This window comes from Coffea eugenioides, chromosome 3 (genome assembly GCF_003713205.1).
Source record: "Coffea eugenioides isolate CCC68of chromosome 3, Ceug_1.0, whole genome shotgun sequence".
Taxonomy (NCBI): domain Eukaryota; kingdom Viridiplantae; phylum Streptophyta; class Magnoliopsida; order Gentianales; family Rubiaceae; genus Coffea; species Coffea eugenioides.
Genome location: NC_040037.1, coordinates 5,770,512 through 5,840,032, shown reverse-complemented (window position 1 = coordinate 5,840,032; position 69,521 = coordinate 5,770,512). Strand labels below are relative to the sequence as shown.

General features: G+C 35.3%; 9 protein-coding genes across 11 annotated transcripts; 5 read left to right on the top strand and 4 right to left on the bottom strand.

Moving 5' to 3' along the window:
- The first annotated feature begins 3,918 nt into the window (after positions 1-3,918).
- LOC113764784 (eukaryotic translation initiation factor) lies at positions 3,919-6,984 on the top strand. The gene is made up of 5 exons (XM_027308781.1): positions 3,919-4,150; positions 5,110-5,278; positions 5,407-5,532; positions 6,381-6,446; positions 6,528-6,984. The coding sequence occupies exons 1-5, from the start codon at positions 3,939-3,941 to the stop codon at positions 6,573-6,575; spliced, it is 621 nt and encodes a 206-aa protein (XP_027164582.1). The 5' UTR covers positions 3,919-3,938; the 3' UTR covers positions 6,576-6,984.
- A 79-nt stretch (positions 6,985-7,063) lies between these two features.
- LOC113764785 (protein PROTON GRADIENT REGULATION 5, chloroplastic) lies at positions 7,064-8,774 on the bottom strand. Its single transcript, XM_027308782.1, has 2 exons — positions 8,339-8,774; positions 7,064-7,450 (listed from the first exon to the last, which is right to left on the bottom strand). The coding sequence occupies exons 1-2, from the start codon at positions 8,615-8,617 to the stop codon at positions 7,346-7,348; spliced, it is 384 nt and encodes a 127-aa protein (XP_027164583.1). The 5' UTR covers positions 8,618-8,774; the 3' UTR covers positions 7,064-7,345.
- A 3,759-nt stretch (positions 8,775-12,533) lies between these two features.
- LOC113765848 lies at positions 12,534-13,403 on the top strand. The gene has a single exon (XM_027310094.1). The coding sequence runs from the start codon at positions 12,534-12,536 to the stop codon at positions 13,401-13,403; it is 870 nt and encodes a 289-aa protein (XP_027165895.1).
- Positions 13,404-15,954: 2,551 nt separating this feature from the next.
- LOC113764620 (actin-related protein 2/3 complex subunit 2B) lies at positions 15,955-20,499 on the bottom strand. The gene is made up of 10 exons (XM_027308572.1): positions 20,418-20,499; positions 20,096-20,162; positions 19,386-19,593; positions 18,178-18,344; positions 17,903-17,980; positions 17,674-17,806; positions 17,504-17,595; positions 17,370-17,426; positions 17,149-17,203; positions 15,955-16,367 (listed from the first exon to the last, which is right to left on the bottom strand). The coding sequence occupies exons 1-10, from the start codon at positions 20,474-20,476 to the stop codon at positions 16,180-16,182; spliced, it is 1,104 nt and encodes a 367-aa protein (XP_027164373.1). The 5' UTR covers positions 20,477-20,499; the 3' UTR covers positions 15,955-16,179.
- Positions 20,500-23,865: 3,366 nt separating this feature from the next.
- LOC113766803 lies at positions 23,866-27,408 on the top strand. The gene is made up of 2 exons (XM_027310954.1): positions 23,866-24,604; positions 26,837-27,408. Exons 1-2 carry the CDS (start codon positions 24,381-24,383, stop codon positions 26,892-26,894), a joined length of 282 nt encoding a protein of 93 aa, XP_027166755.1. The 5' UTR covers positions 23,866-24,380; the 3' UTR covers positions 26,895-27,408.
- A 197-nt stretch (positions 27,409-27,605) lies between these two features.
- Positions 27,606-29,396, bottom strand: LOC113765553. Its single transcript, XM_027309773.1, has 3 exons — positions 29,113-29,396; positions 28,886-28,974; positions 27,606-28,792 (listed from the first exon to the last, which is right to left on the bottom strand). The coding sequence occupies exons 1-3, from the start codon at positions 29,194-29,196 to the stop codon at positions 27,925-27,927; spliced, it is 1,041 nt and encodes a 346-aa protein (XP_027165574.1). The 5' UTR covers positions 29,197-29,396; the 3' UTR covers positions 27,606-27,924.
- Positions 29,397-33,304: 3,908 nt separating this feature from the next.
- Positions 33,305-37,411, top strand: LOC113764779 (heterogeneous nuclear ribonucleoprotein 1-like). 2 transcript variants are annotated; one of them, XR_003467691.1, is made up of 3 exons: positions 33,305-33,696; positions 34,961-36,178; positions 36,759-37,411. XR_003467691.1 is itself a non-coding variant. In XM_027308767.1 (2 exons), the coding sequence occupies exons 1-2, from the start codon at positions 33,475-33,477 to the stop codon at positions 36,101-36,103; spliced, it is 1,365 nt and encodes a 454-aa protein (XP_027164568.1). In that variant the 5' UTR covers positions 33,305-33,474; the 3' UTR covers positions 36,104-36,492. The 2 variants fall into 2 exon arrangements, 1 of the variants encoding a protein (XP_027164568.1); XM_027308767.1 differs by lacking the exon at positions 36,759-37,411 and having other exon boundaries at positions 34,961-36,492.
- A 439-nt stretch (positions 37,412-37,850) lies between these two features.
- LOC113764778 lies at positions 37,851-51,526 on the bottom strand. Of its 2 annotated transcripts, XM_027308766.1 has the most exons (26): positions 51,418-51,525; positions 51,150-51,299; positions 50,557-50,782; positions 45,961-46,178; positions 45,582-45,687; positions 45,367-45,468; positions 45,213-45,272; positions 45,035-45,113; positions 44,375-44,522; positions 43,895-44,018; positions 43,352-43,532; positions 43,190-43,218; positions 42,826-42,974; positions 42,263-42,365; positions 42,066-42,161; positions 41,939-41,994; positions 41,700-41,823; positions 41,313-41,375; positions 41,141-41,200; positions 40,881-41,042; positions 40,259-40,332; positions 40,071-40,164; positions 39,234-39,370; positions 39,076-39,156; positions 38,430-38,535; positions 37,851-38,342 (listed from the first exon to the last, which is right to left on the bottom strand). In XM_027308766.1, exons 3-26 carry the CDS (start codon positions 50,737-50,739, stop codon positions 38,271-38,273), a joined length of 2,607 nt encoding a protein of 868 aa, XP_027164567.1. In that variant the 5' UTR covers positions 50,740-50,782; positions 51,150-51,299; positions 51,418-51,525; the 3' UTR covers positions 37,851-38,270. The 2 variants fall into 2 exon arrangements, with proteins under 2 accessions (XP_027164567.1, XP_027164566.1); XM_027308765.1 differs by having other exon boundaries at positions 51,150-51,526.
- An 11,395-nt stretch (positions 51,527-62,921) lies between these two features.
- On the top strand, positions 62,922-67,607 carry LOC113765847 (protein unc-13 homolog). The gene is made up of 5 exons (XM_027310093.1): positions 62,922-63,473; positions 64,249-65,130; positions 65,256-65,708; positions 65,854-66,040; positions 66,386-67,607. Exons 1-5 carry the CDS (start codon positions 62,922-62,924, stop codon positions 67,360-67,362), a joined length of 3,051 nt encoding a protein of 1,016 aa, XP_027165894.1. The 3' UTR covers positions 67,363-67,607.
- Positions 67,608-69,521: the final 1,914 nt, after the last annotated feature.

Sequence of the window (69,521 nt, the reverse complement as noted above, 5' to 3'; positions counted from 1 at the left end):
GGGACAGGGAAGGTCGGACGCTGCGCACGAGGGTGTTGAAACTGAGTTAGTAGGGGCAAATGCAGCGAAAGGGAGAAAGGGCAAAGGAAAGCGGAAATCGGGGGACATGTCAAGCGGTAGTCCTATGTCCACCGCCTCCCATTCAGCTTCTGATAGGTACATGAAGGCTCTTGACACCATTGAGTCCCTGGTTAGTCGCCATAAGAGCAGCAGCATAGGCGTGTCAGTCAGTTCTCCGGACAAGCAGTGTTCCGGCCGCGGTGGCCCTCCCAAAACTGCCTATGAAGCTGCCATGGATCAACTTCGGGGAATGGAGAACGTTTCATACGCAGCCAAAATGGCCGTGGCTGAAATATTGAAGGATAAGCAAGAGCTGGCCATTTGGAATTTAGCACAATCGGACGCCGACCGCATCACATTTATGAAAATAAAAGGCTGTTTCCCGCCGGATACGCAGGAGCCCCCTCCCCCACCTCCATTGTAGTCGTTTCGCGGAAATCGGGAGCTTGTATCTGAGACTTGAGTTGTTGACTTGAGTTGTTGATTTCTTTATAGCCAACTCAGATATTGTAGCATTTGCTACCGAGCCATTTGAGTGTTTTTTTTTCAGAGGTGTTGTGATTTGTCTATTTGGATTCCGGCCCCTTACTGGCCATGAGTTTGTTCAGTTTTTATTGCATTGGGTTGGAGTTGTTCAATTTTTATTATTATTGATGATGTGTTTGTGGCATTGACTATCTTGGTTAATCTCTAAATTCAGGGGTGCTTTGTGTCCATGAATGCCCTGGATATTATATGTCGAAACGCAGGATTTGAGTTAATTGTGTTTGGTCCTCTGTTGGTTACTATTTAAAACCATGAGTAGTATATATTTTTGGGGATGACTTTGTGGGATAATTTCTAAGGATAGGATTAGGAATGTGGTCCTAGTTTTCATTAACAACAGGTTACTCGTTTTAAGGCATTTGTTCATAGCTACAAATGTTGTGAACTGAAATGGCAAAGTAACATGCTGTCCTAAGGTATATGATTGGCCAGGTTTTGTTGCTGTCCAAATATTCACTTATTGGCTTGTTAGTAGCTGTCTTGACTTGGAATCTTATTCACTATGGTGAATATATATTCCAAGAGCTATTGCCATATAAACAGAAATCATGTGGCGGATTTTTTTTTTAGATTTGTTGCCCGAAATAGCATATAACCTGCCTTCTTGATTTGCTGATGCTATATAGCTATTTGCCAGTATGCTTTAATTAGGAGATAATGGCGTTGTTGTTGATCATGCCTTTTGAAAATGGCCTTTTTCCTCAGGATCACGAGTGACTTTGGCTGCCGATATCACATTTGGAAATGGAGTATGAGCATTATTTGCAAGGTGGGGATTTCTTCGACGAAGGAGATGAGGAGGAGATACTTTTGACCTTCATCTACTTTGTGCTTGCTGGATTGGCTCTGTTCGACCCATATCTAAACCCTGTGGAGCGCCGACGAATTCGAGATGGTGCACAGTCGGGTGCTCAATGGGTTGTAGAACTCATAAACAGCCATCGAGATAGAATATTCGACAACCTTCGAATTGAAGCTCCGCTTTTCCTCCAGTTATGTGATTTGTTGATTGAGAGGGGCTATTGGGAGCCCCACCCGACAGGACGGGTAGGCATTCACTAGTCTCTCGCCATTTGCCTTCTTTGCTTGAGCCATAACGAGCGACAAAGGGTGCTAGCCGAGAGATTCCAACGCACAATCGAGACCACGGACCGTCATCTACGACGATGCCTTCGATCTCTCGTTCGCTTGGGACGCGACTTTGTCCGGCCGATAGATTATCACACGACGAATCCAAGAATACAGAACAGTGCTACGTTTTGGCCCTAGTTTAAGGTTAGAGATATTTTGTGAAATCTCTTATTAATTATAATCTATAGGAGACTGAACGTCTACTTATTGTGATTAGGATTGTGTTGGAGCTATTGATGGAACGCATGTTTCAGCTTGGTGTAGAGCCGAAGACAGGGAGTGTTATCGGAATAGGCATGGCGGCTTATCGCAAAATATATTAGCAGTGTGTGATCATAATATGCGATTCACTTATGTCAGGGTAGGGTGGGAGGGTAGCGCACATGATTCTAGGATCTTAAAAGATGTCTTACTTGATCCTAATTGTGCTTTTCCACGGCCACCAAAAGGTAATTTGGGTATTAAATCATCCATTTGGAATTTATCGCATGATATTTCTTAAAACATTTATAGTAATATTTATAATGCACTTAACTATAATTACTTTGTGTGCAGGGAAGTATTATGCGGTGGATGCGGCATACACGAACATGCCAGGATTTATGGCTCCCTTTAGGGGTGCACGGGGAACCCAATAGGAGCGGGCAGCAAGAACACTTTTCAACAGACGCCATGCATCTTTACGGGGCATTATAGAACGCACGTTTGGTGTTCTTAAGAAGCGATTTCCAATACTTAAGGGCCCCATGCAGAACTATTTGATGGCGACACAGAATAATATTGTCCTGGCTTGTTGTGCATTGCACAACTTTATGCGTGATAATGTCCCGAATGATGCATATTTTGTTGAAGAAGAGACTATTGCAGCACAGGCAGATAATATAAATCATGTGGTGGATCAAATGGCCGGCGCAGAACCACTGGATATGTCGCCTCCAGGAATTGCTGGTTGGAATGAATTCAGGAGCGCCTTGGCAAACAGCATGTACTATCACCAACATTAGTAGCTCCATTTTGTTGTTATCTATTTTGTGCTTTTGTAACTAGTGGGCGGATTGCGAATGGCAAACCATAAATAATGGTTCCACGGTGGCTATTGTATATGGCATGTACACTTATGCAAAATCTCTATCTATTAAGTTTACTTTTAATTATACCAGTGGTGTACTGATAAAGTATTTTGGTGAATGAAATTTATTGATTTTTTTAATTACCAATTTGAATGATGTTTTTCAAAAATAGCTAATAAAAACCAGCTTGTTTTTCAAAAACAAGCTGTTTCTCAAAAATAGATAAATCCAAACAAGCTTGTTTTTCAAAAACAAGCTATTTCTCAAAAACAGCTAAACCAAACAACATTTGCTGTTTTTCAAAAAATGAATAGTATAGTTTTTAAAAAACAACCCCAAAAACAGCCAATCCAAACGGACCCCAAGTTTTTTCAAATACAATGTTACGGTAATATACAAGATGTTGGTTTTTTGGGGCATAAACTAAGAAACAACACCTTAGTGTTGCAAAAAAGCTTATAAGAGACTTCCATTGAATGTGGAAAATGAGCTTATGTTCTACATTCATCAACTCACTATTTATAGTGATTACATGAAACAAACTAGCAAAATATCCCACTAACAATTATCCTAAAAATCTCAACAAAATATAATCTCCTTCTACTAGCAAATCTTATCTAAAATATCTGTTAACAAACCAACATGATCTTTGGTTAACAAATATCCTTATTTTTCTAATAACTAAATTATTTTGATATCAAACATAATCTAGCAAAATATGTAGAAAAAGTTGCATATCCCAACACAAGAACTCAAAAAAGATCCCATCCATATTAGTATATCAAATATTTCAAAAAAATTTTAATATACACTGCTACAATAAACTGTTACAATAAAATATTTTAAAAACATCCCAAAAATAATTAATCCAAACGAAGTCTTTTGGTTCATCATATTAAAATTTTTCTAAAAACAACCAACGCACAAACAAATAAACAACCCAACAACAAAAAAGTGTATTCATCGAGTCCAGACCAAGTGGCAAGCATCCAAAACCATTGAACCGCTCCACCTTTGGTGCTTATTGGACCTCCAAGATTGGGCAACCAAAATTTGAGGCCCAAGTCAACATCCCATCAAAACGCTAACTTAAGAGAGACAAGGGGAAGAAATCTGGAAACAGAGAGAGAAATGGCGAGCGATGCTGCGGCGGCTGTAGAGGTAACAACATCGGCCGATGCACCGCCGGCCACGGTGGACGCAGCTGCAAAATTGCCGCATAAGGTGGAGAGAAAGTGGTCGTTTTGGTGCGATAACCCATCTAAGCCAAAACAACAAGGAGCAGCTTGGGGAAGCTCTTTGCGCAGGCTCTACACCTTCGACACAGTTGAAGAATTCTGGAGGTATATTATCCTCTCAAACATGGACAAATTTGTTGATAAATTCATGTTGTTAAATTTTTACGTATATATTTTGTATGTATCTCGTGTGATTGATTCAGATTTCTGAATTTTATTGGATTCTAGGGCTTCAGTATTATAAATTTGAGAATTCGGTATGTTCTTTCTCTTATCAGTCAGATTTGTTGATTTCATTGTGTTTATAGATTGACGGTTAAGATTAATTACTAAAGTGTATCTGTTTTAGGTTAAATTTCTTTTTAACTGATCCTGTAATTGGTTGTACGAGGGGGAAAAATATTTAGAATCTGTATTTGTTCTTTTTCATGCAAATGAAAAAGACAGCTTCTTTTTTGCTAATGCGGTTTGGATTGTCAGAATAATAACTGTAGCAGTGACTGCCCTTTAATTAAACAAAATCGAACACTTTTGCTTTTAGCGCATCTGACAAGATAAATCTGTGTTTCCCTCAAATTTGGGATAGAGGAAACTTTTCAGAATTGTACAACGATATGAATCAACTATATTATAGTTCCCTGAAAATGTGAAAAGCTGATGCAAAGTGTACAAGTCCTGGTTTGGCTCGCAACCTGGTCTCCTCATTTCCAATAAAAGCTGATTTCTCCTAACTTTAGCAACTAAAAGTTCTCCACGGGCGAATAGATCCAACTTTTGATTCAATTGTGGGATTTTTTTATTTGTTTTTGTTGGGGGGCGGGGCGGCGCTAACGTGACAAAAACTGGGTGTCCTGAATAGGACAGCTCGATTAGAGAATGCTACATTCTTCAAAATCGTTCAACCTAACTGACAGCACATAATGTCTCTTTTGTCGTGTTAAACATCAATTAACTATAAACATTCAGGTTTTTCATATGTACCTGTAGCATCATGGTAAAACTAACACTGGATGTAAGATTCAATTGTTGTTATGTGTCGGTTAAAAGAACAGCTTTTATTGCAGCTTGTATGATCAGATATTTAGACCCAGCAAGTTAGTGATAAACGCAGACTTTCACTTGTTCAAAGCTGGGATAGAGCCAAAATGGGAAGATCCTGAGTGTGCTGGTGGAGGCAAGTGGACAGTTACTAGCAACAGAAAAGCTAATCTTGATAACATGTGGCTCGAAACTGTAAAGATCTTATTTATTTTTTGGACTTTTTGTTGATGCTTTTATGTCATTGTATTTTGTTAAAACAAGGTCTTGGAGCTGAGTTTTTTGTTATCTTGTTGATTAACCTATGGAATTCTGCTGGACAGTTGATGGCTTTAATTGGGGAGCAATTTGATGAGGCTGATGAGATATGTGGAGTGGTTGCCAGTGTGCGTCAAAGGCAGGACAAGATTTCACTCTGGACTAAAACTGCTACCAACGAAGCTGCTCAGGTTTTGGTCTTACAGTTTTATCTTATGTTTATATTCTCATATTATACTAGCTTCTAATTACGTATATCTGCAGATTTTAATATGGTCTAAATGCATTTAAATTAGCATTATTTTCTGTTGTTAAGCTTCTATTGTTAGTATTGGTTCTAGTTGTGTAGTCTAATTATGACAATATGTGGATAATCCCTGAGGAATCTTTCAAAGTGTGTAGCATTTAGAGCATCAAGGTTCCCTAGCTTCTCTCCTTCTTTTTCCATTTTTTTGTTGAGGGGAAAGGGGGGGGGGGTGCAGTTTACAGTTGTTGAACAAAGATATGGGCATAAACCTGGCAAAGGCTAGCTTTGGATGGTTATACTAGGTATCCTAATGTTCTTATGAGCCCTAACTGTACGTGGATTAGTTTTAGGCACTTAGCATGATAAGATTCCAAGACTAGATAGGTGTAATCTTTATCAAAAAATTTACATCCTCTAAAGCAAATTGAGTTTCTAGTTGGCTGTTGATGTTTGGATTGTCAAATCTAGGAGCAACTTTTTAACTCATGCATTTTTTTTTTGGGGGGTGGGGGTTGGGGGGGCGGTGTGTGTAGGGTTTTAATCTCCTAACTGGATGTTATTGTATCTCTTTTGGAACTTCTTATCCATTGAGTGTTTTCAGTTAGACTGTAGAACTTATTAAAAGATATTCCTAGAATCTGAAAAGTTCCAAAATTGGCCATGCTTGAAATTCTCATCACTGAATACCTTCACAAATTGAATATTTCCCTAAGCGTCTCATTGGAACTTCTTGATTTCTTCTGTCTGCTCATTAAGAAGAATAATAATTTAGGCCTGGTTTTTGTGATCCAGATGAGCATTGGAAGGAAATGGAAGGAAATCCTTGACGTCACAGATAAGATCTCTTACAGTTTTCATGTAAGTTTTATTTGGGTTATTAAGTTTCTCATGTCATGATATATATTTTTTTCTTTCTCAAGCTCGTTTTGTATATGGCAGGATGATTCTAAAAGGGAAAGATCAGCAAAAAATCGATATAGTGTGTGAATATGCACTTGAAATCGACAGTGTTAACAGGCACCTGATTATACTCAAAATTATGTGTGTGTGGCATTTAAGTAGAGATGCGGTTAATGACGACAATCAGGAACACCCCACCACTTGTGTCACTGCAAATTGATGTAGAAGATATTGCTTTGCGCTTTAATTTTGATGTAACATTATCATGCGCCAGTTTTGACCTTTGCAATCTAGGTGTTTTTTTAAAAAAATATATATTGTTTCAATGTAACGTTGTCAGATGCCAGTTTTGATTCTAGTAATACTGAGATTGTTGCCTTTCTTCCCTTTGTGTGAGTTGCTAATTGTCTTCAAGCAAAGGGGTTTTACGCAATTTGACTGAGTTTTGACTGGATATTGGAATTCTCCGTACTTAGAAACAGTTACTAGAATTCCGGATTGCTTTTTGGTACTGTTTGGATTTCTATTTTTGTCAAAAATTTTGTTTCATTTTCTGTGAACATTTATTTCAAACATTTATCGATCATTTTTTCATTTTACATACATTATGTTCTAAAAGTGTTACAGTAATTTCTTTATCAAAAACACTTCAGAAAATGCAATCTAAGCAACCTATATGCCTGCGTACACTTTGTGGTTAACCGTGGAGCCTTTGTGAAGATGTGTACTATAAATGAGATGACAATGTGAATTATGTTCTGGGTATCAGAAGAACATCAGATATTGCAGTGGCAGTTTACACAATCTCTCAAACATTGATAATCCTGTGTCCATGGTGGTGAGGAGAATGTACCATATCAAGCAAGGAATCCAAGTTTTTCTCCATTCTTCTTGGCTAATCGAATCAGCCCTTGCCTTTGTTTTGAATCTGCTCCTATTTGTTTGCAGAATTCATTTATTACCTGAAATTGCGAGTCCTGTTACTCATAAGTTACATAAGCGAAAACTGGCACATAATAGTAGTCTCAGTATGAAATGCTTTGGATAGAAAATTATTGGGATTAATATTATAATATTTTTTTATATGATGTATGTGAGATAAAAAGGTAATTAAGAGTATAAAAAGTTGTTGAAAATGTGTTTATGATATAAGTTAAATAATATTTGAAAAAAATTCATATCCAAACAAAAGAATAGTAGAGGCATTCTTTTACATCTAGTTATTCTAGTTACCTAGATAATATCAAGGATATCGAGATGGGTTCGTATGGATAGTAATTGTTCGCCAAATTTTATTCATTTGCCTCACAAACACATTTTTTTATTTTATTATATACATCACATCAAAAAAGTATTAAGTATTTTTTTCAAAAAATTATCTAAATTACTCAGGATTCATTTTAGAATATTTGATTCAATAATAATTAACAGAAATTTGTTGAACGAACTTGAAATCCAAAAGCAGAGAAAGAGCAAAATTGCTCGGAGAACATAACAACTTCATCGGCAGAAAATATTGAAGATAACACAATTGCATCATCCGTCCAAGGTTGTATGTATAAAAACAAGAAAGGCTAAAATGCTAGTACCAGCCTTTTCTGTGGCCAGGCAATATTTTTCAATTAAACTGTCACTTGAATTCCCTTAAATAAAGCTAAAAACTTTCACAAGAAACCACCCCTACATAATATCTTGCCGGTTTGAAAACCTAAAATAATCATCCAACTATTGTTTCTCATGGAAATATTATGTTCAAACTCCAATAATTGTTTCTCATGGAAGAAATATGTCAATTAGCAAAGAAAATCACAAAAAAAAAATAAAAAATTGGAGGTGGCTCAGTTTGGTACCTGTGAGTGTAAAGAAATGGCCTTTCCCCTGAACTGATTGAATCGCTTTTTGCCAATTATGTTACGTGCAACAATAACAAGAGGAGCAAACAGTCCCTTTCCTTCATTAATATTTCCCATCATCGGCTGTAATCTGACCGGCTTCCCCACTCGAACATGGCTAGGAACAGTCTTGGCTAGCATGGGATAATCTTCCCCACCCACTGATTTTCCCCAACTTCCATGAAAAGAAGATGATAAACCCCCTTTAAACCCAGTTGCACAAACTGCCGCAGCCATTGAAAAATCACAAGTAGAACTAACTTGAACGATTTCCTCTTAATTAAGAAATCTAAGCACAAAGGTTTTCTTGTTTTACTTTTCTTTTAATCTACGTTGCAGTCTTCGGAAGTTTTGATGCTGTCCTGTTGTCGTGAGAAGATGTGATGATGAAGAGGTGTAAGTATGAGAGCCTGTGGTTTTTATTGGATAGAAGAGTTGGAGAAATGTGAGGAGATATTAAGAGCCACGCATGCATGCTGGTGGCAGGTGGCTTGGATTTTTGCCTGTAATTTTCCTCTCCGTGTATTTTTACTTGAATAGAATCCTTTCCCCTCGAGCTCGAGGATCTTTTTCTGCTATTTCTGTGGTTCTTTCCCATTCTTGTGGAGCCCTCCATAATTTTTTTGAAGTCCATGATCATAACTCGGAAGCAAATAATGAAATATGAAAAATGGGAACAAAATTTTTTGGGTGAGTTCTTCATTTTCAAAGTTTTTCATTTCCTTTGTTTCATTTTCTATATTACCAACACAAATTTTATGCGGTTTTATGATGCTGTCAAGAGACAAAGTTTCACCTGGTAGTATTTAATTGGCACTTTTATTCGTCAGGTGAATTTCTCAAAAGCGTCAGAAACTATAGAAAAAATATGTATTCAAAGAAGAAAAGGATCCATTTATCAAGAACTGTAAAAGGGAATTGAAAAAAAAAAAAGAAGAAGAAGGAAATCCCATTTATTAGGACCTGATTAACTATGGAAAATTACAAGAAACAATTTATAAATCAACGTACAGGATTGTTGTCGTGTTCACAAAAAAATGCTATTCTCAAACTTGCGTATTTTCTTTCTTTTTTTTCTTCATGAATGTGAACATTATTTTTGCTCATGGCAGCCTAAGCCGCTAAGTGTGGGTCGGCTAACCACAAATTTAGTGGCTTTGAATCAATTTCTGGCCGTAAATGTTTATGTCGGAAGAAAGTGCTTGGCAACCAGAAGATTCATAACTTTGGTTGTAAACAATGATTTTGAAAGTTCAAAGTGCGGTAGGAAAACAAGATACGAAGTAAACTTTGATTGAAATAGTTTTCATATTTGTATCGTTGAAACGTGTCTTCTTGCTCGTTTGGTACAATAATGAGGACATCAAGATTCATGAATTTAAAGGTCAAACTTGACCAAAACTTTTCAAATACATGGACATTGAGTTGCAGCATGAAAAAAGAGTAGACTGTTGTTTGTGCTTCGTATGGAGACCATTTGTTTTGGTTTACTGGCTGGAAGCCTGGAACTTGGAAGGAAAGGAATAGATGAAGAGGGGAATTCAATATAATGTGATTCAAGTCCTGAAGTTCTTTTTCATATTTTGTTTGGTTGTTTTAGTTGAGGTGTAAACGAATCGAGTTTAATCGAGTAGTTTGTAACCTTATTCAATTAAAATTCGAACTCCAACTCATGTTGATCGAATTTGAGCTCAAGTTCGAGCAGTTTGAATTACTTAACGAGTCGAACTAGAATTTAATATGTGAGGTTCAAAAGCTCATCGAACTTAATTGAATTCAATCGAGTTTCACATATGTATTTTTTTTAATTTAAGTATGAAATATCTATTTTATCCCTTATTTAAAATTATATAAAATATAAATTTTATTTCTTAGACTCGATTGGACTCAATGAGCACAAGTTTGAGCTCAAACTCAAGGTCGAGTAATGCAAAATGAAATTAAGCTCAAGTTTAAACTCGACTTTCAAGAGTTCGATAAATTCGAATTTAAACTTTAACATTCCAAGTGTTTTTTAATTCGAGTCAAGTTCGAACACTGCACTGCTCGAAATCGACTTAACTCAATTGTACTCAAATCTAACATCATGTGACAAGCAAATGCAAGTGGTTATTGCCCTAGTATTTCGATGCACAAGCAAATGATACATGTAATTAATATGTTACTTCAATCCTTTAATTAATGAAGTTATACATGAAAATCATTGTTTGCCATCTGTTTTGGATTACATTTTCTTGGCTACTTCTAAAGGAACAGAAGAAAACAAAAAAAAAGGGGAAGGAAATGACTTTGTTTACAATTGACGATTGAGATGATTAGACTACAATGCTCATATTCATCAAGCGTTCATGTTCTTCTTCTCTTTATCATCCAGGCAAAACAAAAGATTCCTCAATAAATTTTTTCCCTCGTTTCACATTAGATTTCAAGTAATTAAACAAGTTTGTAACAATTACACTCTTTTGTTACTAATTAATCTCGGATCAAGTCTTTATCCACAGAAAAGTTGCTAAGGTAACCATCAAGTCCTAGCTTGGGATAAAGTAAAAACGAACTGCATTCCCTTTTAATTACTTGAAGAAATAAGAGAGCATTTGAATTTGTTTTGGAAAATTCTTTCAACTGGTAAAAGAATGCATTTGTTTTTAAAATGTTGGAACTATTTGGTTACAGTCACTGGATGCCATTCTTGGAATCTCCAATCCATGAAAGCTTGGCTTAGTTACAGTCACTGGGGTGCCATTCTTGTAATCTCCCTTTCATTTCATTCTTTGAATCTGCATCCATGAAAGCTTTGTCATTATTATTGGTTAAAAAGGTGTTCAGTTAGAGACAAAATGTTTTCACAAAGAAGTTTAGGGTAAAATCTCCACTTAAGCATTGATTTGAGTTCAATATGCACACAAATTTTGACTCCAAAAAACAAAAATATTTATCTTTAACTCTGATGAATTAGTCCAAGTTGGAGATATGCTTAAGGCTACATGGTCACACACGTCACAAAAATTGAAAGCAAGTAAAAAAAAAAAATGCAAAACACACAAATGACAACAAAGATGAAATATATACTGTATTAGTTCTAGCGAGTGAATCACCTTGAATAGGGATGGCAACGCCCCCAACCCCCGCCCCGCTACCTACAAACTCCCCCCGCCCCCGCCCCGTCCCCCGCCTCCTACTCCCCTCGCAGGGGCGCCCGCGGGGTTAATAAAATTTTCCCTGCTGGATTAATAAAATTTTATTATAGTTAAATTTTAATAAATAATCAAGTACTAAAATATCAACACATCAACAAGTTATTATTCATTTTAATTTTACAATTGAAACTCATAAAAACAATCAAACAAAAGTTATTTGAATACAATCCAACATGATGAAATAAATACAACTAAAATAGTTAAGTTTTCACTTTTGGTACAAATACAATCACTAATTCATTATTATGTTTGTGCTTTTTTTTTGAGAAAAAAGTATTATTCTATTAAGTGTAATTAGAAATTTAGTATAAATGTATTAGTAAATTTAGTATAACTAATTAATAAATTCTATTAGTAGACATGTCTAATTATTCGTATAATTGATAATATCAATTATATTACATACACTAATATATATTATATAATACATCTAACTAATAATATCATTATCATAAGTTTATAACTAATTAAATTACACATTATATTAATTATATATATAATTTTTTTTTTGCGGGTGGCGGGGTGGGGGTCCCCCGCCCCCCGCCCCATTTCTAAACGGGGGGAAAAAATTCCCCCCGCCCCAATCCCCGCCCCGAGAGCCCCCCGCGGGGCGGGTGCTCGCCATCCCTAACCTTGAAGGCCATATGCAAGAACTCAAAAGTTTCATGGGATAGAGATGAATTGAACAAAAAATGATGGGGTCAAATTAAATATTGAAACTTGAAGGTCTACTCTTGAGTTTTGACTCTGCTGCTCTCCCTCTTCCGTTGCTGACCAAGCTCTCCATCCATTGTCAAGCCACACCTCTCCATCATCAAGGTAGCTTACATAATTCTTCCCTATTTGATTTAATTTCGTTTGCAGATTCTACAAATTCAATCCACAAAATTCTCGAAGAAATCCTTGAAAAAACACAAAAACAAGAAATCAGTCCTATTACTCTGCAAGAATCAAGAATGGTATTGTTTGCAACCCATTTTCTGGCGTTCCTTTTCCTTTTCCCAGTCAGCATTCGCCGTCTTATATTCTCACTGTCACTGTATCTCCAAAACCCATCTCAATTTACATCAAAAGCATGGTATTTTTCAGGACCCAAGTGGAAAAATGGGGACCTGTACGCTCTTCTTTTAGCCCTCCCAATTGCCTCATTTTCCCACATTTATTTATTTTTTGCAATTTCAGGCCACCCCAATTACAGATTCTCATTCTTGGCACAATCTTTGTTGATCTTCATCTTCTGGGCCCTCTTAGTTCTTATAAGTTTGAAAGAAAGTTTGGATCTTTATGTAATTCCTGAGAGTTTTGTGTTTATACTTTGTGGCATTGCTTTTGTGATTGAGTATTACATGAACGGGCAAGGGATTTTGGGACTTGGTGGAGTTGCTTATGAGCTTTTAGGTGGATTAGCACTTGTTTGTGCTGCTTGTTGCTTGTATTTGTCCATCAGCCCATCGGCATTTTTCGCTGATTTTTTGCTGTCGTCTGGGCTTGTTCTGAAGGCTGTTTGGGTTCTGCAAGTGGGAATGTCTTTGTATACTGATGCATTTAGTCTAAAAGGGTGTGAGAAGATGGCAGTGAGTCGGGGAAATAGGGAGATTGATGTTAAGTGTGAGCTTGAAGAGGACAAGTTGAGGGGTGTGGCATTGACAAATTTGCTGTTCGTTGTGCATACCGCACTGGTTTTGTTCATGAGCTTCTCATTGCTTGGATTGTTGCATCGACATAGGAGTAACAGGTCTCGGGAGGTAACTGGACCATTGCTATCTCAGATTGGATCATCAGAGGGTATTGTGATGAATCCACTCCCTATATTTGAGATAGAATGAGGATTTTACTGGTAAACAAGTTTAGGTAGGAACTTTGAGTTGAAAATCTGGCAAAAAATTATTCCTTGTTCTCTACAGACAGGTATACTTTGACATTTTTCTCAGCAAACATTGCTGCTATACAGAATTTTGTACTTGACTTATGCTTCAATGAAATGAGTTGTCAGTGTTCTTTATTGTCATTGGTTTCATGTTTATATACTCATGTATGTGTATACGTTTTTGAATATATCTCATAGTCATCAGTATATAAATTACTTTTGAAAATTTGGCTAAAGATTGATTGGATATTTAACCATGTATTATGCTTACATCTCCGCAATTGTGTATTTTCGCAATGTACTCTATAAAAAAGTTACTAGTAGATAATGAGCACAATTTTGTATAATTAGGACTCTATAACTTCTAACCAGTTGCCACTTTGAACAGGTCAAAGTGCAAAAAATCCTTACTGCTTTTGATACACTACTGCTTTCATGAGAGTACTTTTGCTCTCATCTTTTTCGTTACCTCTGTTTTATGCATGTTTCAGTATGTAAAAAGATGTTAAGATAAAAGAATTAACATAAAGGATAGTCAGTCTTGTTAAAAATCAACTGCCAACTGAGCAACTTACTTCTATTGTATCAATAGAGAACAAAAGGGACGTCTTTAACTTATACCAGCGCAAGGCTTTACGCGAAACTCCTGTAGATGACAGAAATTTGTACTGTACCCAGAAAAAAGAGGTCTAGTAATTTGATATTTGATCCTGCTTACTCTTTACTTTGATTAGAATTCTCTGTTTCATGCCTTCATGGTGGAAAACATGCAGAAATTCTTACGTTTGGTTATTGAATTGAATAGCTCAACTGGAATGGTGGACTACTAGATAAAACCAATTATTCACCTGTATTCGTTGTCAGACTTAGAAAGTTTTCTGGAATCAGTATGTACCTCTCTTGTGATACGTTGGGATGAAACTGTCTGCCTTTCTTATTCCACAGTTCACAGTTGTACAAACATAATCCACAAAGAGCAATATGTTGCAGGCCAAAGCATGAAATGAGAAATAGTTCTTGGATCAATGATCAAAGCTTAGTGGAGTGCCAAAATAAAACTAGACTGATGTTCATGGATTTGAAATTCATTAAGGTTGATTATATCTTAAAGAAACTGAAATTATGATCTTTTATGAGTGGTTAAGGTTGATACCTCAGGAGTTAGAGGTCCTGGTTTCTAATCCCCATGTCCCCCTCCCTGTTTCTTAAATCCCACCCCTCCCTTGCTAGAAAAAATTTAAAAGAAAAACTGAAATTATGATCTTTTATCAGTGGTGATATTAGAATAACACTGTAAAGATGATAAAGAATCTATTTGTCTAAAAGTAATTTTGAGATCTAGTTGCTTAATATTCATTCCTCAAAGTAACTCTAACTTAGTGGGACATAGATAACACGATAGTCCCTAGGATACTGCAATGGTTCTTTGAACTGAAACTTAACTGACCAACATTTTGTTTCTTGTTCTTAACTCTTGCAATGAATTTCAAGTGTTCCATGCCTGCCTCTTTTAGATTGTTTACATAACCTTCCAAAAGCTTGTATTGCACAGCTCCAATAAATTGGATAAATTGGGATACAGCAATGGTTGCAACTTTTCTACAAAATGGTCTGCAGAAGTAACTATGTGATTACTGGGAGAGAGAGAGGAGGGGGGGGGGGGGGGGAGGAGAAAGAGACTCTTGAACTCGATATCTCTTTCAGTCTGAGAATCAGAAAATTGGATTTTGTTTGCCTACTTGGTGAGTGACTTGAGGATTCTGAAGAATTAGGTATCAGACTATCTGCAATACTAGTTTCCATTACATACTTAAATCAGGACATTTACAATGTCAATTTCTGGGGGTCATCCATGAGTAGCTCAATAATGGCTCTCCGGCATCAGATAATTTTTGAGGTAATTTATCTCTTAAATTCTTAAACCAGATCATTTCAGTTGTTAGTGGCAGTAGGCACCTCTTTTCTATTCTTTCAAGATTAAGTAATCATTTTGTGGCTTTTTTTTTTTCTGGGTATTGGTTGATAGGGAGCTGAAGGAAGAATGGCCAAGTCAAAGTCACACATTAAACTGGTCCATCCACCAAGCTTCTTGTTTTTGTACTTTTATGTCTGCATTCAGCTTATATCTCCTTCAGGAATTGAAACATGCAACTGCTGAAACTTCATGGCTCCAGAATCTTTCTCAACTTTACCGCTGCATTTCAGTTTATCTGTCAAAAACATGGCCTCTGACTGGTATATTCCTACAAAGACTTATGCAAGTTTTTTATTTTGCCAAGTACCAAATAAAGATCTTGAACATGATAAATGTAAAATACATTCTCTTCCTTTTTTTTTTTTGCACATCTTTTGACACATATAGGAATGCTGGATGCTTAGTTCACAAATCATCAGACCTTTTGTCAATAGTGAAATTACAATTCACTAATCCACAAGAAAATTGGTATTCAAGTTCTTTCTCCATGTGGGCTCTAATTACAGTGAAAATGACTAACTAGCTGTGACAATGGTGAAGTCTAAACTGTTTTATGCCTTCTGCATTACTAGCATTTCATGAGTCGACAAATGAAATAATCTGCTCACCAATGCTGTTTTGATGAGTACAAAGTTTGTAAAAGAAAAGGAAAAAGATACACAGACCAGGCACCTTTTGTCCAAGTACATTTACCCTCAACAATATGTTGTAGGAGAAGTTATTTAAGTACAATTATTGCTATTGTGAAGTTGCACTTATACTAGTTTAGTTTTTCATATCTTGTTAGAGAAGAAAATCTGGAAAAATTCAACCATCGCTTGCGGAAACGACTGAACCAATGAATTTTAATTCTAGATCGAATTCTTTTGATCTTATTGATGAAATTGTATCTTTTCTTGAGTAGCTTGGATTTGGAGAAGTTTAGCAATTTCCTAACTCCTTTAGGTCCTGCATTAAAAAATAATATTCATCAACAAGGTTAATTTGAAAAGTGAATATAATAGATAGAAGACATTGATGGGCCAAAACTAAGCAAGACTGCCAGAAAAACCATATAGGACAACGAGTAAATGGTTCATTCAGCCACCAAAAATAGGGCCAAATTTCACATGAAATTAGGCTAGGTGAGGTTTGGGCTTGAGTATTAAATGCAATTTAAAATGGGTAATGTTGTGGCCATTGAATGATGCGCTTGACCCAATAAAGACCTGATATCTCCTAGCTATGAAATGTAAATTTATGATTATTTTACCCACCTTAAATCTTTATAAAAAAGATGGTTTCTATTAGTTAAAATTCTTGTGATATTAGTTAGAATTATTCTTGTTTTCAATACTTAAAATTATGATTTATAATTCACTACTAATACCATTTGTTAGTAAAACATTTCTTTTAAAGAACAAGAAGAACGAAAACCATGAGTCTGGACCAGGGGATGTTGAGCCTACAAGCCTAATATACTTATAGGGTCATTCTTGTGCCTTGATATTTTTAGCCCAAATGGGCAGTTGCCCAGACTAGAAGCTGTGACTTTTTATATGGGCCCATCATTAGCCTAAAAGGCCCAGATGACAGGGCTAAACCCATGTGCTGTTGGTTGTTATACAAGTAGTGCAGTGTAACATTGCAGAACTCTTCATGACTCTTGATTTCATGGCTTATATTATGGCAAACTACAGCTTTCTATTTAAATGATGATTTTCTCTAGTTCTATACTAGCCAACCATACCTCGATTCTTCTTCTTAATATGATGTTCATCTTTTATTCCAGCATTGTACAATACCTGCGAGTTGTCAGGAATAGAGGGCTCATTAGATGTCCTTGTTTTTCTTACGAATTTAAGGTTTCAATGAGCTTCAGAAACCAGATTGTATATGGTGAGATAAGAAAATGATGTTAGACATCATTCTGGACTTTGTAAAGAGGCTTGTAGGTGCAATTCAAGTTACCTCAACTAAGCTCTCTAATCGTGTTCTCATCCTTCTTTGAATGAAGCCTCGAGTGCTCTGTTCAAACTTTGTTTTAGCCTCAGCAGGTGAGAGAAGTTCAGTAATCTAGCTAAAGAACATAATCTTGTTCTTACCTTTACATGATATTTCACAAATGCATAAAAGTTAAGTAGGTTCCAAACAGTTTTGTCAAGCCTCTTGCCTTCAACATGACGCCCAGTGATATCTGTGATGTAATCAAGTAAGATCATGTACTAGTATTCTTGTCGCAGAATAAAAGAAGTACAAGGTGTGTAGCTAATACCAAAAGAGACAAATCCTCCATTGGTGCTCAGATCTTCAATGGGCTCTCCTCTCAACTCAGCTGGTGGGATTGGAGACCAGATGCAATGAGGTGCTTTGACAAATGCTTTTGAGCTTCCAATATCCATGAGTTCCTGTGGTTAATGTTTCAAGCTTCTTCAAATATTGTTTACAAAACATGGTTTCAAGAAGAATATTATTCCATCATTGATACAAGTTTTTGGTTTTACCTGAAAGAAAGCTGTTGCTATGATTACATCTGTATCTTCTTTAAAGCGCATAGGGAATACTGCAGTGATTTTTTCTGGCTGTTAAAAGAAACAATGGTGAGGATGTATACATGAGCTATAGAAGTATTCATTTTTAAAATTGAATATGGAATATGGTCTTTAATTTTCCAATTCTCCGTCATGTTCAATTGCATTTGATAGTCTATTTTTTGCTTCTGCTTTAGATGTCTTTGGTGTTAAATTCATACAATAATCAGTAGTACTTATGAATTTACCTGTTTGATGACAAAGAAAGGTTCCCTTGGGTGATAAATGAGTTTGACTGGTCTGTACATCCCTTGAGAGACTTCTAGTGAATTGACATTCATTAACATATCTTTGAGCTGAGAGCTTAGGATGACACCTTGTACAGAGGAAATGCTTGCAATCATTTTCACCCCACCTGAAAAGCATATGTCATGCAAATTTGATGAGCGCATTTACTTTTATTCATAGAATGAATGTCAATAACTTTATCACATGCGTAGCACTGGCTAGAAGTGAAAAGAGGGTTAAATCATGTACCTACATCATAAGAGGTAGATGTTTTAATAGCCCGTGAGGTGCATTTTTTCCCCCTTTCTTTTGAGTAAGGTGCATGTTTTCCTAATGAACTGATTGCAGCGGTCACCTATTGGATGGTTGGTTGTATCCTCAGGTGAGTCTTTAGGCTACTGAGCACCTCACCACTAACTGAGAGTAGAAGCTGTAAGATGTATTCTTGATTGTGACTAGCCAAATCTCCTCTAGACTTAAAAATGTCTGAATCCGATAGAAGTAAATGAATGGTTTCGGCTAGGTGGAAAACCTAACCAAGAGAGGGGTAACCTTCTCCTTTTCCCCCTCATTTCCAGTACAATATCATTCTATGTGGTCAACTTGTCTTACAGTTTCATTCCTTATCCAAATGTTTGTTCACTAAGTGTTCACAAATCAACATCTTGAAGGTAGCTACATACTTCCTCATGCTCTATCTTTGTTTTAGTTGAAACAGAACAATAAGTTGGATATATGGTAATCCTATTAATTAGCAGAAATCCTAGAAATTCTGCACGACTAATCTAATAGCACGTACATCAAAATTACTTATTCCAACATTTTATATATTTCCACCTCCTATATTTTTGAGTTTTCACTTAGCGTTTGCACATATCACTTGTCTTAGTAGCAGCTCTGCACAGATTGTTTGCTGTTGTCGAAGTATTCCTGGCATGAAATTAGGGGCAGTAGAAAGTCTTGTTCAATCATGTAACTATTGTTTGTATCCTCTTTTAGGCAACCGCTTAGGGAACTTTTTTATGTCTTCATGATGAATAAACAGGTTAGAAACAAATGGCACCAATGACATGGTTGAACTGTATAAGCATTGGCAACGGTTTCAGCACAAGAGGATAGGCCTTCTGTGCAAAGTGCAAACTGCTGGTTTTGGAGACAAATTACTGACCTTTATTGCGTGGAATCCTTGAGTACTTGAGTCTCAATGTCAACTTATATCCTTCTTTTGGAGGTTCAATTATCTCAATGACATCAGGGCTGATTCCCTTCACCATCTCTAATGTATAACGTGGTAGCCCAGATGAGAGAATGAAGTCTTGATACAGGAGTGGCGTTGCTATAGACAAATAGGTGTTATCTGGAATTGATGCAGAAGCCTAAATAACATCAAACAACTGTAAGAATTTTTATTCTGAGATGCAATAATGTGTACATGATCATGCAAAAGTTACACGTTAGCCTGCCTATGAAAGGTTTAATATTTCATTTTAGCATATCATAATATAGGTTTGAGACTAAACCCTAAGTGCTTTAAAGGTCCGAAGATGATATTAAAAAGAACTGTAGGAAGGGGATAGGCTGAAAAGGAATGGAAATGTTTACGAGAAGAGGGAAAGCAAGGTAATCTAGAGCAGCATTAGGTAAAGAATTTTACAACAATGCCAAATATCTGGAACTGAACTTGTGGACATTATTGGTAGAAGATAAGGACAATATACAACACTACCAGGATGGCTCTTATAAATTTTTTACTCATGATGTATCTTTAGTAATCAAAATCTTCACATGCTTTAGATGAAACTAATAAAATGCATCGAATTTTCACAGGTCAAAAGACACTGAAACTGAAGAAACCTGAAGACTGTTCATTAATTGTACCTGAACATGATATTCCACTGATCCAAATTCATACAAGTGGTGATCAAGCTCCATGGGCTTTTCAGCTCTGCCTCAAACCAAATATGACCGCTTATCATGAATAAGAACTTCAAAACTTTTGCAACAGAAGATTAAGAAAAGCTCAACTCATTTAATGAGTTAAATTGCATATTGAACTAAGTGAACTGTTGACCTCTGCATTGCTTTCAGTTTCCGACAATAATAATATCTAAAAAATGTAGTAGAAGCATGCTAAGTAATTTCAGCAATTCTTGGCAGAACAGCATAGTCAGAGGCAGAGAAGCATTGAAGTTTCCCTGACCTGTATAATCTGAGCAGAATCTCCTTCAATGCTGGTGATTCCCTTTGAAAGCATGCCATATTATGTTTTTGTCTGTGTCTAGACATTGTTTTAGGTTTGAAGTTCAACAGAAGTCTACAACATATTTACTTCTACACCTGAACGGTGCATGAGCACTTTTTGAGTAAAACTCAAGTCTTCTGTTGCAATCATGCTTAGCAACCTGTGAAGCAATATACTTTAGCCTATCTTTCACTTCCCTCCCAGACACGTACAACAAATCAAATGCTTCCTGTCAAAGAAACATCAAACCAATCAGTGTCTGAATTGTACTCTTCATCCAATGAATGATCCTCCTAAATTTGCACTATTTAAGCTGCATTTTGTGCACCCCATGTGAGAATCTTCACATATTAGTCGTTGGATCCAAATGAATTATGGTTAGATCATATAATGTAAGCTGCAACGCTTCTGCAAACAAGTGTATAATTTACCTTATCTTTTCATTTCTTTCTACTACAACAAAAATTAAAGAATGGACTGTGGGCTTAACAGGAGGCAATGGTGCCAAAAGTTATTGTATAACTTCTTGTAACTTATCTTGAATTCTTTAACCAAGGTCTCAATGCACATATGATAGCTGAGAATTTTTACTCCTCAGGCACCAATAATTACTATTTACTAGCAATCTTGTCTCTTTATGCTGATTGGACAAGTGAAAATTTGGGCATAGCTACCCAAGTAGCATAAATTTTTTTTGTTTTTTTCTAGCTTCTACCGACACTGATTAACCATAATGTGTTGGAAGACTAAGCTAAGAAGGCAACTTGATTTAGTTAAACTTTGAAGGAACATATTACCTACTTAGGCATGTGAATATCTGGTTACAACTGAACAATTACCTAACTCAGAAGGCAAAAGAAAGCTCTTTTGTGGTTAGCTTATGTCGATTATTGGTAGAAAGTCTAGATTTCTTTCTCCTTTTTTTTTATATTAACTTAGCATATCTTGTAGGTAATAAAATTCATACAAATTTCAGAATGTAGCTCACTTTTGTTTTCATTTGAGTTTGATCTATTGGAAACCAATTGGTTTTGGTTCTTTTTAGTTTTCAACTTGAAAAACAAAAATCCAAGAAGTCTGACATAACTTTTGAGTCTAATTGATGAAATCTATGATTATAATCATCGGCCAACTACACAAGGATATAATGCAAGTAAACAGAGAAATTTCCCGAAAACATTAAGTAGAAGTTGACAACTAAGGGCCACCAACATATTATACTTTTATGGTATTAAGGACATAGTCCTCTAACCTGCATTATCTAGAAGCACTTTGATTTTATTGAAAGCATCGTGTTTTTTTTGACTTTTGAGCCAATTTTTGGACATGGATGCTTTTTATTTGCTGATTCCAAGTGGGCAAGTACATAATTAACAAATACTACACACTTAATCCTAAGATTTCTTGATACCTCCATATCCTTCCCTCCCGCAATTGTTAGACGCATGATTCGATGACTCGTAAATGTGACAGCGAAATAACCCTTCCAAACCAATTAGAGTACCATTCCAAATTGAGAGCTCGTTCTACTTTGGTCAACAATTCGGCATTTGCATGAATTCTTTTCATTCATCTTTTGCATTCATGAATCGTGGTTGATATGACACTACTACTATGATTTGACTTCCTCAAAATGAATTGCCATTGGGCCATTTGATTGAAAGAACAAAAGACTCCACTAAGTGGAATTTGAAACGATACTCTAATTTTGATATGTACCCGTGTTCTTTTATTTTTCTTGTTCCTTTTTTTAAGATAAAGATGACACTTGCACTCTAATTAGTAAGAGATTTCGGAATCGAACTCTCTCGCTTACAATAAAAAAAAAAACTATGATAGTATAGCCTTCCACTCTTAAGAACAAAGGTATAAACATGTGTTTTACATAAAACAGATGGGTTCATCCTTGCATAGTTAATTACATTGAATTAACTAAAATAGACTACAAAAACAGACAAATGGAGAATATTTGGTGTGGGTAATCATTTCCTTTTGTTTTGTACACTCTTTCTTTCATAAGAGCTTTGCCAATTGCCATTCATGATTGACCTCTGCCATTCCACAGATGAAGGGTTTTTGCTCTCCATATAGAAAGCTATTCAAACTCACCAAAAAAGTGATTGCATGAATTCTATTGCTAGCAAATTTGTTGCTTACATTGCAAATGACAAGGCAAAAACGATATATCTCAATAAATGGTGGTCAATTATCCCTTATCTAATCCTTGATATCAAGTAATAGTGAACTTTTGTATATGGAAACCTGACGAAATACATCTCCTTCAGGCTGATTTTTTTTTTCTTTTCACAGATAATACTCCTTGTTAGAGTGCATAAATGAAAGGTGGACAAAAAAAAGAAAAAACAAGTCCACTCTCAACTTGTGCCGGGCAACCTTTCCAACTAGGCATATCTTGTGGTTCTGGTTTTGTGGAGACAATGATGAGAAACAGCAATAATCTTATGTTTTTCGGTTGACCTTACTTCTCCTGGCCCATCGTTTATTTTGAATTTGTTTAAGAAAATCTATTTTTTTTGGTTGCATAATAAATATATTTTTTATTTTTTAATCATATTTTCATCTCATATACATCATATAACAAGAAAAAAAATACTATAATATTACTTTTTTAAAAAAAATTTCAAATAACCTTCTGTCCAAACAAACTCATATTACCATTCTTTTGGATTTTGCTCCTGTTGCCTATTGTAGCAAATAAATTTATCCTAGGATAAGTTCAGGCTGATGTCGTTTTGGGCTACCAAGAATCTTGAAATTTTCATGCCATGCAGATATTGACCAAGTAGTTTTCTATTTTTCTTCTCATTTTTTCCCTCCTTCCTTCGGGGTGCACCTGCTTCAGTTGCTTCTGTGCTCAAGTAAACACATGCACCAGATTGTCTTAGACCAAATAATAATAACCATCAGGAACGTATTACTCTGATAAGATAATATATTTATTGTAAGTTTTGTACGAAATTATTCTTGAATGTCCCAAAATTGATTGAGATAAGGTTAACAAGATACTCGTGAATGAATATGAGATGGAAACGGTCACAATCTCAATATAGTCAGAAGTGAATACTTGACCAATTGGCTAACCTATGAGACAGTTCCAAATTAAATTAACTAACCAATCATAAAACAGGCGTGACTAAAAGTTCATTTTGCTTCATCTTTCCCTCTTTTTATAGATGTTCTCATTTAATTCAAGGCATTGCTCAAAAGATCTCAATTTAGATTACATTAATGTTGTTGGCCCCATTGCCCCAACAAAATGGACCCTTTTTGTGTGTCCTATTCCTTTCACACAGTTGCATCAATGTATGTAGCACCGTTTTAAAATCTTCCAAGTTTCAACACTAACAAAAGTCGACGCACAAAATCCCCATTGAGAAAAAAAATCCCCATTGAGAAAACAAACACTTTCTTTCAATTTTGGTCCTTCAGATTCAGGGTTCGGGAAATCTATTGAACAATCCTTATCAATATCTATATATTTTTGAAAGAAAAAAAAAACCCAGAAATTCTTCTTAATCATTGTAGTAAATCCGGGCAATCTTTTGAGCTGGAAAAAGAATGTCTTCCAATTTTATATGATCTCTTTTTTGGGGTTTGCAAGAACCTTCCTTCATGTTTCTGAATCTGATTGCTTGAATCTTTCATGAGCTGAAAATTCATTCCTTTATTAGTTAGAAATGTGCATTGACTTCATAGGGTCATGCCGATTGTATTGAATTTTCGTAGTTTAGTTGTCAAGATTGCATCTTTATGGTTTAGGATGATAATTTATTGATATTGATGATTGGGTTGAGATGGGTTTTCTTGATTAAAGATTAAAAATCAAGTGTTCTTCTTGTTTGTTGTGGTTTTGGATTGGTGGGTTGAGTTGTAAATACAAGGATAGTGAAGTTCATAGCAATGGATAAGAATGGTAAGAGTGATAAAAAGGAGTGTTTAAATGGTGTAGATTCTCAGAATCTTGCACTGAATGGAGGAAAAGATGAGCAAGAGGAATCACAGCTGTTGTTGCCTCCAAATAATGAAGGTGGATTGTCTAAGAAGTCGGGGAAGCCCAGGAGGAAAGTTCAGTGGAATGATAAAAATGGAAATAAGCTTGCAGAAGTCCTGGAATTTCAACCAAGGTAATATTACTTGTTTTCGATTTTTTTGTGTTATAGATGCTCAAATTGTGGTCAAAGTCTGGAATTTGTAGTTTCAGTTGCATTAAAGGATTCAGGTGAAGTGGATAATTGATTTTCTAACTGTGAGCTTTGGTTTGATTATCTATCTTATTAGTCGGTTCTGCTTGATACATTGATACTGAATTTTATCATAATTTAGTTAGTCGCGTTTAGAGGATCCGTGTCATTGAGATTTTGATGGGTGATCTATTAAGTGATTGCTTTAGGAAGATCTATGAGGTAACATATTTAGGATCATAACTGGATATTGGATTGTTAAATTGCAAATAACAGTGGGATGAACTGAGATGTGTGTTGCAGAATGGTGTCAGTTATATATGCCGAGGAGATCCTGATAGATTGGTTTAATATGTGCCATATGAATCGTGTTACATTTCCAATTCTCGTGATGGTTGATTCCTGGTTATGAGCTCTGTGTTGATGCTTGAATTCTGTTTGGAGATAAGTGACTAAATAGGGCGAATCTTGTTAACTTTTTTGGACCGGTCCCAATACCAAGCTTGATTTTTTTCTTTTGCAGTGAAATCCCAAGATCTGGTTTACTCTACAATGTGTTTCCTGTGCTTTTTTCGTTGACATAGGCCCTGACAATTCCTTCCCTAACAAAACAACCAACTCTCTGCTTCATGGAAAACAAAAACAACTAGGATCAGGAAATTATTCATTGGAGCTATATTCTTAAATATCAAATTTGTCCTTGTAATGGTTTATTCGTATTGGGAACATAAAGCTGGTAGCCTTCGTCAGATATGATGGGCATTAGGAGGTTGATGTCATTCTGACTGGATGTTTTCTGCAGAAGTAGTGATATATTTGGAGCACCATTGTCTGGTGGAGACAAAAGCGGACACCAATGCTCTCTAAATCTGGTAGAGACAAAAATTGTTAGATGCTAAAATATGACATACGTAGTGAGTGAATGTCCATGACTCTCAATGTCAATTTAGTTGATTGAATTACATTCAAGTGATTGCAGCCATCTTCTTGCCTGCTATATCGTGCTTTCAAATGCCAATACTTGCCTTATTTTGGTGATCTAGTTGCATTCTATAGGATCTAAATTGTAAGAGTTGACTTGCCATTAGATGAGTTGATGCATCTGCATATTGTCATTCAGATTGTCAGTGTATTGTGGAGACACACTGGTTGTTTAGCATTGGCATTTGAAAATCAAGTATGATCTTGTCATCGTTCCAACAGTACTATCTTCTGAATAGGCATCCCGTAATTGTCTCATTTTGTTTTGCATTCTTTATCAATATATTGTCCCTTCCTCTGAGAATCTTAGATTGACATTATGCTTGCAAGATCAAGGAATATGTCCTCCATTGTATCGTATCTATAATACTTCTACAGGAGATTGCTGTTATATCTTAATTCCTTGGTCCTTGGGATCCTTATCTTCTACTTTTAACTGGCTTTCAGATTTTACTTTTCCAAGTTGGATTATGAGAGAATGAAAGGAAAGGGGAATCTGGAAAATTTTTGGACAAGCAGGGGATTTTGAGAGGGATGCTTAGCCTTGAAGATTTAAGTTTCACAAGTAAATGTGCTGTAGAATTGTTTTATTTAGCCAATCTAGTTCGGGGACCTTGCCTGGAATTAACTTTTTCCTGGGACATGAATGACGGCTGCTGCTAAGAAATTTCTTTTGGCATGACTGTGGGTGCCCATCAGCACTAACTTTTAGTGTAGGAGAATAGCTTTCCAGGCACCAAGTTGCTTTATAGGAATCTTCAGTGTTATGGGTTCTGACATCCATGGTTCTGGCACAAGTTACATCACATATTTTGCACTTAAATTTGTTGGGGTTGCCATGTTTTCAATGCCTTACAGCAGGATATGCACTTAATCATGAGTCCATTGAACATCTAGGCAACCTTTATGTCTTGACATAAACAAGTGTAACGAATCATTGCTTTATTTAGTGCATAATAAACTTTGGCACTCTACCCTTACTGAAAATAGCAACCGGAATACACGTGTGTAACCTTGATTTCACCCAAAAAAAGTTTGTACCTCTTTCCATATTGAGATAGATTTACCGTACTGAGGAATGCATGTTGGCATTTGACAATTCCCTGTGAATTGGTTTCCAGACTTGTTCAACAGACGGTGGCTATATTACTTAATAAACTGAAGTTGTTCTGATGTAATTTGTTTTTCTTACAGTGATGTGAGTGAGTCTGATGATGATGAGTCAGATACCTGCTTCTGTAGGATAATGTAGTATCTTCGTGAGATTTTGCTGGACAATCATGGATTGCGCCCGACTGAGATTGTGAAATTTGGGTAGAGTGCTGACAATTCAATTCACATGGAGCCGAGTGTGAAATGATTTCAACATCATTGAAGCTTCAGACTATTGGATTTCATGAAAATGATGGTCTTTACCATGTAGCAAATTGGTTTCACCTGCTGGAGGTGTGCAGCAACTAGCAATATTCGTCTGTTAGATAGAGAGTAGATTAAGAAGTTCATGATTTGGCTTCCGTATGACCTATAATAGCCTTATCACCCCATCCCTGTGTCCTGGTCATCTGCCGGTGATTACAAGCTTCCAGTGTAATTGACTTGATAGATTGCAGACGAAAACAGAAAAAAGAAAAAAATAGGAGAGACCAGAATTTGTTCTCTGGTGGATTCTCATACTAGTGATATTTGTTTGATAATGCAGCAATAATTGCTCTACTTTTTTGTCAATTTCTTTCTTCTATTTCCTAAATAAAGATTTCCTTGTGCAACTGCTGATTATTGTCTGTAACTTCCGAACCCAGTTGATTAGATCTTCATCGAGTACAATTCGAGATTGGGGACTGGTTAACATTAAAGATAAACGATGCTTCCCAGATTTTCTTGGCAAAGATAAACTAAATGGAGTTTCTGTCTAATGCTACACAAGCAAGATAAATTTGATCCATGTACATCAGAGTTCCTTCTTTAGGTATTGTTTACTTCATTTGCATTGAAAAAAGAATACAATGAATTACAGATTCACAGCAATTTCCCATTATCACTAAAGATATAAAAGCAATCAAGCTGAAAAGTACAAGATAAAGACAAATGTAACAAGACGCCCTTGCCTTGTCTTATTCAGAAAACAATTCAACACCTGGGCAGGGTGGAGCTTTCCAAGAAAATGCAATGTCTGTTCTTTTATGAGAGAAAATGCAATGTCTGTTCTATTCTGCACAAATCCAGAAACAGTTTTGAGAACGTATGGTATTTTGGTGGTGAAGCCGACAGCTTTTCCTTGGTGCTTAGAGTAGTTCTATCTCATCTGCGGAGCGAGTCTGATGCATCCATCTTGATCTTTTTTGATGGGCGTTTGCTATTGCAGCATTGCTGTCCTTACCATTGAAAGAAACCAACCAGTTTGAAAGGCTAGCATCAACTGCAATTTCATGACTCTGAGGCTTGAATTGATTCAAATCCACTGATGAGTTCAAAGCTAAAGGTTCGGAGCTCTTCTTCGTACATAAGGGCATATGCTGCTCTTGCTCTAACACTATGTTTTCCTTCTGATGCTTCAATTGCTGTCTAGTTTTAGCTTTAACCTCTTTCCATTGAGTGAGATTTTCAACTGGAGCAAGCACAGAAAAGACATTGTGACTCCTGTTTCGAGCATTTTGGTTTGATTCAGTTTTGTTATGTTCTTGATGCTGCAGAACTTGAGGCTGCATAAGATTGCTTCCTTTTTCTGCCAATTGATCGGTTGTAACTTTTCCCTCTTCTTCCACTGATGCTTGGCATAGTTTTTGACTTCTGAAATCATAGCTTTCACCAATATCATCTTCATCAAAGTCAAGTTCATCCTCATCATCTAGATCGCTATCCTCTAGTTCCATCTCATCCTCTTCATCATAGCTATCTCTGCAATTTTGATATCTATAATTCGAAGGGAATGATCCAATCTTTGATGCCATCAAATTGTCTTCATAATTGAAATATTTCATGCTTGCTCCAGCTGTTTCTTCTTGATTATATTCCCACATTGTCTTCTCCTCACCCTCAGAAAGATTGCAATTACTAAGCTCATCATTAGGAAGTGGCTCATAAGTCTTGACATTCAAATTGAAGCTCACTTTTTTCTTTATTTTTGCGGTCGACGATTCTTTAGGCTTATCTCTGCAACCAAAAGCAGAACACAAGCATGAAAAGCAATCCTTCATTCCCACGATTAGATGTACACCTAAAACCGAATACAACTCTTTAACTCACCTAAGCTCAGTTGCTGAGGCCTTCTGCATCTCATCACATTCAAGTTTGACCGTAACATCACAGTCCAGAGGTACATACCTTCCATAACTCTTTAACAAAAACAAGGCAATTTCCCACAGTAAATTCAAGATATTGAATTGATGCAAGTTTTGAGTATCCTCAAAAGCAAAGAATTCTCTTACCAAAATAAAAGAAACAGAAAAGATAAAAGTCGAGATTTGTCTTACTTGGTCTCCAGATGCATTTTTGCTCCTACCCTTTGTCCTTCTCCTTTTCTTGGTGAACCCAAAACAAGCAAGAAAGCACCCCATTGAAGAAGTATGCTAGATTTCCACGCTTCCCTGCAAATCAGGCAGGAAGAAGAAGAAGAAGAAGAATGTGGGTTGTCTGTCTTGAGGGATTTTATAAGCACACACAGGGTATTATTAATAAATTATCAGACCGATAAGGGCAACATTTCAAAGAGTTGCCTCCAATGGCATTTTGAAAATAGGAACGTTGAGAAAAGGAGCAAGTAATAATGAGTACAGAGGTGGGTACACGAGCTCAGTAAAAGGCCAAATATATAGAGTTAGACTAAGACAAAAACCAGCTTTGTCTTTGTAACTCAACAACACCTGTACCATGGTGGCTCCACTCCACTCTGGCATTGCAGCATTTCTTTCGGGTTTTGTACACTTTTTATTAATATCCATTCTGGGATCTAGAGCTCAACGGTTGCAAGCTCGCTAGCATTCAATAATCAACCATTTATGGGGCATGAAAAGAAGGAAATATGGCCAACCTTTCTGTCAAATTTAAGGGGAAAATGCACCTTTTTCATCCCCATTGTTTGGGGATTGGACCAATTGTGGTCTCTTTTTTTTTTTTTTTAAAAAAAAGGACATATTTCATCCCTTAAGTTTTGGTTCTTGACCAATTAATGAGAATTGATGTTTCATCACTCAATTTGGTAGAAATTGATGATTGACAATTAAAACTTGGACTGAGTAAAATGTGTGAAGCTAGGGTGCATAAAAATAGTAAAAAGACTTCGGAGGTACAAAATTTTATCGAACTTGATCCATTTCAAGTTTCCTGTGATTCTTTTCCAATCATTTAGCACTTTTACCCATATTATTTTCAAATTTTGAAGAATTTTATCTGATTAATTTTGAGGGTTTCATAAATTTTGTTTCCCTGAGTCCTTTTTGTTTTTTTTTATTAATGATGCATATATCTCACGCATTTCATTCCGTCCAAATTAAGTTATTTAAACTTCAATTTTAGTCCGAATTGGACGATTAAACGTCAATTGTCCTAAATTCATTAAAAAAAAAATTAAGGCCTGAGAGATAAAATGTGTTTTCACTGAAATAACATAACAGGGACCAAATTGGTCCAACTGCCAAACAATAGGGGATGAAAAGTGTATTTTTTTAAAAGAAAATTTAATCAAATTGATCATTAATCCTTCTTGTCACATGAACTCATGCATGACTAGTTCCTATGACCATCAAGTCTGAGTTTCTGGTTTGTGGACCATGACATATTAGCTATTATTCCACACAAATCACACTCATTCAAACCTAAAAGTAAGACTGCTCAAGAAAAAACGAAATCATAGTACCCACAAGATAAGATGAAGAGGACTTTATTGTCCTTAGATTAAAGTACATTATGCAGTCTTCGTTTTCCAAGATTCATCTTGCACAACTATTTGTACCACAAGAAAGTGGCAACAATAATACAAACATATAGGAGATTTAAACTACTGATGAAAAGTGGTCATTAGTCAACAAACTCATCTACTCTAATAGGAGTGTATGTTTGTAGTTTGTTTTAGGACTAATCATTCACTTCTTGATATAAAACAAAACATTAGCTAGTAGTCTCCTGTCATTCGTTCATGTAGCCTGTACTACACAAGAGTCAATTCTTTCTTCCACCACCTTGTTTGAAAGGTATGTTTTTTTGAGAGTTTGTCTAAAACTTTACTGTATTTTACTAGAGGTGGCAAAATGGGCGGGATGGGCGGGATTTGCTTGGGTTTATGATGGAACCGAGTCATATGGGTTTGGGCCCAATCTTACCCATATGTGTTTTGGGACTAACTTGGGCGGGATCACTTTGGGATGGGTTTAGATTGATCCCGCCCAATGCCCAAATCTATTTTCTACATATTTTTTTTCCTTTAATTCATTTTTACTTTTTTATATAATTTTAATATTTTTGATTTATTAAATTTTTTTTAGTTTTATTAAATAAACATGCAAGTGCTTTATACTCAGGATTCCCATTAAAAATTGGATTAACAAATAAAGGAAAAAATAGATATACAGTCATATTCCAACATATATCAAGATGGCCAAGATACTTAAGGTGTTGAATATTTATCATCATCATTGTTCAAAGATGACAGGTCTAAATTGACTGAAATGTTGAAAATTCTTATGGATAATGACTAAGAAAACTACTAGATTATATTCTCTAGTATGGCTATAAAAATTGTTAAAGATAATTTTTGAATCTAAGACTCCGTTTGGATTGGCTATTTTTTCAAAAAATAAGTTTTTCAAATACAATGTTACAGTAATATGCAATAACTCAAAAAACATCCCATCCATATTAGTATATCAAATATTTCAAAAAAAAATTATAGTAAAAATTTTTCATATACACTGCTATAATAAAATATTTCAAAAATACCCCCCAAAAATAGCTAAACCAAACAGAGCCCTTGTTATTTGAGCCCAATGGGTACCCAAGTATTTCCCAAGTATTCCCATCAATTAATGGGTACAATTGGGATTTGTCCCATTTTAAACCCAATATCAAAATCCAATACCCATCCCGCCCAAAGTCCCCATGGGCATGGGTAACCCATTGGGACTTGGGACAAATTGCCACCTCTATATTTTACTGTAGAAGCTTTTTAAAAAATTTTTGAAATGTGTAGATTTTTGAATATTTTAAAATGTATTGTTTAAAAACTTTGAGAAACTTTTTGAGATTACTGTAGCTAAAGTTTTAAAAAAACTTATAGCAGACAAACTTGGCAAAAACTTGGGTTCCAAACAAGATACAATCAACTAATGCAAAACTGCTTGAGGTGAAAATGAAGAAGCCAAATTCGTAAGTTGAAGGATTGGGGATTGTGATTTTTTGCAGGAAAATTTTTACGTTTTTTGCAAACATATTTTTTAATTATCTTTTTACCATATATACATCAAATCACTACAGTACTTTTTTTTTATAAAAATTTTTAAAAATAACAATCCAACAATAGATTGCTCAAATAATAGTAAAAAAAAGTCCCCAAGTTGTGGAGTAAATTTTATATCATGTGACCATGCTTTTCCAAGAGGGATTTTGGTTTCGCTGGATAAGGAAGAGATGGCTTCTTCCCTAATCAAAAGAGTAATCCAATTACCATAACTAGTAATCTATTACACAAAGGAAACTAGTTTTGGTAATTAGCAGTTATAAATTATAATATACTAATTGTGCCTCCATATTACTTTTGAAATTTTGGGGTGTTGAAACCATGCTAAAAGCTTAAGATATTGGTAACAAAAGTGGCAAAAATATCTGTAAGATATGTTGACTGCAAATAGTTACAATTAGACTTATAAAGTTATAACAAATTGTAGTATTAGATTCTGGTTTAATAAGTTGCTACATTTATGCTGGGCATAGCATTCAACATTGTATTGCTATATTAGTACATCTCTACGTGTTTGGATAGGGTATTATTTGAAATATTATTTGGAATAATTACTGTAGCACTTTTTGTGATGTGATGTATATGAGATAAAAAGGTGGTTGGGAATATAAAAAGGTGGGTTGAAAAATATGTTTATGATGCAAGCGAAATATTATTTGGGATAAATTTTGTATCCAAACACACTAATTTTACATTAATATAATTATTTTTTTATTTCACAGATATCGCATTACAAAATTATTATTATATCATTTTAACTATTTTTTTTCCAAATTAAGTAACATGCAAACACGTCCAACTAAAGATGTACTATATTCATCCTCTACATTGTAGTGTGGAAAGATTCTTTAAATTCTTTAAATTATTTAAACTGCATGATTCTAGCCAAATAATTTGTAAAGTGCTGCATCTAACAATTTCTTCCTTTTACAAAAAGTAAATTTAATTTATATAAATTCTTGTTCTACAATATATAATTCCTCTCATAAATTATTGTCTTTTTTTTAGTTTTTTTTGATGGTAGTAATAAAGAAATAAAATAACCATCATGTTTAGGACAAAGAATCGTATGTCGTTCCAAAAATATCTCTTGTAAACCTACAAAACCTTGACCCTCCTCCCCCTATCTCCAGAACTCAAATCTCCACCGTTCATCCCAACAAATCTCCACCCTCCATTTCTTATACCCACTCTTGCCCTCTCCTCACTTCTCTTTCTTTCTCCCCTTCTCTGAAATCCAGCAGCCGTCTTTCCTCCTTTCCCCCCTCTAACCCCTTCTTCCCAGCTCGATTAAGATTACTTCTTTTTTTCTTTTAAATTTCAAAGCCCACCAAAATTTCAGTCTTTATTTTTACTGGGTTAAGAAAAAGCAACAATTTTGGTGATGGATTCAGATCAGGGGAAGCTATTTATAGGAGGGATTTCATGGGAAACATCAGAGGAGAAATTGAAGGACTATTTTGGCAAATACGGTGACGTATTGCAGACTGTAGTGATGCGGGATAAAGTTTCTGGCAAGCCCAGAGGATTTGGGTTTGTGGTTTTTGCAGATCCCAATGTTCTTGATGGGGTTCTTCAAGATAGGCATGTCATTGATGGCCGCACTGTAAGACAATATTAGCCCCTTGTTTTCTCTTTTTTTTCCATTTAAAATTTTTCGGTTTTGCTTTTAACTATTACTGTCTTTGTATGTGTGTGTGTGTGTTTTTTTTCCCCATTTTTTTTCCTGAGATTAGTTTTAGTTTGATTTTTGAGTGTTTTCTTTGTTTTGGGATGTAGGTTTTTCGTATCTTAATTCAATCTTTGATGGGTCGTGATGCGTTTTAGTAAGTTTGGCATAGTTGTTTTGTTTTGTGCATATGCCTGCAGTTTTATTCCTCTTCTGGGCATTGGTTTTAGCTAGGTGAAGTTGTTGTATTATACGTTGGATGATTTAAGCTCCTTTTATTTGTTTTTTGAATTCAGAAAAGGCTAAAATTTCAGCTGTATTTGTGCTGAATTTTTTTCATTATGATCCCTGGAAATTTTCCTGTAGATTGCTAGTATTTTAGGAGTTGATTGCTTAGTATACACTGGTGGCGTTAAGTTGATTCTTTATTTGTTTTTAGCTAGAAAAAAAAGCTTTTTGCCTTTGCTAGTGTAAATTGGGGTTTTGCATTTGTTGTACTTGTAGGTTTCTATTTAGGGTTGAGCGGACATGGTTTATTTTAAATATTGTACATATGGTGGTTGTGGATGTGGGTTTGAATGAATACTGGTTAGATTTCAAGTTTAGGATATGGTTTTGGCTTTTTGAAATCTGCCTTTATGTTTTTTATTGCGTGCATTTTTTGTTATTCTGATGATTTAATTTTTCAGTGTTGTGCTCTTTCATATGACGTGTGAAGTCAAGCCCAATCTAGCCCATGTGTCATGATTTTGCTTTTTTTTTTGGGCTTGATGGGCTGTTATTTTGGTTGGTTGGCACTAGTACAAAGCTTATATTTGGTCCATTAACTTGGGCTTTTTACCAATGAAGGTGCACCATTTTTAAAGTTATTGTGGTTTTTGATAGGTCATTGCATGTGTATGTACTTGTGTGGCTTATCTGTGATGATATCTGCAATGACCATTAGGCTACTAGCTTGGGAGTTCAAACCTGGATTTTGCCATTGAGCTATGAAAAGAGAATTTGTTCTCAGACCGTTCCTCGAGAGCATTGAACTTAGCAGCAGAGATTAATGTTTTATGTTCTTGGGTATAATTAGCATGTGTGTGTGTGAATATGTATTTGCCTGTGTGCTGCTATAGCAATATCAGTGTCTCTAATAGCTTTATGTGCTAGTTATGTCTATTACTCTCTTGCATAACCCTGAGTTCGAAATATCCAGGTTGAGGCTAAGAGAGCTTTATCAAGAGAGGAACAACAGATCTCTAAAGTTGGAAACGCTAATACTGGGAGGAGCTTTGGTGGTGGTGGTGGTGGAAATACTAGGACAAAGAAGATATTTGTTGGAGGATTACCTCCGACTTTAACTGATGAGGCTTTTCGTCAGTATTTTGAATCTTATGGTGATGTTACTGATGTGGTAATCATGTTTGACCAGCAAACGAACCGACCCCGTGGATTTGGATTTATTTCTTTTGACTCTGAGGAAGCTGTTGATAGGGTCTTGCACAAGACATTTCATGATTTAAATGGTAAGCAAGTGGAAGTGAAGCGCGCTCTTCCAAAGGATGCTAATCCTGGTGGGAGTGGCCGTGCCATGGGTGGCGGTGGTGGAGGTTACCAGGGATATGGTGCATCCGGTGGTAATTCAAATTCTTATGAGAGCCGAATGGATTCCAACAGGTACATGCAATCTCAAAACACAGGAGGGGGATATCCACCTTACGGATCTTCTGGATATAATACTACTGGTTATGGATATGGTCCTACCAATAATGGTATGGGTTATGGAGGCTATGGAAATTTTGGAGGTGCTAATCCTGGATATGGTGGCCCCGCTGCTGCTGCTGCTTATGGAAACCCAAATGTGCCTAATGCTGGTTATGGAAGTGGTCCACCAGGTGCACCAAGGAACACGTGGAACTCTCAGGGATCCTCTGGATATGGAAATGTAGGCTATGGAAATGCTCCCTGGGGTGCTTCTAACACTAGTGGTGGTGGCCTAGGTGGTGCTGGAGCTGCTGCTGGACATTCTCCCAGTGGAGCTGCGGGATATGGAAATCAAGGTTACGGTTATGGAGGATATGGTACAAATGATGGGGCTTATGGTAACCCGGCTACTTATGGTGGTGGCGGGCGTGCAGGGGGTACTCCAAATAGTAATTCCTCAGCTGGAAATGGTGCTGGAGATCTACAAGCTGGTGCTGGGGGTTATATGGGAGGTGGCTATGGTGATACATCTGGGAATGCTGGGTATGCAGGATGGAGGTCGGACCCCTCACAAGCTTCTGGCAATTATGGAGGCCAAGCTGGGTATGGTGGAGGCTATGGTGGTGCACCAACTCGGCAAGCTCAGCAGCAGTAACTGTAACCCTTGATGGAGACTTAAACTGCGTCATATATTGGAATCTATACACACAATGCTTTCAGATTGGTGCAGGTTGGCTGGCTGTTGCAAGATTTTACCAATCAACCTAGGACTGGTTGGATTGCTTGTATCTGAGTAGCTTGCTGTTACCTATTTTGCTAGTTTATAATAAGTAGTATTTGCGAGGAGTAGAGTTACATCTTCTTTAATTATCTGCTCTCAAATGTAGTTTTAATTTTGGTGTGCTTATAGCTATGGTCACTAGCTGATCTGGAGTTTTTGTCTATTTGTAGTGTTTAACATATAGTAGCTTTGTTTAAGTTTGTGTTAATTGCGGTGAGTATTATGGTAATGGTTATTTAGTTAAATTTTAAGTTTGTCCTTTATCTGGATATAGATGAGCCAGAAATTTATGTCATTGCCATCCGTGATGGTAGTAGTTTCTCATTACTTAGCTCTTCTACGTTGTTTGGTGACCAGAGTTCTTTGGTATGATGCAATAGGAACAATGAGATTAGTTAAGCTTCTTTAGACTGCAGCTGTAGCCGGTTTGGGTAGATCAATTCCTAATGGATAGCGATAATCTTAGCGGTAGCTTGATTTTGAGAATGGCATAATCATTTCCTCCTGTATTTGCCCTTGTGTTGTACAGGAGGAGAGGCTCAAGTCATAAACTGGGTGAATTGAAGTTCCTTCACAGGGGCTAATCACAACTTTTTGCTGAGTGTTTGGTGTGGGATGTTACGGGAAAATGAAGTTTGGCTGGGTTGATTTGGTGCTTTACCCTGAAATTGTCATGTTGAAGCAGGCCATGCTGCTGTTAAAGAATTTGGATGTCTCGATCTTCATACAATTTGAGATGGGTGGAAGATTCATTACCTGACAACATGTGGTATGTTGTCTAATGCAGATGGAGAAATCATCACCACTTAATATACTGGTGACATAGTAGTTGTAGGCTCTATGGCATTATCATGGCTAGCAGAAGTTGAATGATTAGTTACAATAGCAACAATTTTGGTCTGCTGTCTAAGAAAAGTTTTTTATGGTAATAAATGATTGAATATTTTGGATTTATATAGGTGATTTGACTCGTTAATCTTGATAAAAGCCTGGAGCTTGGCAACTTGACTGTTTGATTTTGATCTTGCTAGATATTAATCACCAGTGTTTTGTTTCAAACATCAAAACATGATGCATGGACGTTGCATCGAGACATCGTATTAGTTGTAGAGGCTACTTCGGTTGTAAGCTCTGATGTATTTTGGCTGTATGCTGCTAGTGAACTGTCTTCCTCTTTTATCATTTGATCACATGGTCTAAAAATCTGTTGCTCTTTTGACTTGGAGGGATATGGTTAGAATGTTTTTGGGTGAAGTATTGGACCATATTGGAGAGCAGAAATGTAGTGGTATGTTGTCGGCTATGCTACAGGATTGATGCAGGAGGCCACTATGTGTTCAATATTGGCCTTCTATCTGGCATGTGATAAAGGAAACATACTGTGACTTTGTTGCATTGCAGGATGCCTGCTAGGATAGGGTTTAACCCTCGAGTCACAGTCAAGCAATAGTTGCCGGTGCATCATGGTGGGAAGGGATTTTAGTGGTATTGGACTCGCAGAAGCCTGAGAAGTTAAACTGGATTGTGTTGGTATTCAATGGCATTACTTTTGAGTTCTATTAAAATTGGTTTCTAACTATATTTATCGGGGTTAAGGTTTCCAATCTACGATAAGAGTTCAAATACAACCATATTTTATGGTGTAATCCCAGTCACAATTAGATTTTGACTGCAAATCACGACTACAGTTGAATGCAAATTCAAGGTTTTAACCAATCTTCGTTCCACAAGCAATTCTTGGTGGTCTGTTTCTATGCCTTCGACAAAGAAACTTGCAACATTACGAAGCTAGTTGTGAATCAACTTTGCACGTTTGTTTCTCTACCCTTGGTTCTTTTGCCTTTATTTCTTGTTTTGTTTTTCATGCTTCTTTGGGAAGCAGTGAAGGACTAACCCAAATGAAATCTTGAGCAGAAATCAATATTGGAGCTTAAAAGACTAAAATGGTAAGGCGTTTATGCTATTGGTCATCTATCTAGGATTGAATTCTTCTGTTGTTTCTCTTGAGATGGAGATCATTTCCTCTTCATAGGATGAACAATCAATAGGCTGAAGGTACACCTTTCTGTAGATTGCCAAAGGATACAACATTGCCAGGCCGGGAAAATACAACCTACGATGACATCATTCAGACAATCGTGTTGGATTAAACTCAGAAACATGAAAAATGATGAGCAGAATAGTTTTTCATGGTTTGTACCTGGTAGTTTCCAAGTGTGCATGTTTTGAATCCAGCAGCACAATAATCAAAATAGTATTCCCACGTCCGGATGAACTTTTCATCGAAACCCAATTCCAGGATTTCACTGAGGACAAAGGCATTAACGCGCCAATCAGTTTCCAAGTCACAAAAGCTAGAACTATATATGGTTTACTATGAATGAAAGAACTATAAGTGGCACCAGAAGAAAGGTAGCACAATTCTCTTGGGCTACGTTTGGATCGAGGGATTTAACTAACGAAAGGTGTAAAGTTCCTAAAACCCTTCTAGGTTGGATTTGGGTTTGTAACTGGTGTGGATTACAAACTCAAATGCATCCCAAGCAATTCAAACCTCTAGGGAATTGAGAGAATTTTAAATCTTTTGTCAAATTCCTCGATCCAAGCACAGCCTTGCTTTATTCTGTATAGAATGCCAAGACATTTATGCTGGTGCTTATTCCTTGCAGAACATCAGTTCTTATAAGCTTGGAACGATGCTTTCAGGTCAAAGGACTTCAAACTAAAACCAAAATTTGGAATTTTGTTCACTAAAACTCCGAAAGAAGAACCATATATTCTTTATTATCGCCTCAGGTGGCTGAAACTAATGGGAATGAACATAGTGCTGATTATATTACAGATACCTTTGTTTTGACAGGAAGTTTGTCCTCCAACGCCTAAGGGTATGATAGTAATGGATTCCAAAGTTTTCCAGGTGCTCCACGCTGCATTTGAGGTACTTTTATGAGTTTCCTATATGGAGAAAGCTTCAAACACATTTCACACAGCAGTGTAACTTTACCACAGTCCGGATGCTGCAGCCATCGCTGATGTTACTCGGCTAAGTGAAGGTAGGCAACCACCTGGAAAGATGTACTCTCTTATGAAGTCTGAGCTTTGTCTGTATTCTTCATACCTCTCATCTGGTATTGATATAAACTGAGGAGCAAAGATCATGCATCCATGGAGATCAGCAAGTCTTAAGGTCACATGAAACTTTCAACTAACTGGCTATAGTGAGTGATGCAGACATCAAAGATTGTGCTAAATGGATTAAGGAGCCCTTTCAAACTTCCATTTATTTAATTCGAATGCAAGGAGGTTCAGGCAAGAAGTTTGGAAGACGTTGGCTTAAGTCGAGAAAGAAGATTAAGTTACTGTGGAAGTTTGAAAAGGCTCCTTAATCTGTTTAGCAGAAACTTTGATGTCCGCATCAGTCAGTGATCATCATCTTTCATTCACAAGTCACATTTATCAATTAGTTCTGGGCTTTTGGCCATTGAAAAATAGAGTTAAGATCATTGTTTTCAACCATGAGCAGATTAGACTGATTTTTTCTTTTTCTGTGTATATTGACAGCCAAAACAAAATACTAAAATGATGATCAGGCTGGATAAGGAACTCTACAAGTACTAGACCATTATTTTAAAGAGAGTTTCAAGAAGCAAACAAGATGTAATTGTAAAAATAAGTCTCATTGGAAGAAAAAGACACCAAAAGCAAACACGGAAAACAAGCATTATGCCAGATCGAGCATTTCATTGAAGTATTCTCACAAGCTAAAACACGTAGCCTGATCAAGGAACCCAGAAGAGTTGAAAAAGATCGATTGACTTCATTTAATTTCTAGTTCAATTACCTGTAGGACCAGAATCCCATCTTCTGCCAATACTGAGTTGCAAGAACTGAAATACTTCTCCATATATTCATGACCAACAGCTTCCAACATCTCACTGCAATTTATCATCAATTCTGTTATATACTCATTGGCCTAGTGATGCATGATGTCAAAAAATAAAATGAAAAAATAATAATGAAAGAACTTACCAAGATATGATTCTGTCATATTTATAGGTTTCTGGCAATTGACGATAGTCACAAAGAAGAAATTTTATGTGATCCTAGGAAATGAAACGTAGCTAAATAAGTGAGGAAGTTTATGGAAACAGTTCAATTTAGATAGCACTAAATCAGTCTAAAATGATAACAAATAGATCATCTGAAATTGGCTAGAAGGATCACAAGCATAGATACAGAGAACAGTTTTAATGCAATATGGACATAAACTTTATATTGGCTACTTATCAAATGGTAAACAGTCTTGTGCAAAATCATTTACCCAACCATGCATCCAAAGTGGTGCGTAGTATTTGTGTGGTGCACCAATAATAGGTCTTGTACAGACACCCTACCTACCATCCCCAAACATTCAATTTTTGAAGAGTAGCAGACAAACACGAAATGATCCATTATGAAATCAATGTTCATAGTTACTGTTGGTAACTGCATAATAAGATAGATGGCAACCAGATTGTGGATTGTGATTATTCGGATTAAACATGATCTTCACATTCAGACATTACAAGATCTACACTTTTTAAGTTCATATAAATTGAGTTTTGATGTCTAATTCGGTTTTGTAAAGTTCCAGAGCCATTGATTTTGATACCTGCATACCAACTTCCCTCACTTTCTGTTCTGCATATGTAAGTTGCTTCTCAGAAAGGGTGATTCCAGTGTATTGACATCCAGTTCTTTTGACTACTTCAATAGCTAGACTTCCCCAACCGCAGCCAATCTCCAGGACATGGTGGTCCTTACTGATTCTGGCCTAAAAGTCGATTTGCAGTAGGTAAGTATGAACAGACATGGCTTTGATTACAAACCAGCTTAGGAATTTGAGGGACTTACAAAAAGTAGAATGCTTACCCTTTCAATCAATAGGGAAATTTTTCTCAATTGTGCAATTTTCAAGTCCTCATCTTCAGACTATGACAAGTACACAAAAAGGGATAGCTTTCAGATGTCAAGACAAAAATAAGTTTCGCTGTAATTCAGCTTTGAAAAGACTACTATACTACAGGAAGGCTTAAATTCTTACCTTAAATATTGCACATGAATACGTCATTGTTTCATCCAAAAACAGAGAAAATAGTTCATTGCTCTGGAGACATTACAAGGAAAGAAGTCTTGATTAACTTTCTGCTCAATAGTTAGGCCAATAACTTTCATCAGAAAGAAATTACAATTTGCCAAAGTAAAGCCAAATACAACAAGTACTGTATTCTTATTCCAAAAAAGGAAATTGTTTCATAATTAAAGAAAGAAAAGAAAAGGATTGGAGATTGTGAGAATCTCTTAGGAAACAGTTCTAATCTGAAAAATGGAAGACAGTATCAATTTCCTCGCTAAGTCAACAGGAAGAATATCCTAGCAATGTCATATTTAAGTTGGTTCTTGCTGAACTGTTCATTGATAAATGACTCACCAGATCATAATGCCGAGAGATGTTTCGGCGAGCCTGTGTTAGAGTATTTTGTCTTGAAACATGCTGAAAGAAGTACTTTGCAGATGCTAGTCCAGCCGTCAGAAGCAGTGGTGTCCACCAGCCTCTGCCAAAAAAGTTAAATGCATGCGTACCAAAACTAAGGAAATGGCGGGACTCTGGATCTCTGGATAAACTACTCAGACTAACATCTAAACACATCTAACTGAAAATCCTTTTACCTTTGGTAGCTAGAACTTGTGACAGAAGCTTTAAGATCTCTGTTGGCAACATAAACCTGAAATGAAGAATTCAGAAAAGGGATGTTGATGAAAAAGCTTGAAAGTTGTTTGGTGTTCATTTACTTACCATGAAAAGATTTAGCAAACCTTCATTTTTATCCACGAAAGAAATGTCCCCGTTTATATAGGCATCTGCAAGGCCTAAGTCGGCTTGAGTAGCAACCTGGCAATACAACATTGACATGGAATGAAGGCAAACTCAAAGCGTATGCAACTGGAGACTATGTTCAAATGCTTTAAACATCAACCAAAGAAATACTGTGCCTTCCAATAAAACTGTGGGCTGTGAACTTTAATAGAAACTTTCAGGAAGCTTTTCTTTGTTGTTCCTTCAAAGGTAAACATTGTGCCACCTTCTTCCAGTAACCTGTTAAAACAGAAAACACAGATAATGCATGTAACTTTGGAGCTTTAGGCCTATAGATTGGACTCTTAAAAACAACTTTTAAACATCAAAAAACTAAGAAAAAACATGCTTATTTAATCACATCGGGAGCTAATATTCAATAACAAGCAAATTTGGCATAAGTGTGCAGGTCTACTGAAGAACCAATGATAAATCCGGTTAAAGTTTAGGAATTAATTAATGACAAAACAGTCAAACAGAATTTGGATTTGAGAGAAAAAGAATGTAAATGGTAACATAGACAAACCACTGCAGTATTAGAATGTAAACGATAGACAGATATAAGTTCGATAAACAGGGATACAAATTCGATAGACAGATAAGTTCAATAAATAGGTATAGTATGCCTTTGTTCTAAGTCTTCTTTGTGAAAATATATAACATGCAAATGAGAATTAGTTTACTCTCAGAATTGACTCACATTAATGAGCCAGTAGCAATAAAACCATTGAGGAATTTAGTAACGAGAAGGCGTGCCCCAGTCTCTGTCCAGGAAGGTACCATGTGTTTGGGGTTACACAGGATAGTACAACTTTTTCTGAGCAGGCTCTGAGCAGCAACTGTACCAGCCTGAAAAGAAGATAAGATGCTTAATTGCAACCAATAACTTACCTATATAGTTAATAAGCACTTCTGGAACCAAGCCAAACATTAGAAAATATACTTCACTAGAAACATTTCTTTCCAGCTTCTTAATCTTGGGTTTCATTCTTTCGATCAATCTACAAGATTTTCTACACTCAATTACTCTAATTATGTCAATATGATGTCAAAATGGAGAGTACCTTAAGTCCATCTTCATGGAAACCATAACCTGAAAAAAGTATAGTGTCAGATGCAAAAGTGAACTCTCACATAAAAATTCAACATTGGGTGCACTGGTTTTATAATGAATGTTTTTGTGCATTAGAAGGTGACATGTAAGATCTTCAAAGTGAAGTGGTCACCTTGATATGCTCCACAGAACCATATTCCTCTCTTCCCCTGGATGTCATTAAGTCGAGTAGAAGCTTTTGAGGCAGCAACTGATGGAACTGGATGCCCAGTTGACCACCTGAGTAATGTATTCTCAGGTGTATGAGGCGGATTGAGACTTACCAGGTAAGGCAGTCCAGTTTCTCCTAGATTCTGTACACTAAATATTGTTATTCATGCTGAAGATATTAATGACAGAAGAAGCACATTGCATAAATTCCATTAATGCAGCAACATGAAAATGAAGTTGCTGGAAGCTGGAAATAAGAAATTGAGCTTATTTGATATCTTGAGCGTGCACATTGATTTCTGAGGTTACTGATACATCTTTTGGAAGTTCCCAGTATTTCTTTGAGGGCTAGTACTTATTATTTAAGTTAAAAGCTCATACATAGCAATGTGATCAAGCCAATTGCACAGAATTCTCAAATGCTTTTTGTGAAATTGTTCGTTATGATGGATTCTGAGAGCAATACAACTAATGATCAAATATATTGGGAACACATCTCACCAACCTGGAGGATGTTGAGCCAATATGTTACACCTACTTTATTATCCACAGTTCCAAGAAAATTCCATGCGCTCCATGCTGCTGGATTTTGAGGCATGAAGTTTTTGTCACGATGAAGGAAAATATCACTGCCATAAAGCGGTAAACAATGAATGTGCATTTTGAACTGGTTCCATGACCCAGCATATTTATTAAAATTGAAACCAGACCTTCTACAATAAGAAACAGAAGCGAAGTATTGGCGAAAAGAAAATCTCCAAACCAAATACAACCTCCCAAAACATGTTGACGTAAGAAAAGGAGAAGAGAAAAATTCACCGCAAACTTTGCATTTCTGATAAAATTTAGAACTGAGACGACTAGAGGAGACAATTTGCAATTTCTGATAAAATTTAGAATGGAGACGACTAGAGGAGACAAGCAACAATTTGTATCAAGGTTAAGAAATCAGCAAACTAAGAGCCAACATTAAAAAGTAAGATACCTGTAGGCATACTGGAAAGCACCAAGTATTCTTGATTCATCATATGTTGCCTGCTCTCCCAACATCTTAAGAGCATCTGGAGCATGCGCAGCCACTATGCACGACTTATATACTTCAAGAGAACCATCTTCACATGTAACAACACAACCTGTACAAGTTTCTTCTTCATTATGAATGGGAGTATCAACATAATCAATAGCACACAACCTAACAATTGAGCAAATTATATCTCTACAGTCAAGACTGCTATATTTTGGTTTCTGAGTTTGGAAATTGTGTTATGTACTGTCTTTTGGCATGAAACTAAGCATGACATCCAAAATTCTCAACTAAGGAAAAAGATATAGACAATAACACACTCGTAGAAAGTACTCAAAACAGAGAGATTTTAGAAGACACTAGGAAGGATCCTGCTTGGTTTACAACCAGCTAGTATATAAAGATTGCGTCTTCACTATTTTCTCATGTAGAAGGCAACCATTTGTTTCTCTGAAGCAATTGTTGTGTTGTACTTTAAACTTTCCTAGGATGACATATCAATATTCTGGTTCAATATTCTGGTTCCAGTTCCAGCTTTAATTGGTCTGGTTTTTACTTGAACAAAAGAACACCATCCAATTTGAAATCTACAATGTTTGAGCATAATGTACGAGTTGATACCCTCATCCTTAGTTGAAACAGCGCGTACTTCACAACCATTTCTTATTTGACAGCCTCTTCTTTCCAGATCATCTTTAACCTGGTTTGTGCAAAACAATAACAGAATATACAGTCCTCTTATGCATTCAATCAGGGGAATTTTCAGTGGTATACAACAAAAGGAATTTAAATTAATTACCTTGGAGATGTAAGTCTGGGAACGCCATCTTACTGTGAGCCACTGAGGGCGACCAAAGAGCTAAATGGCAAAGGGAAACAGCAGCCACATCACATATTATTTCAAAAAGTGCAGTTCATCTCAAATTCTCAATGGTGCCTGCAAGGCACATTACCTGAAGAAGGTGGTGGTTACGACAAAAGGAAAGAATAGAATACGCAGAAAAGTTCAATACTCCTTCTGAAGAGCATGACCAGATAGAAGCACATATTGGAACCTGTCAAGAAGCAGAGATATATGCTTATGGTATTATTGTGAAAGCAAGCTCATTTAATACATTGGTCAAAAGAAAATCAATTCCATAAACTAAAGCATCTGTAGGAGCCTCACAAGATAGGCCTTCTGAAATAACTCTGAGTATCCACGTGATCTGATGAAATGCCCAAGTGTTTCATTCCGATCTAAGTCCGGATTTTTCTCTAGCTCTTCTACATAACTGCATTAAGTATAGAACTTTTTGTTAGTTCATCCTTCATTAGATGCATATTTAACTGGAGAAGTCGATCGTATATGCAAATCCTCTAGTTGCTCCCAGGGAATTCAGGTAAGATTGAATGATTAGCACCAAAAACTAGTTTTTCCTAATCTTGACACCATGTAGAATTCTGCAGTCGCTTCATTTCATTTGGCTTCTGAGATGTAATGGAAAAACATTTCTTTAAGGAATTCTTACTTCAATCAAAACACTAAAAAGGACGAGGAAACCTACCTTATGACATCAGCCTTAAACTTGACAATTTCTCGAATCATTTGCCAAAATTTTGGATTAAGTACATTCTTCTTCTGTGCAAACAAACTTGACAATCCATTTCTGCTCCCCCATTCACAGCCTTTGCCCTTGTCTAGGCTCACTGAGAATGACATATCAGAAAGCTCCATATCTACTCCAAGATTCTCAAAGAGTTCCATCATATTTGGATAAGTCACCTGGCCAATTACCCAACACACCATTAGTTAAACAGTCCCAAATTTCCTCAAGTAAAAATTAGCATAGCATGCAGTCATTTCTTTCCACTTTTGTTGCTGCTCTGGTTAAAAACTAAAGATTTTTCTGAATATTCAGCAGTCTTGCTATAAGTATCATCTTTTACTTAATTCCACCTTTGCTTTTCTACTTAGATCGTAACCGAAAAAACAAATCAATTTGCGCTTAAAACAGTTTCATCAACTATTTCCCACATAATGTTTGTGTCATGCATTGCTAATGTCTCGTACTAACTACATTTTGATCCATGCAAACAGTCCTGAAAATTTACGACAAAGAACAAAGCATTTGAATTAGCAGACCTGCATCCTTGTGGCTTGAGCAGCTGCTTGCTCAATATGATTAAGGGTTCCCTATTTTTTCTGGAATTTCTTCATGCCCTTTTTTAACTACCAAAATTTATAACCAGATTCAGGTTTAGAATGCATTCAAATTTTGTATGCTTCATATTCCAATAACCAATAAATAATGGCAATTTCGCAAGGTAGTAATGCTCCATATATTCTTTTTTTTCTTTTTCTGTGTGTAATGCATAAAAGTGTTCTTAGAATTCTACTTGGCAGATTTTATCATTTTAGTACCATTTCTTTTCTGTAAAAGCCTTCATGAAGAAGAGATATTTGCTAATGGTCCCTGCCCCCCAACCCTCCCACACCACAACCCTCCAAAAAATCCCATGTCCCAAAATCTTATCAACAGCAAGGTGTACTACAAAATACCATCACTGACACTTTAGGCGTTAGGATTTTGGAAGATAACAACAGAGATGGTCCCTTATCAAAAACCATTTATCAACAAATATCTAAGGTTAAACTTCAAAAATACGGGTTAATTCAATTTTACATCTTTAAAACTCTACTACAGTTCATATTTTGGTCGCTGAACTAAAGTTTGGTATATGTTACTGTCCAAAATCTAAACTTGTCCCACCTTAATCCAATTGTTAATGGAATATACAAAACTAACAGAATATTTTAGTTTTAGCAATGAAGTAATCAAGATTAGCAAAGGTATTCAGTTGGTTTTTGTGCATTTTGTTAACCATTGTCGAGTTTAAAATTTATGGAGCAAAAGTGTTCTAAACTTAAAATTTACCGACCAAAGTGAGAATCGAATAGTTCAAGAGTGCAAAGTAGAATTAGGGTGAGAAATATCTAACAACGTTTAGCCATATCCAAACACAGCGATAGGCCTTAGTTCATTGAAGCATAGAGACAAAACGTGCATTGATGTAATATTAGGACCAATCTTGGCTTAATTGAGATGAAAGTAGCTTCTGTAATTGACTTCTATGGTCACATTTTCACTTCTAAAATTCCTTGTAAAGGAAAAAAAAAAAAAAATCCTTTCTTGATTACGACGGCAGTCAGTCGCTAAAGAGAAGATTAAGAAAATATTCAGCTGCTAGACTATAATTTTGGCAAATACTTTTAGAATAATATAAGTAACTAAATTTAAAACCATAAAACAGAGCCATGACAATCTAAAAATACGTAAAGATGCATGCATCATTTTTACGCTTTTTCAAGAACAAAATTTTGCCACATTTTTGTTTCTTCTAGCATTTGTTTTTTTTTTCCTCTAATAAATAGAACTTTCATTGGTTTGAACTTCTTAATGTTAGTTTGCTTAATAAGTGAAATTTTATTGGGAAAGAGTCAAAATGTAAGTGTGAGCATTTAATTAATCAATTAAATTTACATTATGTGTATTGACAATAGGCACATTTTTTTTTAAAAAAAAACAGAACCCTAGCAATTGTTAGATAGCTACTCGCATAAAAGGAGAATAAAAAGAACTGTCCGTCTCCCTTTTTTTTTTTTTTTTTGAAGTTCTTGAGCCATCACATTTTCTCTAACATATTATACTTTTGTTTAAAGATGTTTGTTTCTATCTTCATATGTGATCAACAAAATGCTAGGATAGATGCTAAGACAAGAACATAAGTTGATACCCCCAAAATTTAATTATCATATCTCGAAAAAATTAAAATTTCATGAAAAAGACCACCAACTGATCATATGCATCTATATGCGTTGGAAAAGAATCATGCCATGCTGATAAGTATATGATGTGAGTTAAGTACCATTTTCGGCTTCTATAAATGAATATTATGGTATTAATATCTATACTGTATATAATAGAAGAGCGTTAAGTTTTATTTATAATTACTCCCATCTCACCATCCAACCTAGAGGTGTCAAAATGGGTGACTTGGACGGGTTTGGGTTGGATAAAATGGGTAATGGGTATAGGTGAGTCAACTCATTTATACCCATTTAATTAGATGGGTATAAATGGGTAAGTCAAAAAATGAATTGGGTAACCCAATTACCCATTTATAACCCATTTATTTTAACTTTTTGTAAACTCATTTAAATTCATTTTTGCAAACTAAGTTATCAATTTATACCACTCTTTGTACCCATCATTAGTTTTAAATATTTATTTATAATGTTCAATAAACTTAATTACCAATTTTTTTTCATTTATACTCTATGTCACAAAATTACCTATTATTTAATAATTGAATAATAAGAATATAAAAATTTGAACTAAGTACTATAAAAATTAATATAAAAACTTAATCCAAAAATTTTGAACCCCTAACATTTTTTTCATATATAAATTTAAAATTTCATTTTAGAAAGATAAGAAAATAGGCTAAAATTTATCATAAATGAGTAATGCTGAAAAATGAGCAAGTTAACAAACTAAGATAAAATAAAATAATAAGATAAAACCAACAAATAATAATAATAATAATAATAATGAAAAAAAAGTAGTTAACATCATGACAAAATGAAAAATTTGAAAAAAAAAATGGGTGGGGAAAAAGAAGAGACTTGGGAGGAAGAGAATTCTAAATGGGTTAATTGGGTTTGATGGGTTACCCAATAATACCCATTTATTAAATGGGTATTATTGGGTAACCCATTTATACCCATATACAAAAATTTAAGATATCCATACCCATCTATTCATAGGCGGGTATGGGTAAATTTAATTAAGTGGGTTGATTTGCCACCTCTAATCCAACCCAACCCTTCTCGGAGATATTGAGTCTGGTGTAAACTTTTTTTATTATCATTTTTTAGATTTTCAATTTTACTCTCACAATCACTTGATTATACCTCTGTTATCTGATTACATGTTACCTATATTGCCAACCAATATAACCACCCACAATTTGTAACCACCAAGTTCATTAAAATTTTATTAAATTTTTTTTGAAAGATCAAAGTTCTTTTTTTTTAATTTAATCATAACCACCCACAAACATTATAACCACCAAGTTCATTAAAATTTTATTCAAAAAAACTTTTGAAAGATCAAAGTTTTTTTTTATTTATAAAAATTTTATATTGACTTCTTTCATGCAAAAAGTGATTTTTCTTAAATTGCATGCGCACACACATCGAGTCTGCCCTTATTACTAGTCCTGATAATGCTTTATTCATTAGAACAGAGTTGACTCATATGTTATGATGTTAGAGAAGGAGGAGGAGGGGCAGGAACGGTTGCAGATGCAACGGTTGCAACAGTTTCTAAAGGTTCATGGTCAAGATTTGGCAAAAAAAAATATAAAGTTCAAATTGTATCTGGTACATCGTTTTTCATATCATGTGTGAGACTCACAAAATTTTATTTTATAATTACACGTTATTGAAAGTAAATTATATTATGTACATACAAAATTACATTTTATACATTTTGCACAAAAGATGCCCGAACGATTTTCCTGACAACCGTTCACCCCTGTCCCGTTAGTTAGTGAATGTGGTCAAGCTCTGCTGAGGTCGTGGCACAATCAGAATCAGGAATTATTGCCTATAACTACATCCATCCCTTTCTATCCATATTCATGTCGAGAAAAAATTTTCACTTAGGTTCTTGTAATTTTACAACACCTAACTCAAGCAGTTTTTCCTTATTTTACTTTGACAAGTCCTCGTATTTTAACTGAGAAAAGGATCTCTAACCGGGATGCATCATCCGAAATTGGAAGTTGAGTTCTAAAATGAGGAGTATTCGCTCTGCACTAGTCGAATAACAAGAAATATTGCTAGGCTAAATAATTATGGTTTGTTATGAAGCTGAAAGAGTAATTATTTTTCTCAAGTACTATTGGAATTGTAAACAATGCTTTTGGTATTTTTTTCTTCTTGTGAAATTCTTGAAAAGTTGAAAACTTAGATGTGAAGAGAATGGAGCATTAAGAATGATTCCTAGACTATTTATGGGGAAAAGATGCACCCAAAGTTCATAAGAATCAACAAAATGCACTGACAAAAGGAACATAAAATTGCTTTGTCTTACACGATTAAAGACCATGAAGCCAAGGTCAAGATCAATGCCATCCATAGTAACAGTCTTAGCATGGCCGCCTAAGTAATCCTCTTTCTCGTATATTACCACATCGACACCTTCCTTGGCCAAAACATGAGCTGCAACCAGCCCACTAATCCCAGCACCCACCACTGCCACTCTCATCTTAGACATGCTTATAAATATTTGATACCACCAAATTCACTCCCAAAATCAACTGCATTGACAAAAAATTCACCACTTGAGAAAGCCTCATGATATAATCCAACCTTTGCTTATATGCACTTTTGTAAAAGATGCCTATGAAATTTTGCTTCTAGCCACGACTTCGACTAGTTAATCTGCTAATTATATGATCTGCAAGTGGTAAATTGGAATCTACACAAACAAATAAATGTGTAGGATAATAAAAGAGAAATAAAAAGTTAGGAATCCTTGAAGGGTTGGAAGACTTTGTTCTCTTGATAGCATTGGACAAGAACAGCATTCAACATTTTCTTGAACAATTTTAACTTTAAGAATTTGCATGCACGTCTTTTGCTATGGAAATGGGAGAGAAGAGGGAGTTTTCGTGTTGAAGTTACCTTGTATTCCAGATAGAGTGGAGTGAGGAGAGAGCAGAGAGGAGAAAGCGAAGAGAAGAGAGGCCTTCTGGTGTTGCCGTTGAAGGCACCAAGGCTCAACGGTGCTCAAAAGAAGCGGCTACTCTTATTTGTTTCTATTCTTTAGTCTGACTGGTGGAAAGATACAATGAATATTTTGTCAGAATCCAGAGGATAAAAATTGGTATTGGAAGAACAAACGGAAGTATTTATTGATGGAAAGGGAAGGGAAGGACAGATTGTAGATAACCCATTTGAATTTCAGGTTGTTATAGAGATTGTAGATAAGCCCATGTGGATTTTTGGCAGCTGTATACCGTTCCAGTTCCCAGAATCAGCTGATGCTGCTGACTTCGGTGCATAATTACGTATTATTACATCATTATATGGTTGTACTTATTACATTATTTGATGTATAATTATAGGTTTTTTCTAACAGTATTTATAGTGCATTTATTAACACATCTTTCTAACGGTATCTATAGTGTCCTCATTGATAAATCTAATATTCATCTAACCTAATATGTATGTACATATTAAACAATCATTACCGTCTCTTGTATTTATATATATTTTTATTTAATAATACACACCTTTTCTTGTATTTATTTTCTTTCTCCAATTAATTTTATATTTTAAAAAATATTGCATCTAAAATATATCTTAGCGAGTGTCCATACGGTAGACAGATCCATAATTATATACTATGATTAAACTCATGACACAAATAGTGTACATAAATAAAATACTTCATATTCGCTTCATATAATAATATAATATAATTGTACATGGAAGAATTTAAACATGTGCGCAATCGAATCGAATTGCCAAAAACAAAAGAGCATCAATGCCAAGTCCTTGTACTGGAATGCACTAACGGATTCCTCTTACCATGCTTTGAATTGTTATTATCCTTGTTGCTAGAAATTTTGGAGAATATCGAAATCCAATGAGGCTAAAGATACTTTTCGTGTTAAAATGGTAATCAAATATTGCCTCCCCATATTTAGCACTCGCAGAACAAGAAAAAATAATTATAACCAAACCTTCAGACGCTTAGTGATGAATAATTATGGTATATATTTACGTTGAGGGTAAATGATAATAGTACACTAATTATGGTATATATTTACGTTGAGGGTAAATGATAATAGTATGACTTGAAAGTGTAACGTCTATGGCTTATTTGCTCAAAATTTTATGCTTACTTAGGTTCTATTTGATAGCATAAAAAAGTGTTGAAACTGAACTTTTTCAGGCATTCAAATGTTTTGAATGTTTGATAAATAAAAATCTATCCGCTGAACTTGTTAAATAATGCTGAATTTATGTCTATCATTTTCAGCACAAAAATAGTAATTGCATGCTTAATTCTGATAAGAATCAATAGAATTACTTCAACTACCTTATCTTATCTATCAAATCTACCTTTGTTTGTTAATTATGTTCAAAATTTTTATCTAATTAAACAACTTGATATTCTCTATTCAACATCCTAATCTAATTAAACAACCTGATATTCTTTGTCTAACAGTTTTCTACTTCTATTTTCTCTATATTTAATGACTTTCACATTTTCTCCATACTCCTCATATAATATATTTCATCTTTTATATTAACTTGATTTAAAAATAAATATTATCATTTTCATACCTAATAATTTTAAACTAATTAAATCATAAGTTCTATTTCTTTTTTGGATGAAAAGATAGAAGGGCAAAATTGTACAATCTAACTTATTAAGCATTCAGTTATAAATGTTTATCAAACAGTATAAATAGGTTCAGCATTAAAATTCAGACATTCATATATTCAGCAAATTAATTATTTCATATTCAGATTTCAGAACTCATATTCAGTTTTATCAAACGGAACCTAAGTGTCTGTTTGATAACATAAAAAAGTGCTGAAACTGAATTCATTCAGACATTCAGATGTTTTGGGTGTTTGATAAATAAAAATTTTTTTGCTGAACTTATTAAGTGGTGCTGAATTTGTATGTATTTTTTTCAGCACAAGAATCGTAACTGAATGCTTAATTTGATAAGAATCAAGAAATTTACTTCAACTACTTTTATCTTATCTACCAAATCTATCATTGTTTGTTAATTACATTCAAAATTCTTATCTAATTAAACAACCTAATATTCTCTATCCAAAATCCTTATCTAATTAAACAATCTAACATTCTCTACCTAATGGCTTTCTACTTCTATTTTCTTCCTATTTAATGACTTTTTTACAATTTTTCCATGCTACTCACATCTGTCTACTCCTTATCTTTTTCCATCTTTCTACTCTTTCATAATTTTGTCATTTTTTTCCTCCTAATTTTTTTTATTGCTACCGTACTCACCGATCTCAAATTCATTATTTCCAAGGTAGCGTCAACATTTTTCCATTGAAGTAATTAAATTTCTATATAATTTGGTGTGAATTTAAAACTTGTTTATTGCAGCTTCCTTTTGCTTATATTTGGACTTTTCTTATCAAACTCTGATTTAAAAATATATTTGTACCTATATTTGGACTTTTTCATAATATATTTCTTCTTTTATATTACTTTGATTTAAAAATAAATATTGTCATTTTCATACCTAATAATTTTAAGCTAATTAAATCATATGTTCTATTTCCTTTTTGGATTAAAAGATAGAAGGGAAAAATTGTACAATTTAGCTTATTAAGCATTAAGTTATAAATGTTTATCAAACAGTATAAATATGTTCAGCATTAAGATTCAGATATTCATATATCTCTTTTTAGTGCTTAATATTCAGCAAATTAATTGTTTCAGTATTCAGAATTCAGATTCAGTTTTATCAAACGGAGCCTTAGTGTACTAATTACATGGAATACAAGAAATTTAGGCAATTAATTGGCTTTATAGTTCGTAGAGCGCACCTAGCATTTTCACTTCTAGCAAGATTTAACAGCACATGTGAAAATGGGATTTAGATTATCCTGGGAAATTTCGGCTTTGCACCTTGTCCTTAGAGATAAAGTAGATCCTCAAATTTGAGTAAGAAAATCAACTTGTAAGCAGTTCATACCAGTTTTTCTTTATGTATATATATGATATGACATTTTCACATTAAAACTTAAAATAGGGGAGATAAATGCAAGTCAAAATCCTCAAGAGAAATGCCAAAAACCTCCAGGGAACTTCTGAAATACCCCAAAAACAGGACAGAACATGCTAAAAGAGTAGGTTTGAGGACAAATCATTTTGGATTTTGCCGTTGAAAATATAATATGTAGGACAATGTTTTTCTCGGGGCATGTATAACATATTGTCAACCTTGAATGGTGTGGTTGAGCTCACAACCGCACATTTTGTTGCAGCCACCATAGTGCAACGTGTTGGATTATTTACCCATTAGTATTCTTGGTGATCAATCACCGTTCTGGAATCATGTCTGCTGTATATACACTTCTGTAGATTGCTGTACAACATAGCCAGGCCACCAAAATAGTTATAGAACCAGCGGAGTGATCAATCAAAGAAGCTTGCATATAAGGAAGAGATCCAGTGTTTTATTTTGATCCAGTATTGCTTCCTGCTACGGTGCTACCCTGACTTGAATTGCTATTCCCTTTATGGGTAGAATTTTTTGGTCAATAGAGAGAGACACACACAACGGTAGTAGTAATACAATATTTAAAGGCTGCATCAACCCCAAAAATCAAGTTTTCAATTTGGGAAAAACCAAAAATGATAATAGTATAACTAAAGCCTCAACTTATTTTATTTTATTTTACTTTTTTGAAGTGTAAATGAGAGGATATGAATCCGGACCTGCTTACGTTTTATCCTTCTGTACCACTGAACTCATTCCTCTTCTGCCCTTCAAACTAAAGCCTCAACTTAGTTAGAAATAAGTACATATTGCATATTTACTTTGATAGTATCTATATCATATATAAAAATATTTTGAACGATTTACCGATAGGTGTTTCTTACTCTTTTGATTTGACTAATATGCCCGAAATTATATAAATATTAGCTTAAATGTAAAATCAAGTATTATGTACAATTAAAACAATTTGCCTACATGCTAATGTTTACAATTTGAACTTTATTAGCCTCTCATCTTCTATTCAAATACTAATACTGACACTAATACAAACACTAATCATCAAATAAATGATGAACTTATTAAACTCCTAATTGCTAATCAAATCCATTATTATTTCATTGATATCCGTGAAATTTTACCAAAGAAAAAGAAATCATCATTAAGCTATATCAAATATTGGGAACACAGGTATTTGGAAAGTTATTACGAGCATCTCGGATTATGGATTAATTTTATTATTAGTCTTTTAATTGCAAATAGTCTCTTAATTTGTATTTTTATATATATTTTTTAAGAAATTAATGAGAATGGACAATTGCTAGCACTAATGCACATCACATACCTTGATTATTGCGACTATTGGAATTAATGATGCATGCCCGCAAATTTGCAAACCTTTGTGAACAGTAATTGCATGAAATCTTTAGGTGAAAATAGAAATCAAGCCACTGATAGTTGGAATTATAAAGACTCTTTATACATAATACGTTTTCTTTTTATCTTTTTTTTTTTTGGAAAAATATTATAATTGGGAAATCAAAGTCCGGTTGCTGACGTCTCATCTTAACGATTTTTAGATTTCAATCACCTTCACGTAAGCCCCTTATCCATATCTACGTTTTGTTATCTTAATTTTTATTGATTAGTTGTTTTTTAGATTTTTTTTTTTCATATTTTGTTTTGGGTTTTTTTTCTTTCATTTTTTTTGGTTTTGGTTAATTGTGTTGTTTACTTGATGATGATGATTCAGTAAAGATGAGATTTTTCTATCTGAATTGGATATATATATAAATATATATTTTATTTCCAGGTCATGATTATATTGTCAATCTATGATGCTATTCATTTAGATATGGCAAATTTTAATAGATGAATTCAAGAAGGGAGGGATGAGTTGAGTTGGATGGTACGGGGAGAGGGAGTATAAGTGAGAGATCTTGGATTCGAAACCTTTAACTTACACTTAAAAAAAAAGATGAATTAAAAAAATTATTTCTTTTCTGTTGTGATAATTTTAGGTCCCATTTTACCATACAAAAGAATTATTTCTTTTTTTTTTTTGACAAATTTAGGTCCCATTTTACCATATAAGAGAGGAAAATTTTAATGAAAATAAATTTGGGATGTTGAATTTAGACAAAAAGATGATAAGAGTGAAGTCTGATGATTCTCTTAGTGGGGGATAACTATACGAGAGAGGCATTTTGGTGGTATTAGTCTATATAAATGTCTACTTATTAGGATGACATCAATGGAGTCTATTTTGTTGCATATCTTACTAATGTAAAACAATTTGTGCAACAGCAATAGACATTGTAAACAATACCATAGATCCGGTCTCTAGTTTAAAGTGCTAGTTATAATGCTCATGCAATTAGTTAGTCGATTTGTACTGCCAATGATCAGTTCTGCATGGTTTATGCCAAAAAAGTATGCACTCTGCGCAAATTTTCCATGAATTCCTAGTCTTAACATTTTTTAGCTTCTTAATTAATCTCATTTTTCAAATTGAGTAAATATTAATTGTCCAAGACTTTCTTCCTCCTTCTACTTCAAAATTCTAAATTTAATTTATTTTCCCTATCATTTTTTCTGAAACGACAACAAGACATAATGTATGTACCTTTGCCTATCAAACTTGGGTGTGTGAGAAGTATCTTTCCAAATCTTATTTTGAGTTTGAATTATTCACCATTTTTTGGTAAGTGATGATTAATTAGGTTTCATCAAATTGCACTGAAACTTTTCGTTTTTTATATAGTTCCCAAGAAGGAAATGAAAAAAAAAAACAAAGCATCATAAAAAAGTTGTAAAATAGAGACACATTTTGAACTGTGAATATAGATGTTTGTCAAAAAAAATGTGAGTATACATGGACCAATAAATTTTAAAGTTTTACTTTTTTCTTCTTAACACAAAATTGATACTTCGGTTTGAATGAATTTCTCTATTATCTCATTGCATTTATGCATTTGTTGTTGTTAAACTGAATTTTATGTCAGTGCTTGCTCAAAAATTCTAAACATAAATTCGGCTGGAAACCCACTAAGGTGCAAAGAAGCTAATCATAGTTAAGTTCTCAACATCTCTTTTTGCTAGTATTATGATATGTGAAGTCAAGAATTCAAGTTTTACCTCCGATAATTGTTACGCAACGTGGCTTTCTCTTAGATTCAACGGTAGCAGTTAGTTCTGTTGGGATTGCTGATGATACAGTTGAATCTATTCTTTCCCTATGAATTAACAATAGGTGTAGATAGGTTCTAACCCTAAGGGTGCCTTTGGGAGTTGAGGATTTGAACGGAAGAGAAAGGGAAAGAAGAGAAAGCCTGATTTTCTTTTGTTTTGTAGTTTTAAGTAGGAAAGAAAAGAAAGGAGATGGGAGGATGAATAGTGATCAAAATGTTTCGTCCCAAATTGGAAGGAAATGGAGAGAAAGTTTGGAGAAAGCTTGTTAATTTTTTCTAAAACGCCTATTTTGTCCTTAAAAATGCCTTGAACAAATATTTAATGACTTCCATATCCAAAATCATTCTACTAATTCTCAAAACTCCCAAACAACATAACAATCTCTTCTCTTCTCTTCTCTCATAACTTAAGCTGGATTAAGTTCTGTACACTGGAAATTGACGTGACAATGATACCACATGGTAGGACTGGTAACAAATCGTGTCGTTTGGACCAAACTCATTTGCTTGTATTGTTGTGCATACTTATTTTGGACGCAGAAAATTCTACAAGGCAAAACTACACACACCTGGTTGGTCTGAAAAAAGTATAGTTTGATTAGTGTACCAATTAGCATTGGCAGCGAATGCTAGAAAGATTAGAAAGTTAATCGAGTTCATAACCTCTCTAAACTCATGGGCATTTGTTCTGTGAACCTGATATTTTCACTTTATGAGATTAAATCACAGGAATTGAGACTACTCTAGAAATGCAATTTTTATATACTAGAGAGATCGATTAATTGCTAATTGCTATGTTCCAATAACAGAAAAAGGCACTAGCTGTTAATACCCTAAAATATCTGAGTAAACTTGAAAATGGCTACTCATTAAAAGGGACCACACAGGTTGGGCATTTAAGTGAAACTACTCAAGAAAGAAAAGTTCAATTTGTTTTATTTCTAGTTTCCTAAGTGAATTGATTACTTCCTTCATTTAATGTGTTATTTTCTTAAATTTGGACTCTAGCAAATTGATTTGTCTGCCCAATTCAAGCCATCAAATTGTCCATGATGCTGAAAGCAATTAATTTTTCATGCCTCCCAATTTTAAAGAAATTAATTTCTTGGGTCTGCCCAAAATTTAAAGAATAATTTGGACTCTTTAAGATGTAATTTATGTGTTAATATTTTAAAAATGTAAAATTAATTACGAAAAACTTATAAATGCAAAGTATGATAATAATTATTAGTGTACGTATTCACATGATAGGTTAGGTGTGATTTAGATATTATAACAAGTATTCATTAGACACCTGTAGAAAAATTTTACTTTCTTTGGGATTCTGAACTATTTAATAAGGTAAAAATAGATAATTATAGGTATTATTTGTACAAAATTATTTATTTGTATCACAAACATATTTTTTCAATACACCGTTTTATCTTCTCAACTACCTTTTTATCTCACATAAATCACATTGCAAAAGATGATGCATAATTATTCAAAATAATATTTTCAAATAAACTGCTATCCAAACACACTCATAATTCATCTATTTTTCCTAAATTTTAAGGCATGGTTTATGCCAAAAAGTATGCACTCTGCGAAAGGAAGTAAATGCACAAATTTTCCATGAATTCCTAGTCTTAACACTTTTTAGCTTCTTAATTAATCTCATTTTTCAAATTGAGTAAATATTAATTGTCCAAGACTTTCTTCCTCCTTCTACTTCAAAATTCTAAATTTAATTTATTTTCCCTATCATTTTTTCTGAAACGACAACAAGACATAATGTATGTACCTTTGCCTATCAAACTTGGGTGTGTGAGGAGTATCTTTCCAAATCTTATTTTGAGTTTGAATTATTCACCATTTTTTGGTAAGTGATGATTAATTAGGTTTCATCAAATTGCACTGAAACTTTTCGTTTTTTATATAGTTCCCAAGAAGGAAATGAAAAAAAAAGCATCATAAAAAGTTGTAAAATAGAGACACATTTTGAACTGTGAATATAGATGTTTGTCAAAAAAAATGTGAATATACATGGACCAATAAATTTTAAAATTTTCCTTTTTTTCTTCTCAACACAAAATTGATACTTTGGTTTGATGCGGCTGTGCTTCTGCTCACAAAACCAAGTACAAGTGCCTGGATTTTCAGCAAAACATTGGTTCCTTACGGCCTGTCATCCTTCTGGCCCTTAAAAGGCCCACTAAAAGTTTTGGGAGCCTATTGAGCCAGCAGGGCCAGCAGCTAAGTTAATGGATTTCATTAAGCACTGGATCCACTGGCCGAACCTCATTTTCTTTTCTTTTTTTTTTTTTTTTTGGTCAGACCACCCGGTATCCGGAGCCAGTGTTCCAACTAATCCGGATTCGGCCCGGCCGCAGAGTCTGACTCTTGCTCGGGGGTAAGGCCTGACCCTGGGCTATTTGAACTTGGCGCTCACAACGGGAGTCGCACCGGGAACCTCGTGTAGCATTCACGAGCTGCTACAATAGCCAAACCTCATTTTCATTCTTTTGTATAACAAACAAACAATGCTGTCCAATTTTTTTTTTTTTTTGGGGTTCCTAAATAGTCCAAACTTTAAACCTTTTGAAATGATATTGTCCCACAAAAATAAAAATAAAAATAAAAAATCATAGATAAAGAAGAGAATGATTAGGTGGTGGTAGGGCATAAGGCGTCAAATTCTGAATTGCTTAGAAGAATATCAGAAAACCATTAAAAAACAATTGTGTCAAGGTTGGAAGAATAATGAAGAAGAGAGAAACAGATAATGGCTTGTGAACTACTAATTAAATTACAATTGTCGGCAGCTAGAGACCAACACTCCAACTGAAAATTGCCGGATTCTGATGCCAAATACTTCGAACAAAAGAATAGACTGTCTTTTTTTGCTTGTTCAGATTGATTTGATTAGTGTATGAAACTTTCTCTTGAAAAAAAAATTTGCTGTCTCATTCAAGTAGGCCAAAACGGGTAATCTGTAAATTGTACAACTTGTGATATTAACAAACAAGACCAGCAGAAAAAAAGAAGAAGTAATACTACTATGAGTACGAGTCATACAATTAGAACTACCTACTATAAAATTTTGGTTCATCAAAACTCCTGCGAGATTTCTCCATAAACTGGCTCAGACAATTTGAGATTATGTCTTAGTAGTTTGGTTTTGCTCCTTTGTGAGAGCGTTTTTGCTATGTTCACTGAGCCTTTCTTGCTAAAAATGAAAAACAGAAAAATCTTGTCTTAGTTATAACCCGCTTATCGAACTCATTTAGACTAACTTCATTTCGCACCCTTAAACTTGTTTCACTTTGTATGCTAAATTTCAATGTTGAACATTTTACACCCTAAAATCTCAAATTTGAATACTTTACACTCAACTTTTAAGTTTGTCCCATTTAATTATAATCAATGATAATTTTGGCAAAATTAATGGCGTAGAGGATCCAAGGAATCAATGACAATGTACCGAAAGTAGTCAAAAGGTACTACAGTGTTGTAATAAAAATAAAATAATACATTGTCATTAATGTGTATCATCTTTAATCTTGTTAGGTTTACTAACAATATTAGTGATTAAAGCTACATAAAACAACGGCGGCAATGTGATGAAAGTGATCAAAAAAGTTGATGGATCATAGTTAGAATTAAAATAACATTGTGATTAGTTAATTTTGCGAACATAATTATTTATTAGATTTAAATAGGATAAATTTAAGAGTTTAGGGTGCATAGTATCCAAAATTAAGAGTTTATAGTGCAAAATGTCGAAAATTGAAATTTACAGTGCTAAGTGAAAAAGTGCTACCAGTTTAAGGATGCAAAGTGGAGTTAGACCAACAGAAGTTGGACAAATCATTTGTGCAAGAGTTCAATCCCTCGGAGTTCAACTAAGACTTGTCTAATTACAGATTCCAATTATTATCAACCATGTGAGAGTCCAATTTTACACATAGTTAAATAATTAAAAGAATAAGATTTCAACCTAATATTTTGTTTGAAACAACTCTTTTACATATGTAGACCAATGATTAACATATTGACATGCTCATTATTTACGGCAGAATTGCCCACCTTAAACGCCCGGCAAGCACCAAGTTCTATCAAATGATAAAGTCCAATTTTCTTTTAGTCTTTTTACCGGATGGATCGGAATTTGTCGAAGTTGATCTCTTCATAGAGACATCTATAGGGTTTTTTTTTTTTGTGTTGGGGGGGGGGGGGGGGGGAGATGCAAGATGTTTCAATGCATGAATAGAATAATTCAGTCTTATCACTAATTTACTAGATAACCTTGAACTCTTCTTCTTGTGAATGCACCATCTAGTGTCAAAACCACACAATTGGCATCTTTGATGATAGATGACTTCACAAGCTCGCATCAAATGCTCAAAATCAACTCAACTCAGTCCATTTCCTACATAATGATGGAAGAAACAAAAAATTTGTGTGTTCTGAATTGAATCACCACTAAGTTTAACCTTGATTCTATCTCAGAATATTCAGAGAAAGACCTGTCTGTCTGTGGTAAAAGAACAATTTAGCTGCGAAAAGCATTTATATTATGTATAGCATTTAATCAAATCATATACATGCACCTGATCAGTAAAGAAAGGGCATCTTTGAAACTATCCCAGATCACTATCAAGTGAATAAATTCGACAAAAAAACATAACTAGCTCGACAACTTCTCGACTATATATTACTTCCCTTTCAACAAGTAAAAAGAATCCAAAGACATTGGTCGCATAAATAATAATTTGTCACAAAATTAGACAAGCAAACAACTGCGCCACATCTGTCCAGTGTATATATAATACTTCTACCCAACCGTAATATTTATTGGCATTTCTAGAACTATATTAATAGCTAAAGTAATACTACTCTGTACCCCAAAAAACAAAAGAAAAAAGAATAAGAATTAAAGTAATCCAATACATCTCCTGAATATTCAGAGGTTACATGGTCTGCTATTCTTTATCTCCATATGGAGCCATGCATGCATGCATGCATGATGAAGGCGTTCTGAATCTACGTGTTCCTGTCCTTGGAAATAATAATTTTTAAATTGAAATTTGCAGAATAAAAAAAAATAAAAAGAAGGGGAAAAAAAGAGATATAAACAAGCCTGAAAAAAAAAAGGATATATAAACAAAATTTGCCATTTATTCAAATGAGGCAACATTCGTATATATCAGCAAAACCCGGAATGCTCATGCAACCACCTTTGTCTTCTCTCGTTTTCTTCGCAAATCTATACCGCCCCAAAACCATCCATCTCTCTCCTCTTCTCTCTCTTGCTGCTTTAATTTCTAACCATTATTATCCCATTTCTCTCTTTCTTCTTCTTCTGTCCTCACGAAAACAGAAAAAAACAGTTCTATAATGTTCATCACCTTCTCTGTCCCGCTTCCGCCGGAAACTTGGCAATAAAGAAAACGGCCGGAATCTGCTGCATCACCACCACCCATCATTAGGCCAAAACCACCTAAATGGGCCAACTTACCCGTTCATCCACTCAGCCTTCTCCCCGAGCCGATCCGGATCCCGCAGAGGCCATCTCCGACCTTGTATGGCCTTTCGGAAAGCTCGAAGGCCTCGACCGGGATGATTTTCGTGAAGCCGCTTATGAGATATTCTTCACGGCTTGCCGGTCATCGCCGGGGTTTGGAGGTAGGAGTGCAATAACATATTATAATCCTTCGGACGAGAAAGATGGAAGCGGGTCTGGGTCAAGTTTTGGACAACCTGGATCTCCAGTGAAGCCACCGGGGGTGGGGATGGCAGTAACGAGTAGGGTGAAAAGGACTTTAGGATTGAAAATGATGAGAAAGTCACCATCAAGGAGGGCTAGCTCTGTTGGGGCAGCACCGTCTTCGCCGAATGGTGGGGCTGGGACGAGTCCTCGGAGCGCGTTCTCGTCGTTGCCGTCTAGGCCTCGCCGGCCGATGACATCAGCTGAGATCATGCGGCAGCAAATGAGGGTGACGGAGCAGAGTGATAACAGGCTACGTAAAACTCTCATGAGGACCCTTGTTGGCCAAGTATGTAGATAATATGTCTATAGAATTATTTCGTCGATAGAAATGGGAAATTGGGAAAAAAAAATATAAAATACAATTAGTTAACTAAAATTTCATAAAAAATGTATGTTAATTTGGTGAGTGAACAATAATTCTTCGATCGTGTGAAATGAAATAATTTATGAAGCGATAAAATGAGAAAACAAAATAGGTAAATGTGCAAGTTTTTAGTTCCAATTTTTTTCTCTTTTTCATTTTTAATGTGCCTCTAATCTGTATCATCTCGGAATTAACTAAGAGAGCAATATAATTTTTTTTTAGGCTTATTATACGCAAATTGGAATTTAGTGAGGATTATAGAAAGGACGTAGAATGAATTTATAGCTAACTAGAAGCTGATATACCGTAGGATAAAAAAACTAAATAATTTTATTTCAAGAATGTTTATGCAAATATTTTATTCAAATGGGGCATTAGCATATTCATTTGTTGCCAACACATGAATGTTTATCATGCTTGACCATAAAAACCGAAGATAGAATCTGAAAATGTTAATTACACTCCCTGATGTTTTCAACATTTTTTTCGTTATCTTGGTAGTTGGAATAGATTGGCGGAATGGTCCCTTTGACACACTAGAGTTTGTCGAGGAAAATACATAATTTACTTGAGCTGTTTATATCTATTGACATGATAGCTTTGCATTGCTTGTATTGACAATGCTTATTCTTCGAGTTGATAAATTTTTTTGACCTGACTGATTGAACATGTAAAGTTGATACAATTCTTCGAGCAGATGGGCAGGCGTGCAGAGACGATTATTCTTCCGTTGGAGCTTTTACGCCACCTAAAACCATCCGAATTTAATGACCCTCAGGAGTATCATTTTTGGCAAAAACGTCAGCTCAAAATTTTCGAGGTTGGACTTCTTCTTCACCCTTCGATTCCATTAGAGAAGTCGAATGAATTTGCTATTCGCCTTCGCGAAATCATCCAAGCTTCAGAACACAAAGCAATAGACACCGGAAAGAATTCAGAAACCATGAAATCACTAGTCAATTGTGTTGTGTCTTTGTCTTGGAGAAGTGCTGATGGTTCCCCTACTGATATTTGCCATTGGGCTGATGGATATCCCATTAACGTACACATTTATATTGCTCTTCTGTACTCAATTTTTGATATCAAGGAGGAAACGTTAGTTCTTGATGAAGTTGACGAGCTTCTTGAGTTGATGAAGAAGACATGGTCTACATTGGGAATTAATAGATCGATCCATAACTTGTGTTTTACTTGGGTGTTGTTTGAGCATTATATTGTGACCGGACAAGTTGAGGGAGATCTTCTTGGTGCATCACTGACTATGTTAGCTGAAGTCGCAAATGATGCTAAGAAAGTTGATAGAGAACCTTTGTATGTGAAGATGTTGGCATCAGCCTTGACTTCAATGAAGAGATGGGCAGAGAGGAGATTGCTTGATTACCATCAAAATTTTCATAAGGGCACAATTGGACTAATGGAGAGTATTGTTCCATTAGTCTTTTCGGCTGCAAAGATCTTGGAAGAAGATGTTCCAGGATATCTTGCAGTAGAATTGGAGACCGAAGAAATGACAAAGATTTCATCTGGCAATCGGGTGGATTATTATGTGAGGTCATCATTGAGGAATGCATTTGCAAAGGTACAGGGTAGTATGTATATTAGTTTGATCCTGAATCGACGTCTCTTTTACTTTTCTGTTGGATATTTTCAACTTCTGAAAATACTTGAACTATATCTCTCTATTTTTTTTAAAAACCTTTGTAGATTCTGAAAGATAGGAACATAGATGGAGCTGTTGTTGAAATGGAAGAAGCAAGTGAAGTGCTCATTAAATTGGCTAATGAAACTGAACGTTTGGCTGCAATGGAGAAGGAGATTTTTAGTCCTGTACTCAAGAAATGGCACCCTGTCGCAGCTGGGGTTGCAGCGGTAACCCTACATACTTGCTACGGGACTTTGTTGAAGCAGTATTTGGTAGCAACTTCTGCACTCACAGAGGAGACAACTACGTTGCTGCACAGAGCTGGGAAGTTGGAAAAGGTTTTGGTTCAGATGGTGGTTGAAGACTCTGTTGAATGTGAAGATGGAGGCAAAGCAATTGTCAGGGAGATGGTGCCCTATGAAGTTGATTCCATCATACTGAACCGCATGAAACAATGGATTCAAGAAATCCTAAAGAAGGGGAAAGAATTACTCCTTAGAGCGAAAGAAACTGAAGTAAGTTTGATAAAACATGTATTTATATCTTTTGACAGTGGCAGAATTCTTACATCTATTAACATGAATTGATATGTAACACACATACCCGAGACTCCTTATATGTGTGCAGCAACAACTTGACATACAGAATTTTGCATTGTAGACATGGAATCCCAAGTCCAAGACCGAGCCATATGCACATTCTGCTGTAGAGCTAATGAAGCATATCAAGGATTCTTTGGACAGCTTCCTCCATACCCCAGTGAACTTATCTGAGGATCTGGTCCACACTCTCACTGATGGATTGGAGCATCTCTTCAGAGATTACATTACCTTTGTTGCATCATGTGGTAAGAACTGGCACTGAATCTTTCCACCAAGTAGTTGTCAATGAAAGATATCATCCTGAACACAGATAATTGCATATATAGGGATGTTCATATCATACTCTGAAATCCTGTTCTCCTCTAAATACCAACCTGGTTGTCCCTTTTTGAATGTCTAGCTTCACTAATCATGCAAGTTGCAGCCGCTGGACAGTATTACTCTAAGTTTCCTCTTTTGCCTCATGGTCTTCTTCTTTGTGCTGATAAATGATAACGTAGACAACTAAAAGTTGGATCAAAATATGCATTGGAATCAGCAAAATTATGTGATCACTGTGTAACTCACTGGGTTTTTGCTCCACTCTTCAGGATCAAAGCAAAGTTATCTCCCTATACTTCCCCCTTTAACACGATGTAGCCAAGAAACAAAGTTTTCTAAACTCTGGAAAAGAGCTGCCTGCAGTGTTGGCATAGAAGACCCAGGCCAAAATATGCTAAATGAAGGCAACCATCCGCGGCCTTCAACAAGTCGCGGAACACAACGCTTGTACATCCGTCTTAACACCTTACATTTCCTCAATTCACAGCTCAACTCTCTTGATAAAACATTGTCCCTGTCGTCAAAAATTGTTCCTTCACCACATAGCCGCATTAACAACAGGAATAGACAACTTGGGGATTCCTCCTCCTACTTTGATCACGCTCGCTCGGCAATTCATGTTGCTACTCAGCATGTATGTGAAGTTGCTGCTTACCGTCTAATCTTCATGGATTCGAACTCTGTATTCTACGGAAGTCTATATGTAGGTGATGTAGCAAATGCACGTATTAGGCCAGCTCTGAGAACACTTAAGCAGAACCTTACTCTATTATGTGCAATTGTAACTGAAAGAGCTCAACCACTGGCTCTAAAAGAGGTAATGAGAGCTTCCTTTGAGGCCTTCCTTATGGTTTTGCTTGCTGGGGGAAGCTCCAGAATCTTTTTTTGGTCAGACCATCAGATGATTGAGGAGGATTTTGAGAACCTGAAGCGGATGTTTTGTACATGTGGAGAAGGTCTAATCGTAGAGGATGCAGTAAACATAGAAGCTGAGACAGTGGATGGTGTAGTGGCATTAATGGGCCAATCTACAGAACAATTGATGGAAGATTTCAGTATTGTGGCCTGTGAAGCCAGTGGCATAGGTGTAGTTGGTGCTGGGCAGAAGCTTCCTATGCCACCAACAACTGGAAGATGGAATAGATCAGATCCCAATACAATTTTGAGGGTACTGTGCCACAGAAATGATCGAGCTGCTAATCACTTCCTAAAAAGGTCATTCCAATTAGCAAAGAGAAGAGGATGAAAATAATACCAGTTTACATGAGATTCTGCCACTAAGGTTGATCTTAACTGAGGAGCGTGTGAGGCAGGTATATGATCATATGATCTTTGAATGCTGAGTTCAGGAAATACACTTTTACGGAAAAAGATGATGTATTTATTCATTGTTGTATACTAGTACAAAGATATATTTGGAGATGAGAGAACATTATACTAATCATGGTCTTCTTTTTTTATAGACCTACGCAGCATTAGCAAGTAACTGTGGTTGAGCATTTCAAATGGATTTGTTTTTCTCTTTTGCATCATCCACTCTGCATGGGCCATAATTGATCAGAAATACACCTGGGAAATGAATTAGTTCAAAAATAGAAGCAGGTCTTATGGAGAAGAAGCTTCAACTGGTTCCTATCGGATTTCGACCATCAAATTTATCAGCACAAGGACATCAGCAAAACACGCTGGTTTCATGATGGAAGAGCTCTTGCAGCTGCTGACTTGCTGATATTGACATGTATCTTCGGATGGGATGTTGACTGCAGGAGTTCAAGTTTTCACAGGAAATAATTGTCTAGCATAAGTTTCTACCCTGGTTGCAAGAAAAGAATTCAAGAAGATTATCAATTCAGACAAGCCCATCTTCTCACTTTCATATTTGATGAGTTCAGAGTGAGAATCCTTGTTTTCCATATCATACAACAATAGTCGCAGAGCACCATATAACATGGATAATTTAGGAGTTCTGCCGCAGTAGCATAAGTCAAGGCCACATGAGATGCATTTGCATATGATCTTATAGTTTTGCACTATCCAAACTTTCAAAGCATCTGACTGAGAAAGTTAAAACCGTCCTTATCATCGATGGAAATGAACTTTAGTTTTATCAAATCTGCAACCAGATAGCTGAGCTCTCCAAGACAGAAACCACAAAGCTAAAAGAGAACTAAATGGAAGGCTAATTCAACTTTATCTCAGACAATCTACAAAGTCACTGCAACGTAAATATGATCTTTGTAGTTTACAAACCATTGGGTCATACTCAAGAACTGAAAGTACGTTCAATGGAAGAAGAGATTTTAACATATTTATAAACAACTAAGAATGTACTTTCTACAAATCGCAATGAAAATTTGAAAAGCTATTAGCAAAAAGAGATATCAGAATCTGAAATTAAAAGTTCTTTCTTTCTTCATTTCCTTGAATCTAATTAAGTCTGCATTAACTTCCATTTTGATTTTTCTCTTAATTACTAACTTCAAAATTACGTTTTTTTTAAAGCTATTTTAAACAGTCCGTTTTGTTAAACAGATAATTGCATTCCTCATAAGTGATTATAGATAGCTGAATTTGGGATGCCAAATCTTGATTTGATAGGAGTTGAGTTTAACTTTTCCCCAGATGATCAGAAAGTCTGCGGCTTTTGAGAGTGATTTCAGAAGGCGTATTTCCACCAACGAGTGTGAGACCACGCCTTTGCGTGTTGTTGTCCTGATGATATTGTGATGTTCAGTCATAAAACCCTCCAGAACTGATCAGAACTCTCGCTTTTCTCGAACATAGATCGAAATGGCGTTGTTAGAAAAGGGATTGTTGCCATTACGCTTTACAAAGGGATTGAATTAAACAGTCCAATCCTATCCCATCCCAGGTGAAAAGATTTATATTTTGCTTTTTCCAAAATCCAATCTTTAATGCCTTCTTTCATCTCTTTGGTAATATATACGAAAAGGGTTCTTGAAATTTTCAAGCAAAATTACAAATTGGAATGGTAATGACAATTAAAGTCAGCTTTAGGTTTCTAGCAATCACTTTTGATGAGAACTTGATACAAATTCTCCAAAAAGGAAGAATTGTTAGGGAAAAAAAAGATTTATCAGATTAGGTACCTTTTTTGGTGGGGTGGGAAAGCCAAAAGGTGGAGGAAAGCAGCAAGAAGGGAACATGGAAGGTGAGATTTGAATCACGTCCCGAAATGATATATAGAGTCCTTAAGACGATGTTTGATTGATATTTCCTTGAGAAAGTTTACATGAAGTTCTGTCTCAGGATCTTTTTATAAACAGAGAGGGGAAAATGGATTACTTTAGGGTCTACAGTGTTTGTTAAATGTGACCTTTTGTCTGTTAAAACATGCATCTTGGTTTAGCAGCAGAGGTCATCTTCACACTATTTTATTTCTTT

Coding starts and splice junctions, on each gene's coding strand:
- LOC113764784 (XM_027308781.1), top strand. CDS start 3,939: ATGGCGAGCGATGCTGCGGCGGCTGTAGAGGTAACAACATCGGCCGAT. Junction 4,151..5,109: donor ACAGTTGAAGAATTCTGGAG/GTATATTATCCT, acceptor CTTTTATTGCAG/CTTGTATGATCAGATATTTA. Junction 6,447..6,527: donor AGATCTCTTACAGTTTTCAT/GTAAGTTTTATT, acceptor TGTATATGGCAG/GATGATTCTAAAAGGGAAAG.
- LOC113764785 (XM_027308782.1), bottom strand. CDS start 8,617: ATGGCTGCGGCAGTTTGTGCAACTGGGTTTAAAGGGGGTTTATCATCT. Junction 7,451..8,338: donor CCATTTCTTTACACTCACAG/GTACCAAACTGA, acceptor TCGCAATTTCAG/GTAATAAATGAATTCTGCAA.
- LOC113765848 (XM_027310094.1), top strand. CDS start 12,534: ATGGTATTGTTTGCAACCCATTTTCTGGCGTTCCTTTTCCTTTTCCCA.
- LOC113764620 (XM_027308572.1), bottom strand. CDS start 20,476: ATGGCATGCTTTCAAAGGGAATCACCAGCATTGAAGGAGATTCTGCTC. Junction 17,596..17,673: donor TGGAGGATTTGTCTCTTTTG/GTATTAGCTACA, acceptor ATTACATCACAG/ATATCACTGGGCGTCATGTT. Junction 16,368..17,148: donor TATTAAGAAGAAGAATCGAG/GTATGGTTGGCT, acceptor TTTTTAATGCAG/GACCTAAAGGAGTTAGGAAA.
- LOC113766803 (XM_027310954.1), top strand. CDS start 24,381: ATGGATAAGAATGGTAAGAGTGATAAAAAGGAGTGTTTAAATGGTGTA. Junction 24,605..26,836: donor GTCCTGGAATTTCAACCAAG/GTAATATTACTT, acceptor TTTTTCTTACAG/TGATGTGAGTGAGTCTGATG.
- LOC113765553 (XM_027309773.1), bottom strand. CDS start 29,196: ATGGGGTGCTTTCTTGCTTGTTTTGGGTTCACCAAGAAAAGGAGAAGG. Junction 28,975..29,112: donor AAAATGCATCTGGAGACCAA/GTAAGACAAATC, acceptor TTTTTGTTAAAG/AGTTATGGAAGGTATGTACC. Junction 28,793..28,885: donor GCCTCAGCAACTGAGCTTAG/GTGAGTTAAAGA, acceptor TTTTGGTTGCAG/AGATAAGCCTAAAGAATCGT.
- LOC113764779 (XM_027308767.1), top strand. CDS start 33,475: ATGGATTCAGATCAGGGGAAGCTATTTATAGGAGGGATTTCATGGGAA. Junction 33,697..34,960: donor ATGTCATTGATGGCCGCACT/GTAAGACAATAT, acceptor CGAAATATCCAG/GTTGAGGCTAAGAGAGCTTT.
- LOC113764778 (XM_027308765.1), bottom strand. CDS start 50,739: ATGTCTAAGATGAGAGTGGCAGTGGTGGGTGCTGGGATTAGTGGGCTG. Junction 44,019..44,374: donor GCTTTCCAGTATGCCTACAG/GTATCTTACTTT, acceptor GCTTTATGGCAG/TGATATTTTCCTTCATCGTG. Junction 42,162..42,262: donor GCCCACAGTTTTATTGGAAG/GCACAGTATTTC, acceptor TTGTATTGCCAG/GTTGCTACTCAAGCCGACTT.
- LOC113765847 (XM_027310093.1), top strand. CDS start 62,922: ATGGGCCAACTTACCCGTTCATCCACTCAGCCTTCTCCCCGAGCCGAT. Junction 65,131..65,255: donor TGAGGAATGCATTTGCAAAG/GTACAGGGTAGT, acceptor AAACCTTTGTAG/ATTCTGAAAGATAGGAACAT. Junction 65,709..65,853: donor TTAGAGCGAAAGAAACTGAA/GTAAGTTTGATA, acceptor TTTGCATTGTAG/ACATGGAATCCCAAGTCCAA.